General features: G+C 42.2%; 2 protein-coding genes across 7 annotated transcripts; one reads left to right on the top strand and one right to left on the bottom strand.

Moving 5' to 3' along the window:
- Positions 1 to 31,172: 31,172 nt before the first annotated feature.
- LOC104023658 (uncharacterized) lies at positions 31,173 to 42,570 on the bottom strand. Its single transcript, XM_087739764.1, has 11 exons — positions 42,352 to 42,570; positions 39,936 to 40,070; positions 38,502 to 38,626; positions 38,128 to 38,196; positions 37,523 to 37,636; positions 36,582 to 36,697; positions 35,621 to 35,676; positions 34,083 to 34,135; positions 33,300 to 33,427; positions 32,621 to 32,777; positions 31,173 to 31,690 (listed from the first exon to the last, which is right to left on the bottom strand). Exons 1-11 carry the CDS (start codon positions 42,553 to 42,555, stop codon positions 31,588 to 31,590), a joined length of 1,260 nt encoding a protein of 419 aa, XP_087595890.1. The 5' UTR covers positions 42,556 to 42,570; the 3' UTR covers positions 31,173 to 31,587.
- A 4,766-nt stretch (positions 42,571 to 47,336) lies between these two features.
- On the top strand, positions 47,337 to 70,055 carry ZDHHC7 (zDHHC palmitoyltransferase 7). Of its 6 annotated transcripts, none has more exons than XR_015700524.1 (9): positions 47,337 to 47,522; positions 53,528 to 53,613; positions 56,451 to 56,773; positions 59,576 to 59,700; positions 64,756 to 64,852; positions 65,314 to 65,395; positions 66,622 to 66,752; positions 67,811 to 68,659; positions 69,422 to 70,055. XR_015700524.1 is itself a non-coding variant. In XM_087739785.1 (9 exons), exons 4-9 carry the CDS (start codon positions 56,468 to 56,470, stop codon positions 67,985 to 67,987), a joined length of 918 nt encoding a protein of 305 aa, XP_087595911.1. In that variant the 5' UTR covers positions 47,337 to 47,522; positions 47,851 to 48,110; positions 53,528 to 53,613; positions 56,451 to 56,467; the 3' UTR covers positions 67,988 to 70,055. The 6 variants fall into 6 exon arrangements, 5 of the variants coding, with proteins under 5 accessions (XP_087595911.1, XP_087595912.1, XP_009475705.1 ...); XM_087739785.1 differs by adding an exon at positions 47,851 to 48,110 and having other exon boundaries at positions 67,811 to 70,055; XM_087739786.1 differs by adding an exon at positions 47,848 to 48,110 and having other exon boundaries at positions 67,811 to 70,055.
- Positions 70,056 to 71,099: the final 1,044 nt, after the last annotated feature.

Raw genomic sequence — 71,099 nt, 5'->3', positions numbered from 1 at the left:
GATGGCCCTTCGATTTTACATCTTGCAAAAGCGAGGTTGTCCATGGATTTAAGGATGCCGAAGAGCACTGAGGCAGCAGATGAAGATGAAGACTGGAATGAGAGAAGGCTTCTGCTCTCATTCTGCAGTGGGGCAGTGGGAGCGATAGCAAGCTTTCCAACTGATTGGGTCATATAATTTCTCATGTCTGTGTTGATTATTGCACTATGTCTGTTTTGGGAGTAGAGAGTTCTGCTTTCTTCCCACTGCATCTGCTTGTATTTGGCTTGTCACTCTACATGACTTCTTGTGCCTCTATTTACTTGTAGTAAAATCAGGATTGTTGTAGTGAGGGTCACATCCTCCTACTGTTTTGAAGACTTTCTGAACCATGCAAACAATCTGCAAATGCCTGAGATGCTGTTGGAAGGTATCTTCCAATCGTGCTGCCTGAATCTCCCGTCCATCACAGCCCTTTAATATTATGAACGATGCTGGCTGAAAGGTTTGTGATGAAACTCTGGATTTGGTGAGCAAGGGATGGGTGGTATGAAAAGTGAGATTATTGTGAAAAACAGCTTTGACAATCTGCATTTTTCACAAACAGATAAAACAACAACTTCATTAATCACCTGGATTCGCAATCACAACACACAGGGGATTATCCTAATGTATTTTAAGGATGAGACAAGGCTTTGGGAGAAAGCAAAGAGGGCAATTCTTTGTCTCTGAAATCAGCTATTTTTATTCATTCTATGTTGAGACTGAACCCACACAGAAAGAAACATCCATTTTTTCCACTGTGAACCATTAGCCAGAATAATGACAAAAGAGTGGGAGCATCCCCCATCCTCTCATATCAGAACTGTTGGATTCGTTAGGCTTTGTATGTTAGCATGATGTTAAAGTGATATTAAAGTGTCTGTGATTTCATGGCCACCATGGAGCCATGCTGAGGTGGCCTCAAAGGCAATCTGCATTCCCGAGATGTGTGGTCTCTACCATGCAGGCTTAGGAATGCTCTTTGTGGTGCAAAAGTTAGCCTTAAGTCTGTTTTATTTATTCTCACCATTTAAACTGCTATCTCTTTTCGAACGTGGCCATTTTTTATAGATTGTGGAGATCATTATTTGTACAGTTAACTGCTCTCTCTTTCATTTTTAACTGTTTTTCTTATATACATATGAAGTACTTTGGATCTAGCAGAGTTCATAGAGTACAAAGACTTGTACTGGAAAAAAATATTTGCATTTCTCTAGTATTCAAGAGAAAGGTCAATAAAATAAAGCAAGATGAGAAATCATGGGGTGAAATGCTGGCCCCACCATAGTCAATGGGAGTTTTGCCATTGACTTTAACGGGGGCCAGAATTTCACCCGCATTGCCTCAGGTATGGTGAATGACTCCTTTTTGTCCACATATTTCAAGCCTTAGGAGGCAAATGGAATAGAAATAAATCAATATCTCATCAGAAATGCAGATTTCACCTTGTCCTCTATGTTTCTGAATCCATAAAACATAAATTCTGGGCAAACTTTGATCTCTGTGTTCGACTTAGATTTTTGTTATTCCTTTGGATTTCAGGAAGGCTGACTATTACAGGGGTTGCCCGGATGGGCTCTATAGGTGGAACAACCTGAACGACAGAAATGCAGAGCATTCTTATAAGATGAAAGCATCCCTCGTATAGATCCAGGACCGGACAGGCTGTCTGCTCCACACAGTAACAAAGACTGAAACCATATTGGCGTGGTGCCTGATACAACATTAAATGCTTCCCTGTGGCTTTCTACTCCCAGGGAGAAAGAGCAAAGAAATCAGCAGGGAGACCAGTGGAAGTCATGGTTTGACAACATCAAAGAGCAGCTTGGACCTTATCCTTATAGAGAGAAAAAGGTTGCCAGGATCCCATGAGTTGGCTGACTAATAAGTGAAGTGCTGCCAATGCTCCGATTCAGGATGACTTGGGGTGACCCAGTGAGTGATGGCCATTGCCGGTGGAAGAAGTTAACAGAAAAAAGCAGGGAGATAAAGAAAAACAACCAAGCAAATAAAGGAATTGGGAACGCATAGGAGCACAGGGGGAGTCGCCTCTTGAATCAGAAACGTCTGTGTTAGTAGTAAGGTCAACAGTGACTTCTGAGAAGGCATTTGCAGCCTTCGTTACCGCTTCCGTCCTCTGACAGAGACACATTGGTGTGTGGTGCTATTTGTCTTGTCCACACTGGTCAGGATAACGGACAACACTGGGGGGGGAAGGAAGAAAATATATCATTTAAAAACCCGGATGGCCAGATGTACATTTGCACTGGGATTTCACATATTGCATGTGGGTCAGCCCCTGCTAGTTATTATGAGTGACCTTGTGCTCCTTTACGAAGACCAAGTCCCCAGTGAGGGCTGAGTGACTTGATTTGCTCATTTGTGTGAAGAGACAGCAACTACAGTGTGTGGCGGTCCAAGGCATGCTACTACGGACAAGGGACAGGCAGCTGCCTTCGGGCAAGAAAAGGCTTAGCGACTGTTTGTTGGGTGAAGGACTGCTTATGGTGTATAGAAAATATTTCCTAGTTCTCCGAAGGTTGAAAGATCCATAAAATGGATTAAAAGTATTGTAATCTTGAAGTTCATTTTCGGAAATGAGATACTCAGAGGAATGGGATGAGCAGGGTGGCTCCCGGTTTGCTGTAAATCATTTCTCCTTCTGCTGCATGCCAATATGCTCTGTCCCTGCAGCTCCTGAATTTCGACTCACGCTGAACAACATTGCAAGACCTTGTTTTTTCCAAAGGGGATCCCAAGGCAGTATTAAAGTCAACATCTAAGAAAGAGGAATGGTTTTTGCCACAGCTACACCTGTGGCAGCTGGGTCTTGTCTTTAGCTGGACCATTGGGTGACCAAAGCAATGGGGAAGGAGAGCTGCTCCCAGTCTCCTTATATTTTAGGCAAATCACTTCCCTGCATTTCCATACCTCTGATTTTTGCCTTAGCTGTTTAAATTGTCAGCTCTTCAGAGAGGTTTTGTACAGCACCTATTGCAACAGGACCCCAGTCTCTTCTAAGGCCTCTGAACACCGCAGTAATATAAATAATAAGAAAGCATTTATCAAAGCATACAAAGGAAACTCTCTGTGCTTTGATTTAAAGCATGTAAAATGAGTCTTGGAAAACATTCCTCCAAAGGAGTGGAGGATTAATTAACACTTGCCCAGCCCATTGCAACCACAGGCAGTGCTAGGAGCCCTCAGCACCCACTGACTTGCCGCCAGGATTAGCTTTCATCAAGACAGGGTACAGCTAGGCACTGGCTCTTACAGGGCATCGCAGACATAATGGCATCTCCTTGCTTTAACTGGGTTTGCTTTTCTGCATAAAGAACTCAAAAGGTAATAAAAGGTGCACAAATTTATGTCATATTTAAAGAGATGAGGATATAGTTTAGCATCCTTGAGGCTTAGAGTGCTTATTGCTAAACTTTGATATCCCGCTGCATATTTGCTTAACAATCGCCTTCAAAAATTGAAATCAATGAATCTCCTCCTGGGTTGAGGTGCTGCCCACAGAGCGTCCAGCTCTGCCCCCCGACTTCACCGCAGGTCTGGAGGGAGCCGCGCTGTGACACGAAGCAGCATCTGCAGGGAAACTGGGAATACTTGCAGCCTCTGAGAGCCAAGTTCCCAAATGTCGTTTGGTCCGAGTTCATCAGCCTTCCTCGCTGAAAGACTCAAAAGTTGGAGTTTATCACCTCAGCTGGTTCAAATTGCAGAGCACAAGAACGGAGAATGGTTTTCCAGCTTTTAAGCCAGGATAATTTGTTTGCTTTATTTCTTTTTTCATTGTAAAAATGGTTTAAATCCATCAAGTCACTCTTCAGAGTTATAGAGCTGCAATAAATCCTAATCTGTTTGGACTCAGTTTCCGATTAATTTTTTTGCCAAGCACCCTAATAAAAATGGATTAATTTAAAGCTATGTGGAGAAAATATATATAGAATTTTACAGCAGCCATTTCTTTAGCTGGACTACCCCTTTTTTGTGTGCATGGTTGAATCATTAGAATAGCAATAAAAAGAACTGGTAAAAAGCCTGTAAAAAGTCATTAGACACGAATGGAAATTTATAAACCCCCCACAATTAATGGTAGATGAGTACATACACGCACACACATGTGTACTTGAAAAAATATTCATATAGAGAATAATTATGGGATATGAAGAGGAAAGGAGACTGCTCTGAGGTTTAAATGAGTTATCTGCTAGGTTTGTGGGATTCTAGCAGTCTCGAGGAGCCTCACATGTTCCCTAATAATGAAATTCATGCCGTGCCACCACCAAGCACATCCCCGCAGCAGATTCCTGGGCAAGGAGCGATGTGGGCTGCACGGAGATGAAAGAAGGGCGTCCTACTCAAGTGTGTGGAGCATCTTACCCTGCAAAGCTTGCTGGATGGGAATGCCCACAGCCACAGCAGATCCTGAGAGCTGGATAGATGGGTTAAAATGAGGAGAGACTGTGTCATTTCTGTAGCCAGCCGTAAAAGCAACCTGTCCTAATTTCTCAAATGAACTTTGTATGAAGCGGTGAATGCCAAGGCTTGACATTTATTGTCTGCAGCCCTGATCACTGTCTCGAATCAGGGACAGCAAATAAACACTCCTGGCTTGAAAGAATCAGTTGTCTGCAGAGACTTGAGTATTTTTCCCTGGGATTATTTATGAAACCCAGTATGACAGCCGCTTCCCGGACAGACAAATATCATCCTTTGGATAATCTGGGAGCAAACACAGCCTGATGCAGACTTTTTTAGCCTAAGGGAAATGAAACACTGCCGACCTCATGGGACCCCTCCATAATTTTGCACGGGTGTGATGCTCCAGAGGGATCTTGCCGAGCCTCCATTCCTGCCCTGCCGCTGGGTGTTGCTGGCATCCTGCACGTGCAGATGATGGGAAACCGCATCGCCGCGTTTCGGTTGCGGTTACGGGGCAGTGGGGCTGGAGCAGCCACCCCCTGCCGCGGGAGAGGAAGGTGGGAGTTAAGCTACGGGTCTTGGGAAAGAAGAATCGATGTCATCTCTGTTTAAATACTCAGCTTCCATCTCTCCAGAGAAATGTGCTCAGGAAGACAGGGATATGTAATTCAGGGAGTGAAACCGTGGAAAGAGCTGGGATCCCGTCACCTGGGAGCAAAGCAGGGAGACCTCCAGGTTACACATCACGTAGGTGGTCTGGGCCAATCTTAATGAATACACGGGAAATGAAAAGAAAAGGCCACGGGAGAAAATCATTCCTTTTTCACTCAGCCACCACAGTACAAAAGGATTATTCTTAAACTTATGCTTTAAAAGCATTGTCAGTCCTTGAGCCAATTATTACATTTTAAAAGGAGCAGCAGAAGCTCAGAAGTTGAACATGGGGGTTCATTTACATGCTCAATTCAAAGAAAATTAAAAAAAAAAAATCAAACTTCAAGAAAAATAATCTCAAACAAGTGAGATTTTCTTGCCAAATTCATTCAAAGGATTTTTTTCCCTCCTATCAGCTGCTCTTGTATCCAAGGACAATGTTCTTTTCCCCTATTTAGAAAAGCTTTGGACGGACATTTGTTTATAATATCTTATTAGAATTTACTAAAATATTTTCAGCATAAGACCCATGGCGTCAACTCATCTTTCCTCACTAAACCAATAAGCACGCATTAAGGCACAACGTGTTGGGCTTCCTGTTTACTTCCACAGATGGCAAATTAATGCTTGCTCATTCCTCCGATGTATTAATCTCGCCTTTTCCCACATAATCCGTAAATGAAGCCCAGATGGAAAGAATTAGCTTGAAGCCTCTCCCTCCTCCTGCCCCCCCACCCCCCCAAATGTTGGGTGAGGGGTTTTGGTAGCACTGATTACACTGCAAAATTGTTCTGTGATTCCTTAAGTTCTTAAGTATATTGCTATCTCCCAATAGCAATATAGGATTATACCGCTGGTATAATATATAACATAATATATTATGGTTCCTATGCTACTTCTCTGCTTACAAGACCAGGGATATTAAAAAGAAACCGTTGAAAAATTGTAAAGCAAGTAGCTAGAAACTAACAGACACTAATCCCAGCTCAGTGAATTCAGTGAAGAGACTGCCAAACAACAGACATGGGATTAAACTTTTCCAACTCTTAGAAAGCTAGACTCGGTGTAGGGTGTAAGCTCTTACATTGTTTATATGTTTTTGACAGTGGTCTTGCTGGATTTAAGATTATGTTCTATATTCTTTATTTTTCAAGGGAAAAAAATTTCATGAGGTGCTTACGATGCCTTTTGCAAATAGCTACTTTGAAAGCTTTGGGTGGCTGTTTCTTATGGTACCTTTGCCAGGTGACAGACTATTGAATCAATATTATCAGTTGTGTTTTAATCACATCGGCATTTCAAGTTGTTTCATGGTGTATATCTATCCAGTAGTTTACAGGACTCAAAGCACAACCGCATGATGGATGCCTTCCCCACGCAATTTGGAAGTGGAGGAATTAGAACATGAGCTCGTGCCCTAAGAAAATGGACCGGGAAGAGAGTCGTGTCCAGCACCTTCTCCTCCATACCAAATTTCGTGTGCCTGTTAGGACACGCCTGCCTTATTAACAATATTCACCACTTTCTAGGCTTCACAGCCATTCCTAGACCTCTGGGTACTCTTTCCCCACCTGCTCCACTTCGTTATCTCCAGCTCCAGACATGTTGCATCGATCAGCGCTTTATGGGTGGGGATATCCCATAGTGTCCATTTTCTGCAGTCACAACTATGTCAGGGCCAATTCCTGATCATCCGACCGGGAAGAGCTAAACCTCAAGTGAGTCTGTGCTTACATAAAGGCTTTTCAAACTGACAATGAATTTTACCTGGCTAGCACATGCCATGGGAAAAATCCGTCAAAGGGAATTAAAGAACTGGTCCAGCTACACATTCATCTCATCTTAGTACAAGCAAAACCACAGATACAGTATTTTAATCCTCAATTATTAAATTGCTTAAAGGAGTTTACTGCACTGGGGAACTCTGAAACATTTTAGACACGATGCCAGCAATTTGTTTGAAGCCCTGCGTGTCGCCGCACGCGCTGAACTACCCATGAACTCGGGGTGGCTTCAGCGTTCCTAATACCCAGGTCACGCAGCAGCATCACTTCAGACCACAGAGGAATCTGAATCCCAAGCGGAGAAATCGCTTTGCAGAGGGTGCAGGAGCAGGCACAGCTCTGAAACCATGTGCCAGGGGTTGAACTGACAGAAATATAAGCCAAGCAGCCACCTCTTTTTGGTTTTATACCATCATACTCACCTCGAGGCAGGGCATCTGCCTGCAGAAGTCAGCAAATTCAATGGAGAAAGGACCCTTTCTTCAGTAGCTAATGAATAGGAAAAGCTGAACGATCAGAATTAATTGCTATGAATATTGCAACATTTTTAAAGGGTTTTTTTATATGAGTGATTTTGGAGTTCTTTGGATTTTTTATTTTATTTTACGAGCATTGTAATAGTCAGAAATGTTATTGTTCTGTTTGAATGCGAGTGTTTTATTTCAAAACATTTTTTTTAACTTGAGAAACACCCCCCTCAGTGAGGAAACTAAGAAATCCATGCGGGCAATGAAGAAAACAGATCTGAACTGAAAACCAAATGCAAAATGAGAAGCAAAATGAGCAAATGAAAATTACCAAAATTATAGAAGCAAGCCCAATTTAATAGTGATCAGTGACCTTTACTTTCACCTTCAAAAAGGGAAAAAGTGTCTAGACAATGAAAATGTTTGCAAGAAAATTCACCATAAAAATACTCATCTCTACTCCACCAAACATCAAGGTGGAGGGTTCGTTATTTCTCATCCACAAATGCTCTGAAAAAAAAGAGTAAAAGAAAAGAGTTATGCAACTTTAGTCTGAGTAGTTAATTGTTCAGGGAAAAAGAGTTTCCTCCAAGACTGATAAATAACATAGGCTATTTCAAACAACTGAGTAGTAAATCAAAGAGAAGTGCTGTTACTTTATACAATGAAATCAAAGTGATTTGCAGAACCTTAAATGTTTCTTCATTACCCTTAATCCTGTACCATTAAAGTAATGAGGAACACTGATAAGGTTTTCAGACAGTGACAAGGGAACCGGAAAATTATAGGCATTTTTATTTAAACTATTTTCTCTCAGTGCTTTTGGTTTAAAATACAATGAAATATTGTAAATACTTTTATGAGGTTGTAATAAAAAAAGAAAAAACTGTAAATGAACCTAAAACTGTAAGCTTTGTCAAAAGTTGAGAACAGGATCGAACCATGCTGCTATCCTGCATAAAAAAGTGCATATTTTATATCTTAGTAGGCTTTTTGCATGGCAAAAATTCAGAATATTGAAAAAAACCCAAGCCATTACTGTTCAGTGGCACAGAAAACATATTCAAAATGTAGATAACTAAAAACTAGTTTTTTGTAACCAGTATAGAGAAGACAAGTGAATAATGAGTTATTTCTTTCCTTAAATCACAGATGTTGTGTGTACTTTTGACACAATATATCGCACAAACACAGGTTACACTGGATCTCTGTCATATATAGACATGTACTGAATTACTTGTAAAGATGTGATGTAGCTAATACATGTAGTAGATGTGCAAGGATAGAGATTCTACTTATTTTTATATAATTTAATTTTGTGTACCCTTATAGTGGGAATAAATATATGTTGTGCTCACTTTATGCTACAGACTTAACGACATCTGTACCAACATATTCATCTACACGACTATACACACACACGTACAGAGACATGGGAAGAAGCATCAGGCATGACTCTACTTGCCTTTTCTCATGAAGCTGGGTTAACTTCCTTGGCAGGAGAGGGCATTGCTTACTTTCTGGTTCGGTTTGGGCTTTGCCAACTCCTTGGAGATTTTGGTGATAACAGATGATTTTCTCCATCAAATCAAAGTGGGGCTCCACGTGTGATTAGGTCTGAGCATCTCCCCTGCACGCAGCGAGAGGCGACTGCGGACAAACCCTTGTGACTATTTACCGGCAGCAAAGCGCTGCCTGGGCAGACCTTAATCTGGCTAGTTTATAAAACGCCACGCTCCCCAATGCGGGGAACACTGCTTTAATTCTTCTGAACTGGATTAAAAGAAGCGTATGCTAATAGAGGGGTTGCTGTTAGTGCAGCTGCTGTATACAACCCCATGTAGCAGTGACAGAAAAGCCATAACTCACTGCTACTAGTGAGCTTTCTGCTATTTGTTTATTGAGTTCAGCCAACAGACTTCTAAGTGATTTAGATGTTCCTCAAGATAAAAACAGTATAGTAGTCAGGATTTTTTACAAATCTAGCATTGCATCAGCAACGGAAAGGAACCAGGCGGGAGGGCAGAGAGGGGGAAATGGCTTGGGTGTAAATGGGCACAGTTTAGTCTTTCTGCTGACCATCATTAGCAAAGACCAGGAGGTTTTACTGCTCTTCAGGCATGTCTTTTATTTGTTTTCAGTACAGCAAAAGAGACAGCATACGTACGAAGGGACGGAGTAGCACACTAGTGGAATGGCGACAGTTCTCCGAGATGCCAAGTAAAAAGAAAAGTAATAAATGGCAAGAATCAAAACAAGGGAGGCTCTGGGGAAAGGAAAAAAAATCAATTACTAAAGGGAATAAAAATATCACTGTCAGAGGATGACAGGAATTCCTAATATAAGGGATTTAGAAGTGAAGGACAGATTCCTTTTTTTTTTTTTTTTAACTTAAAGGCAAAATATATGTTAACTCTGACGAGCATTTTTGAACTTTGAACTCTCTGACCTTTAAAGCCTCCAAAATAAACCCCAGCTGACTCCGAAGAAATGGCAACAAACAGCAGAGTCGGTCCCTCGGGTGGCTTCAGCCGCACACCCGCGGCATCGTTTGGCTGCATCCAGCGCCACCGCGGTGGCAGCGGCTCCTGTGGACAGACAGACAGACAAGCAGCGGCCAAACTCTGCTCCTGTGCCCCAGCCTCCAACCGGAGTCACCCGCTGGATTTTTCCAGGATTATCCCAACATTACAGCGGTGGGTGAAAGAATTAGGCTGGGGAGACAGACTGTTAGTATCTCTGCTTTACAATGGATACCAGAAAAGTCACATCTTGCCCCAGTTTGCACCTTTCCTGCCTCCTCCAGTTTTCCCGAGTGAGGTTACAACACAGTATTAATCACGGAATAATTTATGCCAAGTTATAAACACCCAGAGCCATTTTACATTAGAGAGACCTTTAAATCCTGCCCAGCTGAAAAAAAGCTGTTCTCAATCACTCCACAAGCAACACTGGGTCTCAGAGGAATAAAAATGTCACCCCTTTTACTCCGCTTTTAGCAAGTTTCTGGGAGCAAATGAGACTGTTTGCAGAAATCTGAATATTTTCTGAGCAGGGCTAACTAGAGATGTTTAATAAGCACACAAACACATCTCTGCCTTCACGTGGCAATGGGAGTTTATCATCCCAAGAGCCATAAATGATGGAGATCGTCCTTAAACCTTAACTTTTGCAAAAGGCTCAGTACAAGCAAAGGGAAGAGAGGAAATCTCATGGAGTAAAGCCCTCACGTCTTTTGCACTGATCTTGGTGGAGCATTTTCGCATTGAGTGAGAATGAGGAAATCTGGGTTTACATCTCCTGAGCTTTACCGCTCCTTCCCTACCTGTACTGTGTCCTCATAAAGTATAAAATAGTGCCATCTACTGACATTGCATTTTAATACTCTCCCCAGACGGCTGAAACAACTCCCATGTACTCAGCACAAGACCTTGAAAGCTGATTTTTCTATCCTTTCATCATTGTATTAACTCTCTAACTGGGGCATGCTACTCAGCTGGTACTAAACCAGCCATAAACCGATAGTAGAAAAAATACTAGTGCTAGCAGGGCTGTTGCAAGGGATTGAACCTACTGGTGTCAATCCAGAGACCCTAACAATAAGGCAAAGATATTGTGCAGGTTTGGATTTCCCTCTGCAAAATGCAGGAAGGTGTAACGGGGAATGCAAGGATGGTTAGCTGTCTTCAGCAATGCTCAAAAGCTCCTATGGAAAAGGCATGTTGTTGTGCGAGGTGCACATGAAATCCCTTGTCACGTTATTTAAGACAAGAGGAAACACCTGAAAGGAAGGACCAGAGACAAAGCGATGTGGCTTGCGGCAGCAACATGAGCGGGGTCACTGGTGTCTTAACTATGGGCAAAAAAAAGCCTGCATGGGAGCTGCACACCTGCGGAGGAGGAGGTGTCATCTCCTGCCATCCGCTGTCAGTTAATGCACTTTAGAGAAGGTTACTTCACAGAGTTAACGTTTCCTAGATAGGTTAAAAAAAAGAGGAAAGGGAGCATGATTTCCCCGGTTTGGAGATCTGTGGTTAGAACCGGTCAGTGTTGATATGAACGTTAGTTTCTGATAACACCGAAGTCACAGGGTAAAAATGAGATCAGCCCCAAAAGGTAGAAATACTCTGCATACTTTCACGCTGCTCATAACCACCCTACACCCAAATGCCAATCATGACAGAAAAACAATGTGCCACGTGCATACCTAATACTGCTCAGGAGGCTTTATTTTGAGATATACATATAACCCAGGTTTTCAAAGCATATAAACTGCATGGAAAAGGTGTCCACATCTCAGGACAGCCTTGACTTGGGGATAACTTTAGCTTGCAGCACCTGCAGCAGCATGTCCCAGAGGGTGGTGTCCCAGTTCCCAGCAGAGTTCCTTAAATCCAACGTTTCCCGCATCTCCCCGCGCTGGGTGAGGTGCACCCCACACCTGCTGGCACGCGGTCCTCCTGCAAGCCCTCCACATTACTGCTCCTCCATCCTCCCACCCATCTAATTGAAACAGGCTTTGGCTCCTTGTCCAGAAGTCCCCGAGTGACAAATGAATCTGTGTAACTTTCCATTTACCAGCCTCCTCAAAGAGGATATGCAAGCGCTTGATTACAGCACGTTATCAGATACCAGCACTGGGATTTTTCCCTCTCCTGTTGTTTTTACGATGACGATAAGTTGTTACAATCTTTATTTTACAAGACAGCGCTCACTGGCCAGGCCGACTGAGTGGGGTCACTGATTGCCACGACTTCCCTGCAGGTATAAAGGCCGGTGATTTATGGCAGGGGAAATTCATATTAACCATAAATATCTTAATAACTAGCCATCTGGGAGAGAGAGCAGGCTATGCACCCAGCACAGACTAATTGCTCTTTAATGGGCAGCATCTACAGCACTCTGTAAAACAATGCTTTTGGCAGCGGGTGTTGCTGAGGTTATAGAAAGGGCTTTTAATCTGCAAGAGGAAATATGCCACAGCGGTGCCGACTGCTGCTCTCGGCTCAGCCCTGCTAGCCTGCATCCCGCAAGAGCTGATTATCTGGTATTAAACAGAGAGACGCACTATCCCACCCCTGGCCAACAACCGGACCTGAAACACCCAGCCACAGCCGGGGTCTCCCGTCAGCATGGCTGCGGCTGCCCTCCAGCTCCCACGCGCCCAAAAGGGGACTCGCATTTCCCACCCTCAGGATGAGGACTGTAAACTCAGCTCAAGGATCACTAATATCTTGGCTCTCCTTTGTCCAGGAAGACTTACAGGTTGTTTGGTGCTAAGTTGGCAGGGAAGGTGGAAGGTGGACACTGGGACACCATGGTTTTCTCCACGGGCTTGCTGCACAGTGAGATGGGAGTCTGGAGACCTCTCAGCTCTGCGTGACCACCCTGTGGGCCCCATGTCCAAAAAGAGCTGCTGCTTACCAGCTCACCCATTGCTATTTTGTTCTTAACCTAGGAGAGACCGCTCTTTGGAGCAATGCCTATCCCCAGATATCGACCTCCCCACTCCTCTCTTAACTCAGACTTCAAAGGAACTGAATCCCTGTGGCACTTTCACTGCAGGGGGAGATAAATGAGTCTGAGGATAGTTCTCATTTTTTTAACATAAAACCAATAGCTTTTGGTTCACAGGGTCTCTTTCAACCCATAGGGAGGTTTCATCTGTATCGCATCCTCCGCAGAGGTCTAAGCCAAAGGACCTCCTCAGGGTTTACACCCAACTAAGGTATTAATGAAAATAAAATGACTGTGATGCAACCCATGGTTCTGCCTAGATGTAGATCATTTGCAGTTTCTTTGAGATCAGCTGAGGTCTGGCAGGAAACACTGCTCATGTATTAAGTATGTCTCCTGCTTTTCTATTCGGGATCATTGTTATGAGAGAGTTCGGCACAGAAGTGAGTGATGAGGAGCCACAAAAATAGTTCAAAGGTCTGGCCATTTCCCTGTTTAGCCTCACTATTTGATGGAGTGTAGCTGAAAACATTATTAAAGTACTCTACTGTTTTAGCAAAACTCTTCAAAGTTCCCTGGACCAAGAGGAAAATAGCTTTCCACCAATCCTCCCGTCTCTCCCTTCTGATGAATTTAAAAGCAAGAGCTACGAAATACTTGTTATCAATTTTTTGGACTTCAAAATGAATCTGAAGTTCTGGAAATAGTCTACAAAAAGATTGTTTGGGTTACCTATGGCACATGAACAGTAGACACTGAAATAACTAAATCCCAGGGTGACTAGAAAAGTCCCTACACAGACTAAAAAGAGAAAAGAGAACCAGCGTACCCCTGGAGAACAGAACATGCCCTTTGAGGCGTTCACGAGGCATCAGGTTTCTTTAAGCTAATGGTCAAAACAAGATGTTACCAAGGCGTAAGGCAGTTGGTGAAACACTTGTGGAAGGTGACAAATGCTCCGTCATGCTGTATTTATTTTCCAGCCCTGCAGCTAGTTTGTGTACGCTGCACACAGAGGCCAGGCTGGCTCCTGGAGAGCACGTCCTCAAACACGCCAGAGCAATAAACCTGGGCTGCAGATGCTGCTTTACGGGACACTCACATACGCCCAACAAATCCCTTTTGATAAGTACAAAAAGTGTGGAGATGTTGCACCTCCTTCTCCGTGCCTCTTTTTTTTTTTCTACTTGTCACTCAGTTCTCACTCAACGCCTTCGTTTTGAGCATTGGTATCGACAGAGCAGTGTGTTGGCTGCAGATAATAATAATTGTTTAGGTGTTTAAATCCTCTCACAGTCTCCTCAGCATCACCCAGAAGAGTTTAATGTGTCAGAACCTGATAGGAAAATTGCTGTATTCATCACCACGACGTATAGAACCAGCCTCTTCCACAACCACCTGAAAAAATAAAGCCCAGATCCAATCTACCCAGCACAAATCAGCGTTTTCTGCAGAGGTATTAGTGCCTCATGCTGCACTCTGCAGCTCCGGCACACGGGGTGGCAGATGCTGCCACTCCTCAATGCTCGTTTTCATGGACTAAAAAGCATCTTTTTCAACTCTTCTGGAATCAGGATGCAATGCAAAGCCTCATGAAGTTCTGACTTCTCCAAATGAGGTGACTTGTCTATGTTGAAGGTCAGTTACCTGCATCAACAACCTTCCCTTCAAAGTCAGTTATTGGAAGTGAACACATCACTTCCCTGCCCCTGTCTAGATGATCAAATGGGAAGTGACTCCAGTGCAGTTGCATATTCGTCTTTTGGAAGCAAAGCCACTAAGAGAGCCCCAAGAAGAGAATCAAATCACCCGACGTGTGCAGGTTAAACATGTTCCTGCACCATGGTGCAACACACTCATGTGTCAGGAATGAAAAGGGCGGTGAAATCATACAGCTTCATGTCATGACTTTTTGGCTCAGCACTCCTAGACATCAGAGAGGACGTGTGGTCCCACCCTGCTATAAAACCACAGCAGTATCTGTGCCTGGGAGGTGCTGTGATTGATGTCACACCCTGCCACAGTGCACTGCTGGGAGCAGTGGGTGGAGGACACACAGCAGTGGCACCTTGGGTCCACCTTTTACCTAAAGCCTGGTTGAAAACCCAATAAAGCACAGGCAATGGGCATGACCTGCACCTTAGCAACTACATCCTCATTGTTTTGTCTTTACAAAGCTACCACAGACCCAGCACCACGCTGAGAGGAGACTAAGTCAACGCTGCCCATGAATGCACAGCCTGGTTGGGGTGGAGGTTTCAGTCCTCCGTTACCTGTCCCCCTCTTGCCTCCCTCCAGGCTGACCTTCCCCATCCCTTCTCCAAAGGCCACAGAAGACCTCCAAGAGGCAGGTTTACGCTCCAGCATTTGAAAAGCTGGCAAAAACTGATTTCTGAGTTGTTTTCAGCTGCACATTCCCTAATTCTTACTGTGAAGGTCTGGGGGCAGAGGACCCCACAAGGCAGAGGCACACCTAGACTATCATGTGTTAGCACAGGGACTTGAGCCTCCTGTGGTCTGTTTTGTTTTTAAACACTGAGATAACACATGCATTATCATGCTGTAAAGTCTGAAATGGAGGTGGAGGAGGTAGGGTTTGTGGAGAGAAAAAATGGATTTCATAAGATCAGGCGAGGAGAGGGGAGGCTCCAGGTGTGCTGACTGTGAGCTCCATCTGGGAGATGGACCAAGTGCCGCCATAGCTGCATTGACTCCACAGAAACACTGAATTTTCTCATCCCCATTATGCTTTTGCAGTGGGACAGCTAATGTTTGACCCAGGGAATTGGAAACCCAATGACACCATTTTCCCTAGCCAAGACAAAGACTGAGAGGTGGACGTTTACCAAGCTGTTGTTAGACATCCTCCCAAATCCGTCTCAGCAGATCTGGAGGCTGCTTTTCAGCACGTTGCCTGAAGTTACAGCACACCCCAGCTGTCTTCACCAGCTTTTCTTCTGTCCTGCAATCAATGCACAGCAAACACATGAGGCAATGTCATGCCCATGCAGGGTGCCCTGCGCTGTACGATAACCTTCTCTGAAAACCTCACCACAATTTGAGCAATTTGTACCCCATGCCTTGTTTTCTTCTTTGAAATAAATCTGACTTGAAGAACTGCTATGATAAAGAACAAGTAGATTGATGGCATGGAGGGTAATTCCTAAGAGGAATGGAAAGAATACAGTGTGGCAGTAAAATGCTGGGCAGTTGGTACATAAATTTCTCACAAGCATGAGGACAACTGGCAGGCAATGTCAAAGGCATTAACACCTACCATTCAGTGTAATTATTTCAGTCTGTTACCAGTCTCAGGGTTAATATGCATTTCAAAAACTCTGTGAGAAATCAAAGCCTGGGAGGTCTGTGCAAGCCATTTCAGGAGGCTGTAAATTTTATTTTAAAAGGAAGAATTTAGAATTGCATAAACAGTGAACCTTTTTCTACCAAAGACCGGAGCATTTTAGAGCATCAGCTTTAGCCAATAATCAAGTTGTCTTTTGCATTACAAAAATCTTGAAATTCAAAAATCTAAGCACATTTCAGCAGAAAATAGCTACAATAAGACTAAAACAGTAACAGAAAGCCTTAACAAAATGTCTCTTCCCACATACATTCTTTTCCCTTTAAACGCAGCGTGTCACTGTGATAAAACCCATTTGTAGGTGCTTTACTCATGGAAATCACTCCTATTCCCAAAAAACGTTATCCTCAGATACAGCCATCTCGGCTACTTATGACCACCAGTGACTTCATGAGCAACGAGCTCATGAAAATGTCATCTTCCAAATAACAGCAAGTATAATACTTTAACAACAGCAGTAACAGGAAAAACTCTGCTGATGGCTGCAAGGAGGATTATCCACACTGAGTATCCACGCTGCAGGGAAGAGCTACTCTGCTGTCCATGTTTTGCACAAGTGTTTCACACCTGGAGTTCAGCTATACTTAGCTGTGGCAATGTGAAGCTCAGGGCAAGCTTTAAAACTCCTCTGAGATGTGGGGTACATATTCTGGAGTTTAGCTAGTGACCAGTTCAAAGCTGACACGGTTACGGCTAACTACACCATGGTCACACCCCAAGGACTTCTTCTGTGACTGTGATCTCAGAGGACTTGAGCATCCATCTCTTGAAAGACAGAGAAATACCCTGTGGAAACCCCATTTCCAGTAAGACCATCTTTCTTCTCCTTGCATTGTTTTTATTGATATTTTTGGATTTTTAAAGACTGGGGATATTTTCTGCCAGATTATAATGAACCTTATAAGAGCATTCTGCCATTGCAGCAGGTATGCAGGGAAGAGGGACTAGGTGCTCATCAGGTTCAGAGGGCAATGGAAAACTCTTTTTTTCTTCTCCAGAAAAAATGGAAAATGGAGACTATCCTTTGCTCTGAAGGATGATACAGAATGATTTCTGAAGAAGTTTCTACTTAGAAGTGACACAAGCCCTATTAGGGATGGCAGTGGAGTACAGGAGCTCCAAGCAGCAATTTAAGCAGTGTTTAATAAGCATACACATAAGGGAAGAATGGCCGGTGGTCAGAGGAGACTATTTTTTTAAATAGGGGATTTAAAAAAAAAATCTGTTATTATTTTTCCTTTGTGAATTTGCAAAAAAAACCCTGACACCTTTGTTTTAAGACACACTGCTCTTCCTCTCTGCTCTAACAGCCTTTTTGTAGACGTGAGGGAAAATCCATCAATTCTCTAGCAGTCTTCCTGCACTTCCTCACTCTTGGAGTGAGGAATCACAGAAAGGAACAAGAGAAATCTTTGTCATTCTGCAAGGTTGTTATCTCGGTTTCTCCACTTCACTTCTGACACATCTTTGCCCTTCAGCATCTGCAGCTCCTGGGATGCCAGCTCAAGGGTGCAGCACCACCAGTTGCAAAAAGCTACCTTTATTAGTCTCCACATAACTTTTAATTTCTCAGTGCCAAATACAATTTTACACGGTTCAGAGACCACTTTTCCAAATTCCAGTTTCATTGCTTTTTCTTTTTTCTCCCCAGCCTAGGACAGCAATCTGGCTGCACTTAAAACACTTCGCTTCCCATCTTTTATCCTTTGGAAGGGACTTGGGAGGTTTATTGCATACTGTGATCTTATCACCAGCTACTCCAGCACAGTCCTTGGCAGTAACTGGGGAGGGCGTCCGGGGTGTCCCGCGGCGGCTGTGATTGTACCGTGGCATCCTTGCAAGAGGAACCTTCCCACCACGAGGTTCTGCACCTATATATATATATATACACACCGTCCTTTTCAAGCAATGTTGGCAGTTTATTTCAGCACCAAATGGTCACTGGAAGATTTTGATGGGATATTTATGAAGGCTTTAACCTACTTTGTCATAGTAATGGTGACGTTACACATCATGCTGAAAGCCCTTCCAGCTAAAGACCGCTCAGAACTTGTAACGGTTACGGCAGCCACAGCAAAAAGAAATTAATCTCCTTTTTAAGTTACCTGTGTCATTAATTGCTGGCATAGCCAGCGGCTTTGGTAGCCCTAACGTATCAGTCACTCATGAAATAGGTTTAATGCCTGAGGAGCAATGCTGAGAAAGGAAATAAAGCGATCTGAAAATTATCTTCTTTCAATGTGTTCAGGATCTGTTCATGTGGGGGAGGATATAATTTCATGTTTTCCAGCATACGAATTCACCAAGATTAAACACCATGAGCTAAACCCTTGTCTGACGGAAGCCAACTTCTGTTGATTTACACCTGCCCAGGAGCTAATCCTCCTAATCCAGCCAGAAAGCTTTTTCAGATCTTTGAGAAAAATAAAACCAACAATGGCTATTATTTGCTCTATTAAAAAAAAATTAATATATAAATAGATTAAATGATACATGGGAGAAGAAAGAACTCCTGCTTCCAAAATCAAAGCTCAGGGCAATAACCAAAAAGAAACGGTATCGTTTAGGGGCAGATGAAAGAACATGTAAGTTCAGCATGATGTCATGGCTGTTTATGCAGTTAAATCGCTCTTTATCATACACCAGACACATAATGACTTTCTAAGGCTCCCACTGGACGGATGGTCCGTCTCTGTAATAAATGTTGACAAGTTTTATATAAAACTGTATATCATTTTCAATTCCCAGTGTAGCCATTTGAACCTGTGATTAATAACCTCGCAAATCTTATCTGTTTGAAAATAAGAGGAGCTGGGTTTGTTTCCTTCAGATTAGGGTTCAGGGCTTAACAACAGGAAAATAGCCTGCTGAGATCACTCTGGTTTTCATGGCACATAAAAGTAAAAACCAAGAAAATAGAATTTAAAAATACGCTAAACATTCATATCGCAAAGCAAATAAGATACTTCACGAGTCGTGATAACATTGATTCATGAAGTCTGTAACCAAACAATTGTTTTATATCAGGCAGAATAACTGTGAACAGAGAGATAGGCACTTGTACATTTAAATTAAAACACTAATTAGCCGATAAGATGTACCACAAAAAATACTATCCAGACTCAAACTTCTTGGTGGTTTGTCAAACTGAAATGAGAAAGCTTTAGGCAAAGATAGAAAGCGAAATGGGGCAAGGACTTCGGATTCCAGGTCCATGTTTGGCCTGGATACAGCTGATATCCAGGATTGCAATAAAAGGGAGAAAAAACAGAAAAAAAAATAAAAAGAACCACTACCACATTGCTCCAGTCCTTCCCTGATGTCTGAAAAATACCCAGAATTTTATTGCAAGAATATGCTGGTTTACAGTCGGCACAGAGACAAGAATAAATTAAAAGGTGGTGTTAAAATTACACAGGTGTAGGAGCTGAGTAGAGCAATCTGCTGAAGAGAGAATTTTCCTCTACAATCCACTTAAAATCTGCTTAGAGCACCGTATTTAAAGCATTCCTAGCATGGTTTGGGAAAAGGAGAGCTAGCTCTGAACCTCAACAGCTTTCTCCTCTTCTTCCCAATTCCCCCCCTAGTGCTTTGCACCAACAACCAAAGCCACGAAGGATGATGAAAAAATATTGCCGGGTCCTTTCCCCTGAAGAAAAATGACAGAAAAGAATTAAAAAGGAAGCACCCAATCTGAGTTTTCCCCCTGGCAAAAATCAAAGCGTATTCAGTTGAAATATGTCCTGCTTGTTTGGTTTTCAGCTCTCCAGTACATCAAAATTTTGCCTGTGAAATCAAGCACTTCTTGCCAAGATTTTAATTTATTTTTGAAATGTAGCTTTCTGTCCAAAATTGTCAGCAGATTTTCTCTTAAAATAGCTTAGAGTTATTGCAATATTAAAAAGAAAAATTACCTTGCCTTTGACTTCCACACAGTGGGCTGCTCACAGAGGCTGGAGATAAGCACTGAGAACTGAGTGCACTCTTTAATTATATCTCCTTAATATAAAACTTTTTGTCTGCCTTTAATTTTACGGCACTTTCATGCGAAGCCAGGGCAGTGAAGAAAACAGCCATTTCTCCTTATGCTTTTCATTAAGTGAAAACATCAAGGGTCACCAATAATTCACCTAACTGAGGAAAGGATGGAACTGGAAAATGAGGCGGATCATGGAAAAAATCGAATAATCTCTGGAGCAAAAGCAATTTATCCCTGCACTGGCAGATGGGTACAGACATGTGGATTTTCATATAACACTCATCTCATAGCAGGCACCTCCCAGGGCCTGGACCCAACCAGGTTAACACATTTGTCAGGGAAAAATTTTAAATCATTTTCATCAGTAAGAAAAAATTCAATCACTGATTTATTTCTCGTTTAAGAGTGGTGGTTTTCAACCATCAAACACCTCCTGCCAGCCTGAGAAATGCTCAGTAACCCCAGATGTCTCTCTGGTTGAAGGAAATTTTCTGCTTTGTGACAAAGGAAAAAATTGTTGATAAAAAATGGGGGGGAAAGTCAACAAAATCGATGAATCTTGATAGGTTTTTAGAATGGGAAAAAATAGCACATTCCAAGTAATTTCTGGTCAAAAATAAGTACATAGGAATAAAATTTAGTGTCACTGTCTTAATTCTTCCTCCTGTAGTATCTATATTGTCTAACAAGTAAAAATATTATGAAAAAAACAAGCTCAGTTTTAGTCAAGAGCAAGAAGGCAGCTATGTGAATTTGAATGATTTCCCCTGCCGTATACCACTTCAGAACACAAAGATCATAACATAAAAATAGATTGCAGAACGAGGCAAAGTGAGAAAGTCGATAAAAAATACTCAAAATGTTGTTTGCTTGATCATGACCATAGGACCAGAATCAGCCTCTGCATCACCATGGACTGCTAATAATACTGAACTGGGTTAAGGCTGGGGAAATAAACGCAACCTCTCTCTAATGCAAACATGTAACATGAAAGAAGCAAATGTGTTTGTCCACGAGAGGTCTCTAGAGCCCTGTATAATCACAGGATATTTCCATGTATTCCTCTTTTCCTGCTTCGAAATGAGATGGCTGTTTGGATGCTCATGTCCCCTCACCAGCTCATGGGGACCCCCATGTGTGCCCCCTCTGGATCCGGCACATTTTGGCCTTCCTCAGCCAGGAGGAGGATGGACTGGGCATCTGCAGGAGGGGTGGGCAAATGTCTCCAAAGGAGAGAAAGAAATAATTTCTGGCAGCAAGGGGTTGCATCCATGCTCTCCCTGGGCAGAAAAAAATATACATTAGCCCATGGCTTATGAGCGCAGCTAAGGAAAAGAGCAACTATTGCTTGCTTATGCTGTAGATAAACAGGGGAAAAGGTATTCTTCCTTGTGAAAACATCTTAGCTAGTACCGAACAGCCGGTCAGTCCGTGGTGGCACTGCTGGCACTGCAAGCTGGGGGGAGTATGGGGAAAGTGTGAAGTTCTTTTTTAATAGTTTTAACTGGAGACCTCTAATATACTGGAGGATATATGCAAGAGATGCTATCTTAGCAAATGAGCAGTTACTTCAGCAATTTCTCTGCTGAAATAATAGGAATTCCCTACAAGCTGTTGGCCTTTCTAGATTGCCAACATTTTTAAGAGCTTGCACAACTTTACTGTTGAAACATGAATATCGATTGTTGGCCTCCTTACAAATATTTGTCCTATTCTTGCAGAATAGTTATAGCAAGTGCATTTTGGTTTGGACCATTCAGAAATCAAATGAAATTACATTTTGGTTGTATAATTACCAACTATTTCTGCTTTAGTCAGTTACTGACCAGGAGGCAGAAGAATTACCAAATGTTTACAGGGCAAACACTTTTATATGTAAATCCCATGCTAAGATGTGTTTGTAGAACAAACATATTCTGAAAGTATTTATACATGATAGTGGACACATTTGGAGAATCTATTCTCAAAATTTCACAAGAAAAGATGATGTTTCTTTCTGTTGGACTAAAGGACAAGTTGCAAATTGTTGGCCAGGCCCATCATTTACTTCCTGTGGGATATTGTTTCTTCACTCTCAGTAACTGCTCTTCTGAGTACAGGTAAGAACAAAACCCAGTCTATATATATCATTCCCACAAAATATATCTCCTTGCTGAAGAGCTGGAACATTCTCAGCACCTGGCGATTCCTCTTACCACGCTGTGACCAAAGACTAAAGCAGAAGACACGCATTAAACAGCTCACTTCAAGCCAGCAGACTGTATTTTTGGAGCTCCTCATTTTTCTGTGTTAGTCACAGGGACTGGGATTGGCATAGAGAGTACGAATGGAGAACATGAAGGGAAGACAGAAGCTGCAACATGCTGAATTAACATTGGGTTTACCAAACACCTGAAAATCCCAGCAACCATTTTTTGGCTTGGCCAGCTTGGTAACTGTTAAGTCTCATCAGAGGATGTCATGAGGAGAGCAGATTTCTGCTCTAGGAGTTTTAAAGAGGAATAAAATAAGTCTTTACCTCTTCTAACACACATTTCACCAAATCCCCGTTGGCTGTCATGAGCAGGGCATAAATCTCCATAGCTAATACCTTTGCATATTCTTCCTTGGAAACCTTTTTCTTGCTTCCTTTACCAAAAATGGAAACATTTCCCTGAAAGATAAACACTGTGTGCCTGAGAGCGTACGCTTGGCACCCCCGCCCAGCCCCGGGCGAGCGGGGTCTCTGAGTTGGATCTCAGCACAGACTTCCTCAGATCATGGCCCCATGGAGCCTTCACAAAGACGGCAGCCCCCAGAAGATCTGGGCTTTGAACAATGAATGCCTTAAGTGTAGTTTTCAACTTTTTTTTTTTTTTTTTTTTTTTCTGATTTGTGGACCATTAAAAATGTTCCAGCAGGGATACAGGATACCCTTTAAAATATGGAGATTTCTGTGTAGCATATGTGAACTCTTCTTCCTTACTCCCCTTTCATGGAGCCCCAGAGAGCTGCTGGAAGCGCCGGCCCTGGGAGATCAAACAAGCTCAGGCTCTGTGAATCAGACAGGGGAAACAAATTCAAGAGACAAGGTCCTCCCGGAAACACCCTCCCGAGTCGTTCAAGAAGACAAATTGGAAATGCAAGTCCCAGCAGACTGAAGGGGGAGAGACAGCAAAACCATCCTGAACTCATGAAAGGAGAAAGCAGCAACGTGAAGCGAGCAGAGGCGGCCAGGGTGATGCTTTTCTGTGGGACTGCATCACTGATAGATGCAGAGGAGCTTTCCACCAGGAGTGACTGTGCTCTGTCAACACAGCTCCAGCTAACGTGGAAGGCAACGAACACGTCTGGGTGCTTTCCTGCTCCTGGCACAAGTTGTCCATGTACTTGTACAAAATTGCCCAGGGTCCTTGCTCCGCAGTCAGTGTGAACTAATAAAGTGCCATAAACTATATCATTTTCTATGAAATATTACTAAATAATGCTAACAAACAGCATTTAAATCAGATGTCTGGTGTGAGTGAGGAAGGATTTAAATAAAATAAATGCAGAAAAGAATCTCCATGTAATGATTTGATATTTTTTCCTTGAGACAGACTCAGTCAAGTCCACGTAAAAGAGGGTGCAGAATCACAGCTCTTCAATGAGGTTGAGAAACCCTGAGAGGGAAAGAGATGGTTAGAAATGGGTCTTCATCGTCTAGATTATACCAGTTACAGAAGAGCCTCAAACATCAGCAGAGCTTCTCTGTGCTCCAGCACTTCCTAAATGTTACATGAGCCTTTGAAGGGCTTAGCGTTGGCCAAAGTCAGGATCCAAGAGCTGAAACCAAACTCCATAACCACTTCCCACAGCAGAACCATTTAGTATTCTGGTTATATCAGGACTGGCTTGTCCATGGGAAACGACCATATTTGGGAGATCATAAGTGTGAATGCAGATCCTGAGTCTTCTTGTGAGCATCACTCCGTGTCTGCTTGTTTGTGTGTAGGGCTGGACTTCTTTTGCGTGCTTTGCCACTGTGTCCTTTTCTCTCTGAGACAAATGTAAAAACATGGAAATAATGTTTAAGGAACATTTTATCCACAGTTCATTAAGGTGAGGGATAACTGAGCTAATCATCACTCATTTCTGTGCTTTTCCATCATTTCCAGAATACCAAATTATCCAGGAACAAGGTGCTCCACTAAATATCCAGATAATGCTAACTGTGCTGCTTGAGCTGATCCAGTCATCACTACGAAACTCAAAGTCTAGCAGTGATTTGAAGGAAAAACCTTGGTATTATCATCATGGTATATTCATAATGTATATTTAAACTGAGGATTCTTCAAAGCCATTGGGCTCTTCACAGTCCAAAGCAACAATTTCCAACCAATAACATGCAACACAACTTGTGCAAAAATATTTCATCATTCTTTGCAGTCACAGTTTTAACTATTTTACTGGGGGTGATTGCACAGCATTTACATGATGCAACACGTATGAGGTATCTACAGCGGGTGCTACCTTGTTTTGTTCATGGGTTTGACTGCATTTTGTTTCTTTTGCAAGCTTTACCCCCTTCTTCATCCTGCCTGCTCCATGTCCCACCCCAAAATGTGTAAAGGCTGCTGTAGGTCTGGGCAGAGCTCACAAGAGGCTGCGAGGGCGTATGGGAAGATGCAATGAATGTAAAGTAAACTCTTGGGTTAACATTTAAGGAATGCTTCTATAGAATTGGCCAGACAATTTCTTCCCCAGAGTTTTCCCATGAGTAAAAGACAGACCATAGCTCTTCCTTCCCATGAAAGGCACTTTGATCTCCCTTGATGAAATGCTTTATGTGTTTTGGGAGTTTAGCGTAATTGGCTCTGATGGCTCAAGGCTCTTCCCTATCCCCAAAACTTCTCTATGTCGGTGTTTGTTCTGAAAGCCTCACACAGCACACAGCTGTACTAAGTACACGACAGATCAAGAGGAGCATATTTATGGCTTTGGGAAAAGGTTATTACAGATAATTTAAAATACTCCTTCTTCATTATGAAAAGTGTTTTGTATGGCTGTTTTGCCTTAATGGGAATCAAACCCCATGTTGTCAGAAAGCTGCCTGACATGTACAGTTACGAATTGCTCAACAGCGGCTGCAGAAGAACTCAGTCATGTCTGATGGGACTTATTCTTAGATATGTGTACTAAACATGATGTCACCCCTCCTGTCACAGCTGAGGGTTGCCAGCCCAGCAAAGCAGTGGTGCGACACCACGGCTCCTGCGAGGAGAGCACGTCAGGAGAGCAGAACATTTCTCATCAGCACTGAGATGCACAGCTACATCTTGCATTGGCATTTACGCTGAGCGACTCTGATTTTCTCACCTCTCTGTGAGTTACGACATTTATTCACAACTATTGTTTTGGTGTGGAGAGTATGGTAAACAGGGCTGTATCTGAAAAGTCACTTATTTTGTTAATCTAATAGAGGAAGGAAAACATTCCTGGCATTATGGTTTTATCAGCTTATAAACATGTGGTACAAGCCTACATGCCTTAGAATAACAGCAGAAACAAGACTGGGAAAGGAAACATTGAGTTCTGGATGCTTTAGTAAAGACAACCAGCCGCACAGCACATTGTGTAATCTCGGAGCTTTTCCCACTCCTCATCTCTGCAAAAGGCTATTAAATATTCTTAAACTTTGGGGGCCTGTAATGAATTTTTTTAATCTCTTATCAACTGATTAGCCAGCCCTTACTCAAAGGACATTTCAGATTGACAACAAAAGCAACAAACAGTGGAATTTCCCATGCTTCATCCAAAAGGAAGGTTTAAAAAGTTAATCAAAATGTATCAAGTGTGCATAATTTGGGTCATTTTGCAGAAGGAAAAAATTGCAATTTCCAAGGAAAAGGGGTGATGGGAGTAAAAACCATCATTGTCTCCTTGCCTGAATAGTTACTACTTTCCTGGCCTTAAGAGTAGGGAAAAAACATGAATTTTGACCTGCACAAAGGGGTAAGTCAGCTCCCAGATGTCCCTATGGTCACTTTTTTGTCTGTTTATAGACACATACACAATATTGGCTGGTGTCACCATAGATGTGTACTTGGCACCATGCCTTCAACCATAACATTGCTCTTGGCCCTGCCTGGGCACCTCGGCTCACTGGGCTTTCTGGGTAGGCCAATTTTTATCTGGCTGATGTTGAGCTGCATTGTCCTGTCTGGATGTGTCATATCCTATCCCCCTAGCCATGGGACCTGACCAAACCTGGCCTCAATCAACTCAGATTTTATGGTGGAACTCCTTCTGAAAGAGATAATCATCATTTTCACTCGCATCCAGCTATCAGCATATTTAGTTGCCCACAACAGCACTTTTTCTGCACTGGATGCAATATGCAGAATGCAGGTCCGTTCCTTGAAGGTGAAAACATAATGAGGCCAAAGACCTTTCATCCTTTCCCCGTCTTTTTCATCCTGTCATCCAAAAGCATTCATGCCTTCTGACACATGGAAATTCACTGGGTTTGGTGAACAAACTCAAACGAGAGTCATATGAGGGTTGAAATCAAGGCAGGATCTGTGTTGAGGTTTATTTGCTTATGAAAGTCTCCATTTTTGATGGTTAAAGGCACCACCTTAAGGCTACTGTAATTGTTCAGTGCTGTTTTCTCCTTGTGTGGGTGTTTTTTCACCAATGTTGGAGTTCATGCTTTGGCAGAGATTGGCTAAGGGCTTCTTTCAGCCTTATTTTGAAAAGTCAGACTTTAAAGGGATATGGGCAGTTATTCATCCTTGCAATTGGAAACATCTAATTCACATTTTATAAAGCCAGTTTTATGGGGTGAGCTCTCTACGTGCTGCAGAAGGTTCCTCCATAATCATAAGACCACAAAGGCTAGAAATTTACAATATATTTTAGAAAAAGAAAAGACAAACAGATGACAATTAAAAAAAAACCCAAACCCAAGAAGATGCTTCAAGCCAATGGTACGGGTCGGAAAACTCAGGTCAGCTCTCAAGCAGAAGCGAAAAATGAGGCCATAGAGTTAGCTGAGGTGACGGGGCCCAGATGTGCCAGAGATGCCCCTGAATGCAGAAACCAAAGTCACTTGGTCACATGCAAAAGAAATCTCCACCTTGTTGTGTCCCTCCAGACAAATAATAGGAGAAAAGACATTCCGTAGAGGTAAAACTTCTCTCCACCATGCCCGAGACCTCCAGGGCTGGCACAGCCATGGGCTGCACCCAGACCCTCAGTCCTGTCAACGTCTTCTTGCTCAAGTGGCATCTGATGGACCTCCTTCTGCAAATCACATTTCTAACACCTATAGCAAACAGAAGTCCCTCACCAGTCTCAGATGTCGCAGGGGATGTGGCAAGGACTTCAGCCATGAACAATTCCCAGCTTTATTGTGCACAGGGCCATTTCTAAGTTACTTTGACCAAAGCATTTGGGGTCAGCACTTAAGACATGCTGCCCCATGCACACCTACCAAGCAGTGTAGGAGGACACACCAGAAGAGCATGGCACTCCTACTTTCCCCTCTATATCTTTCCTGGAAAACATGATAAATACGTGAGCAAAGCTGTTGGGACATGTCAGATATACATCTCCACCCCCCTGCTGTGGATTAAGAAAAAAAGTCATTCACCACTCAGCATATTTGGAAAGTCTCTTGTGCACAGAGCAGACACCTCCAGACGTCTCCATCGGTGACGTTATTTATAAGTGGACCAAACAGCTTGTTAGGCTAATTGCTCCTGGAGGGATTTAGCTCTATTGAGAAAGCTCGAACAGGGCTCAACTGTTCCAGAGCATTAGCTGCCACTCCTCCCTTTGATTTACATGCCTCGTAAAATTTTATGGCCAGATTAGAATGAACTTCACTTGCACTGTGTTTTTAGTAAGGTTTTTTTGTGCTGAATAAAAGCAAGAATCAATGCTGTAACTAATTACAGCCTCAACCAGGAAAGGAAAATACCTCAAAATGGGGGGGAGGGCCCAAAAAGCCCCCCAGAACAGATCCCTTTGGAGGCCCTGTTTCGGACACCTGAGCTCTGAGTCTAAGTATGTTAGGAGAGCAGCAAGAATAAAAAAGCAACAGTTTAGGGAAGAGCAATTTTGGATGGAGAAAGACTGGTGTGGCTTTTTTTGGTAAACAAGAGGGAGCGTGAGGCAGTCGGCGTTCCAGTAAATGGGAGCAGGGAGTGGGTGGTTATCAGTCATTTTGTCTGGAATGTCTTTGAGTCATTTGGCTGCTGAGCTTCTTCTTATGGAGGGAAAAGTCTACTTTTGAAATAATTGGTTGCTTTGCAGAGATAATTCGGCCATATAGTGCATTTTTTTGATAAATTACAGAACTCCCTGGGCTACACTTTGCTTCACCAACTGTAAAGCTAGGACATAAATCCAAACAGAAAAAAGATTTTTTTTCTTCCTTGCTTTCTGCCAGTGAAATACAATGTCACTGAAAATGGCCTTTATAACTATGCTATGAATACATGAAAGATTGCAAAAAGGAAGGAGAATAAATAAGCCTAGTAAAATATTTACCATTCTAGACATCAGTAGCCAAGGCCAGATTGATGGGAAATGCTTAGTTTGGGGCTGACAGCCTTTAAATGACCTCTTTACAAATGCCTGAGTCTTGAAATTCAACATGCATGTGAGGTCCAGTGGGATGTGCAAGTATTTTGTGCAAGTATTTTGCCATGTCAGGTGCTGGCCCATTGACAGCAGCAGGAATTACAGGTGTTCAGTTCCTCCCAGACGTGCAAAACGCAGATGCTGGAAAGCAGCTCATCCCGACGAGGCTCCAGCTGCCTCCCTTCATGCTGGACGAGAGCAGATCATATGCTACATTTCACTTCTGGCCAGGACTTACCTCCATTTACTGCTTTTTTTTTTCTCAAAATTAATGCTTTTGGGCTGCAGAAGCACTTCCCAAGATGGATTTTTCCACCGAGAAAGGAGCCGCAAGAGAAGGACCACTTCATACGGTCAAAGCGTGGGGCTTGGTAGATTTATTTTAAATTAAATAAGTTATTCCATGTGTCCTGGACACAAGCTCACTATAAACTAATCTGAAATCCAGGGAGAAAACCCCCAACAGTCAATTTTTCAGTCCTTCAAGCTGAAATACCGTACCAGTAGTTCATCACCTGGCAAATAAACCTGCCAGCTCAAAACTTTATTAATCATTTTCTGTACCCTGCTTGAACTTTTCCAAACTGAACTCCAGAGTGCTCTAATTCTCCATCCGCTGGTACGAAAAGAAACAAGTAAAGAGGACAAAAGGAGAGAGATGAAGGCTATGTCATCCTCCTCTGCCTCCTCCACTGCAGGAACATGAACTTCAGAGGCTGCGAGTTGGGGGAGGTACCTGCCATTTGCCCCACAGCATCCCTAGCTGTAGCCCAGTTTCTGCGAGTCAGAAACAGCCAGACCAATATCTTCCTTGATGGGATGGATTTTTAATTTTTGACCTGGACAGGGAATTTTTTACAGCAATTTGTCTATCATTCTAGAGTAATAATTAACAATTTTTCTCATTATCTACATTCTCTGACACCTCCAAAGACCTTGCCTGATTACATGCCTGTATTCCTTCTTCTAAATGTTAATGTTTTAGTCTTCAAGGAAAAAAAAAAAAGAAGAAAAAAGGAAAGAGATGACAAAAACTCCACAGAAAAAAGGAACAGATGTTCCTGAGATCATAGCAAAACAAGCCACATACTTAGTAGGAACAAACTGTGATGTATAACATAGTTATTTTTCTAACCTTTCTAAAATTACCTATTTGACTGATTTCTTATGTGTAAAAAGAGGCATAAGGCCTTCCCTTCTGTCAAAGTACCATTGTCTCGAGTAATTTAGAGGCTCCCTGTTTCGGTGCATTGAGACTTCCAGCACACAGACAGATTTAAGACATCTTTAAATTTGTGCAAGACTCACAAGAATGTGTTGCGTAATACCGCTGTAACTAGAGAAGTATTTATAGGAGAAGTCCGGCTAAAACCCAAAGCTCTGAATCAGTGACTATCCCAAAAGAAATGCAATCGTAAGTCCACTTCGCACATACAGCTGGTGGTTTGGGGTGCGAGGAGGGGCATGGCATTTGCACCCCAAATCTCTGCGTTCGATGGGGTACAGCTCACAGGCACAAATGCAGAATAGGGACAATGTTATAAACGAGGGAGTGGGAATCTCTCTACCCTACTGCATAGCTGCAGAAGACACTGCTGATAAAATCAGCCTGTAACATCATATCAGGCTGTTGCTTGCATCATCCCAGCCTTGTTCAGTAACGCATCCCGAATTTGAACGTGCAGTCATTGCCGTGATATACATAGGCTGAATAATTTTACCTTCATGCACCTATTCTGCATATAACGCTGTTATAGTAATAAGTGTAAGAACTATCCCAAAAAGGAGAAAGTCTTCTTTAAAGTCTATTAAAGTCTCCTCTAGTTTCAACCTAAGCAGAGATTATAAAAATATATATATGCACCCAGATTTCACTACTTTCTTCAATGGGGTAGAGGTACTATTGTAACATATCCTTACGATGCTCCCAGCAGTTGCATAGCGTTGCTGCCTGGTATAAAGAATGAGACATGTTTCCTTAATTCCTTCTGTCCAGATCTTCCACATAACTGTTTTTTCTTGACATATGGTAGGTATGTTTAATTTTCAGTATTTAATGGCAAGATGCATCTAGGTAGGGAATACACTGTAGGGCACCTTGGGCCAGCAGCTATGAGTGACTAACACGGATGTTGTGATTAATATTGCATCTAAGTTCAAGCAAATGATGAGAACGTCTTCTAAATAGGACTACCAGACCCTGGCTTTCCTTCAGACAAGGAAAAATGTGTTCGTACCACTTATTTCATTGGCCATTAATGCTATTCTTAGAGGACACCTCATTTAGATGTGCTTTCTCCTACATCTTCCAGTTCAGCTCTCATACAGTCGCAGGCAAGACTATCAAACCAGTGTTGTTTCCTGTAATAGCTTTTCTCCATGTTTTAATGACTGTACCAACCAGAGGGTTCAGAAAGATAGAGCTTTTATTTAAAAAAAAAAAATCTGAAAGAACAGAGGAACTGCTAAATTGGGTCAGAGATCCACCTAGCCCAGAGTCCTGGTCTTCATGGTGGGGAGCAGCTGCCAGTTTAGAAAAACTACCAAAAGACAGAGCGTAGAGCGATCCCTCCTAGTGCACTTTTCCTGCAATCAGCTGTTCAGACGTTTCCTTTAAATCGCCTCCAGACCACCATGATTACCAACCACTAAGAGCTGCACAACTAAAATGTATCTCATTTCTCTCCAAATCCTTTTATACCCTCAACCTCCGCGGCATCCTGTGACAATGAGTCCCACACTCAAAACTCTGCATTTTGCGGGGAATAACGTTTTTTTTAAAGCTGCTGCTTGCTAACATCGCTGGGACAAGCTTGCAAACGCTCACGGGGGCGAGCTGTCGGTCACAGGGCGCCACGAGGAAAGGTCGGATCCTTCGGCTTTTGAACCAAGCTGCAAATTCGGAACCAGCTGGGAGGCTTCGTCCCTGTAAGAAGAGCAGCGATGCTGAGTTGGTGTTCTGCGGCGAGGGGGAATAACCAGACACCCACCCTTTAATTTCTAACACTGTTTTGATTTGGAAGCAGATACGAGATGGGAGCCTACGGGAATTTTGTCAGCATTGCCAAATTAAGCCTTCCTGGGGCGGATCTAGAAAAGTCCAGGACTGTCCGGACTTGCAGAGGGTGCCTTGTTCGGGTTTTAGCAGAGACTTTCCACGCTGGGTCGTTTCCTCCACCATTCAGGTTTTGACAGCCAGCGAAGGGAGTGGAGCAGATAGCTGGCAGCAGCTACAGGCCAAGGTTTTCAAGTTCAACCAGCAGGCGTTTGGGGGTTTAGCAGACTATTGTATGTGCGTTAAATGTGTCTGGTTTTCAGAAGAGGCTGAGCTCTGTCTTCTGAAAGTCACCTATGGCATTTCCTCTGACAGCCAAGAACTGGTGTTTATTTTAAAAAGCAAACAAAATGTAAACAACCAAACTTGCCATTTTTCATGAGAGAAAAGACTGAATAGGAAAAAGGCTCCAGTAAAAGACTGTGACAGTCATGTGGCAGGAGAAACAGCACTTCACTGAGAAGCACAAATAAGACAGTTTCCAGAATGGACCGTCCACCGACTCATAAACCTATATGGAGGTCTATATAAACTCCTACATAAACCTATATAACAAACAACTGAACAAGTGCCCATGGTTTGTCTGCATGTATGAAGTGCTTGCACAATCATTCTTTTTCAAATAATATATATCACGTTTGTCAATTTAATAAGCACATTAAGCATTAAATGAACAACATTTCTTTACATCAGATAAAAAACCTGTGCATTTATGCTTCAAATATCTATGGAGCTGTAGCCACATAAATCAATATAGGAGAATGGGAATTCTTTACCTCTGCTTGCCTGTCATTATTTTACCTGTAATAAAATTCAACCAAGCCCCAGCCTTGTGTTAACCCGTTCAGTCGGAAATCTGCAATGCACTCGTGAAAAACGCCGCTTCCAGTCAGGCCGTTATACACCACGGGGCAAGCCTGCTTATCCAGCGTTGCAGAAACATCAAAGTACTTGCCACCTTCGATAAGAGTAAAAAAGGAAGAATGTCTCCAACCTTCAGTAGTATTTTATCTCAAAAAATCCCAAGATTTTTGCATATGGTTTCTTCTTACGCTTTTCTAAAGAGCAATAGTTTTCCTGACTGCTTTGTAAATTAAGTAAAATCTTTGATCAAGCCCTATTTTCAGAGCAGCTGAATCCACCAGACACACATTTTGACACCCAAAAAGTGAAAATCACATCATTTATCTGGATTAGCATAAGCAACAGTCATGACAAATAGAAACTGTAGCTCTCCCTCTGATACAGCTGCCTGTAGCCCTGATCCTGCAGTGGACACACACCGTTTCACCGATGACACCCCACACATACAACTGAGCTTAAGCACAGAAGTAAACTTCTCAGGGTGTAAGATGATGCATTTAGCTTCCAAATTTGCTCCGAGGATCACATGGAATTTCACTGAATAGTTGTGCCTCCACTAAATTAACTGCATGCCAAAAAGCTGAAGGCAGGTATAGGCAGGCTACATTTAGCTTACCGGCAGTAAAACTGACTCCATATTCATCCTTGATCACACCATCATCAGCCATCTCAGTCAGCGAGGCATTGGACCACTCAATGCCAGCCTTCCTCCCATCAGGGAAAAAGACATAACCTACAGTGAGGCTGAAGGGGAAAGAAATGGAGCAGAATTAAAGTTCAACCAAAGCTCAAATGGACCAGCACATTGGCCTTCCAGGAGAGCTCAACGTTGAGCATGGCCTTCATCCCTGGAAAGCAGCAGGAATAAATAAAAAAGGTTATATTGTGGGATATTGCAAATGCTGAGTGGGGGAAGCCACGCATCCAGGAAAGCAGATGAGGCTTGCAGGATGGACTGTGGTGGGCAGGTGGGACAGGCAGGTCCCTTGGTCCCACTTGGTGGCAGGGCCATAAACACTGGTCTTCAAGCTTCTGGATGCAGACAGCGCCAGTCAGCAAGGCAGGGCTCCCTGCGTAATGCCCCATTACAGACAGACACACCTTCTTAAATAGCTGGAAGTGCTCAATTTGTACCTCTAAATCATCTAGACAGCAAGACAGGCAGCAGCATCAGCCAAACAGTAATTGAATGGGAAGGAAGTAATTGAAGGTAAAAGCCGTCCTTGTGACTAACTGCAAATGGAAAAGTGGGCGGAGGGAGTGGAGAGCAAGAGGGTGCGGATGGAAATCGGGCTATACAAGTTCAAAGCAAGAATGTGCACATAGGCGTCCCGCAGAGCAACTTCTGCCAACTTTAAGACCTATGTTTTCAGCAGCGTAAACTTCCTTGGTTACTTACTTAGTTGTGGTAGCTGGCATATTAATAACTGTTAAATGTGCCGCAGTCCCATCCTGTAAGAGAGCAATAAAGAAAAAGCAGGCTAATTTGTGCAGACTCATTTGTGTGGATCATACGCTGACTTGGCCAAGAAAACACTGCATATAACTCAGGTTATGTGCTATGACTTTATACTTTTAAATCTTCTCAATACATCTTCCATGAAAATCTGGCTGCAAATGAGAGTCCAAGAATATAAGCCAGACACATTAAGGACAAATTAAGGACATTAAGGATAACAGAAAGTCCACAGCAAGTGGACATAAGAGGAGGAGGGAAACGATACATGCAGAGATGTCAGCTAGCCATGTTCAAAACTGATGGGCAAGCTATCAAAGTTGGCGCTGCTTTGACCAGACATCTCTTCTACCCTATATTATTCTATGCCTGAGAACAGCATATGGGAAAAAATGTTAAATAAGAAGGAACTGGAATCTCATGGTTTTATTCATTTCTCTTCCATCCTTGAGTCTGAATCCCTTCATGCTCCACTTGGGCTGCTCTGGGGCAAACATAAGCCTACGCTGTGACGTTATATATGTACAGACACTCAGGGTATGAGGACTCCAAACTTCAATCAGTGATAAACTTTAATTCCTTCTTAACAAAGGGTCAGGTGCCTTTTAATTAACAGAGGAAGAGCCACAGTTATTTGGAGTCCTGAATAACTATGAAGAAAAGGGAGAGGTTACTACCTGACATTACAGTGCAAAAGCAGAGTCTTATGAAAAGGAGCACAGGCATACGTTAAATGACAGCAGCTACTGGACCTGCACATATGTGGGCTTTTCCAAGGTGTGTTTTTGTGCTGGCCAACATATATCTGGGAAAAGAATTTTTGTTCTGAATTCAGTCTTAACTCCTGTAACGCTGCCTATAACAGAGAGTTTAGATTTCTTTACGCCTGTGTTGGAAAAGGAAATGCCTTTTCAGGAGCATCTGTTCGGGCTGCGTGCCAGCTTGTAACACCAGCGCTCAGCATTTCCCAGGCTGCGTGCTCCCAGCAGCCCCAGCGCACACTCCTCTGGCACAGCCACAAGGGCAAAGCAGAGATTAGAGCTGAGCACAGGCAGAAATATTTGCCGACTGCTGTCATGAAGGCTTAAGATGCCTTCAAACACCTCGGGCTCTCAATTAGTGTGAATCAGCACTGCATCGACTCCATTGAGCACTGGGTATCTGCGGCAGCCGAGAATCTGTCCTGTAAAGGTACCTACCTATTTTTTTCTTAAAAAAGCCAGAACAAACAGTTTCACGTTACCAAAACAACTTTTGGTTCAAGGTTCAGCCAGTGTAGCAAAATCTCAGTTTCTACATACATGGCTCTGCTTTTGAGAGCTGCTTCCAACATTGATATGTGCTAAAGATGGCACCAGTTAGCACTTCTGATCGCACACCGTGGATGCTCCCAATGCCTTATTTCAGGATATTTAAATATGAGATGTTCAGAACACCTCCATTTGCATGGTTAAGTAGCTTATTGGCATGTAAATACCTACCGCAAAGCGTGCCAAAATCATGACATATCGGTAAATCTCAGACCAGTTCCTGATACCTGCAAAAAAGAAAAAAATCACCCAACCTAAAGTTAACCATTGCTGGAAAAAATGAAATAATGGTACCTGACTTATTACCTTTGAGTAAAGAAATTCTCCAGTAATTGACAACAGGCTAAGTGTGTCCCCAAAACAATTATGGAATTGTTCCTCTTTTCCCATTAGTTCAAGGCCTAATGGAAAGGGGAACAGAGTCATACGTCAAGTCAGACTGACAACAGGTCTACATACCGGCCAAATCCAGCAAAATGTCACAAAAAGCATTTTAACAGCTTCAAATGTGTCGATGCCTTTGCAGCAGCTTACCAGACACGAATGGACCAAATTCTCTCTATCATGAATCTCTGCACTTGCCTGGCCCAGCAGTGAGCTTATATCCTATCTCCCCCTTAAACAGGAATATTGCTGCCTCGAGGAGCATCAACCTTTAATGAGGTGAAGAGAGGAAGGTGAGATTTGTGGTTCAGGGAGACTTCATGCCTACTTGGGTCTAGGTACTCTGGTACCTATCCTTTGATGGATAACAAGGATAAAAGGAGCTCTTTGCCCAGATAGGCTCCCAGCACTTGGAAAGGCAAACTGTTTGGTCCTCAGCCCCTGTGCCACAGTTGCTCAGTTTTAGGGACTATAAGAGCAAGAGGGAGTGATCCCAGGACTGGGGGTGTCTCAGAAACGAGCCGTCATGTTCATTCTTCATTTAGAAACTGTACCTGCGAGGCCTCAATTCAGAGCGTTACGACATGTCAAGTTTAGCCATAAAAATGGTATTTCCTCTGAAACATCTTAACTTCATGCCCAGTCATGAAACTGGTTATTTTTAAAGCTAATTTTTAGTCCCACTGTCCTGTCAGTACCATCTATAGTGAAGGTGGCCAAGTGAGTGAACTGTTTCTGGTGCTGTTACCGTAAGAGTGGCTCCGAACGCCTTTGAGGGAAAGTTCAGTTTTCTCATGATTTTCTATTTCAATTTCTCCAACAGACTGGCCCCACTGCTCATGTCGGAAATGTTGTTCCCTTTGTCTGGGAGAAAGAAGAGAGTGAATCGACACAAACAAAATCAACAAGGCAAAATCAAGGTGGCCCTAATGCCAATCTGATAAACTTATATCCCAAAATGAAGGAGAGATTTCAGAGCATCTGCATCATGGCTATGCCAGATTTTACACGTTAGCAACCACTTTTACATTTCCCAGTTATTGCTACATAACATCTGTAAGACACCTGAGAATGAAACAGCAGCAGATTCCCACCCTGGCAGACTATAAAAATGCCCTTTTTTTGAAAAAAATGCTGTACCACCAAAGAGTTGCTGCTTAGAAGTCAGCAGATAGGACCAAAGACAACACGCTGTTGATATATATATTTTCTGCTTGTATTAAACAACACACTATTGATACTCATATTTTGTTCCTGTATTTTCAGCTCTCCCAAGCCTGTATAGTAATTAAAACGCCCACTTTAGCCCTTCTTTCACACGATTATATTTGATCCTTTGCTTAGATACACCTGCACCATTGGTTTTGGAAGAAGCCTAAATCAGGTTGTTAGCAATGAAAAAAAGACAGAATACAAAATATTCCTAATGCTCAAGGTTTTACAGACCAAAACTGTGGGCAGGTCCCTCCACCCACATATCAGGAAGATCCTGTCCATGTGCAGGATCCTCCTTAGAGGCTGCCAGGTCTGATGTAGTAATGAAACCAGGAGACACCTGACAGGAGCCATGTCCTTTATTAGCTCACTTCAAATTAAATCCACCTTTTAAAATCACCTAAACCAGCACAGGACAGACCCTGAAGAGAAAAATTACTATTAACCCCAGAAGAAATTAATTTCGCCTCTCACTTTTTGACCCTCTGGAAGAACTCAATGGTCCATGGTTCCTGGGCAAAAGCGCGTGCAAACGTGCTGGGGTGACTGTCGACACTGAAGTTAAAGACTTCGGTGAAGTTCTCCCAACTAGGAGAAGAGGGGAAAGAAATAAAAGACATTAATAGCTTTCAGGTCATACCAGGCTAAGCTGTGCACTTGCTACTCTGACAATGGCAATCTTTGTATTTTATCATTATTGGAAAATTCTGATTTTCATCATTTTATATACGTTACTCCTTTTCAAGGAAGCAAACAAAACGAAACCAAGAAGAGCAACAACGGCCTGCAAGAGTCAACAGATTACCTAGGAAGGGAAGCTGGCAGGGCAGAGCCGCAAGGGAAAGCACGCTGCTTTCTCTCACGTAGTCTGTTCAGAGGTACAACGGCAGCACTACTCCAGAAATGCTGTGCTACTTGGACAGCAAATCCTTTTTTATCAGGCAAATCGAGTCCATAAACGGAAAGCAGAGGCAAGGGCTTCCTGCGTTACTTTGTGCACATGACCCTTTGAAAACAGTAACCAAATCTCTAACCGTGAACTCACTACACATCCCAAAGCAAGAGTGAAATGCTCTTACTGGAAGGAGAATTTAACTGGTACAAGTTCGCCTTCCTCTTCACTCCACTGCTGTCGGTAGGGTCCTTTTCTGTAAGGCAAAGCACTACAATTTTGTATCACTCCTAAACAAACAGAAAACGTTTCTTGCGTGTTTGGAAGTGGATGCAGTAAGAGACTGCAGAAGAATGACACTACTGTGTGCTAAGGTAGAATATTAATTCTATATTACAACCCTACACCGGACACAGATATTACTAGCTGTATTTTCATTCCTTAAAAAAACAACGCGTCTTATTGCTCCCAAATAGCTTCTAGTTAAATATGTTTCCAGATGGTGTTGAAAAAGCCTTGGTCTTAAGTGTAGATAAATGAAACTAGACAGTGCTGCAATACCTGAGTAATCCATCGAAACTGATTTTCCAGCGTGTTTGCGGCTCTATGTATTCAATAGTGAGCCCTCCTCCACTCCAAATCTCTTCAGATTCATCACTCACCATCATGTTTGGATGCTGTGGGTGCTAAAAAGACATGTAAGGGAAACATTTGCTTAATTCCATTGCGGGGATGCAACGCGGGTGAATTCCTGCTCTGATGGTCCTTTGCAGGAGGAACATTTGGTTGAACTGGCTGTTCAGTTCTACCTGATTCTGGTAATCGGATGGTTAGAGAAGGAAAATTGCATCTAAGACACCTGAGTTATAAGACAATATATTATTGTTTCAGATAATACAGCTGAATTACTTGTGTGAAGGGAGGTCACTGCAAGAGCTCAGCTCCTTACGCTAGTGACACTGTCAAGTTTACAGCCACACTGAAGCAGGGCTTTGGGGGTACATTTATTTCTAGACTGAATTTGATGAACCTCTAAAATGATTTAAATTTCTAGTGTAGGCAAGCTCCCAAAACTCTTCAGCTGCCCTCTGAAAAACATGTCGTTTCCTAAAGCTGCCGCCTTTCTAAAAGAGAGCTTATGCCTGTTGCTGTAGGGAAGGATCTAAGAAGGTCCTGAACTTGGCTGGCAGTTCTAAATGGCAAAGCCACAAAGCAGTATCATTGTGCTAAATATTACCAGAAAACCAAATAATGCACATCCATCTTCTCTGTTGTGGCTTTCTGCAAACAGGACATCTCCTGCTTTTTCTGCTCGTGACTACTTAGCAAAACAGATTTGTGAACATAAGGATAGTTAGCTGAGTGCAAAGGGATTTATGTCAGATCTTCCCTCCTTCTTTACTACATAGTCAGCTATTAAAATATATATATAAATATTATGATAATATATGATTCTATAAATAATATAAAATAAATATCATTAATACTGATTAATTTAAATATATTATTAATACTGTCTTTCTTTCAGCAAGAATGAAGCAGATGCACATACAAGTCTCTAAAAGCTTTCCTTTCTCTTTGAAAAGAGGCAATTCCACAATGGTTTTTATAGCATTCAGTCATTAAAAAAAGGAAAAAAAATCAACCATAACCATACAAGGTAACTGTTAGCCACATGCGGCACGTTATCAGAAAGACTGAATGCTCAGATTCTTCCTGGGAGACTTACCAAGACATTTTTTAGAAACAATGCTATGTTTTGTGCACATCATGAGAAAAAGGGAACGAGTGTCAGACACCTACTCAAAAAATTAGGCATAACCAGTAATCCAGCCAGTTCTACCACTGTCTGCAGTGACAGCACCAATGTCTTGCTGGTAGGATATTCACGTAGTGAAGGTGCAGAGAGCATTAATTTTTGCTTGGGATCCTAACACAGGTTCAAGATAGGAGTTAAGCACTGCTCTTGAATGTCATCCCACATCCACCACTTACTTCAAACTCTCCTATTCCATCCACCCTCAGGAAGAGCCACATCTCACAGATCCCGTTAGGACGCTTGGCAAGGCGAGCAATCACGAAGGTCTTGTCGGTCTCGGCAAAGCCGGTGAAGTAAACCGAGTCAAGCGCCTAGGGAAAGGGAAAGGGGTTTCAGCTCCGGGTGGAGGCAGGAAAGGAGTGGGAGAAGGTGAGCAATTTGTTTTCCGTAGGTTTCTTCTCAGGAATGCCATTTTACTTTCACTTTTTATATTTAATAGCAGGCACGCCAGCAAACAGACGGAGTTTTGCTAGCAGCAGTGAAGCCTCATTCATAAGACAGGACAGTCCCTGTGCTCAGAAAAGGTTTAGTTAATCTGGCACACAACACTCACAGCCTTCATTGACACAAAAGCATTTTTCCTTTCTTGTTTGCCCATTTGCTCATCAGGGCAGACACAGAAAGCAGAGAGGGAGCAGATGAGAAGCTGCTTTAGAGAGGGAACGTAATTCTTGCATGATAGCCACGGACAAGGTAAAATATTGTCCTGAATTAAGATGATTATTTTGCAACGAGAAGTTCCCTTGACCAAAATCCTTATGAAATGTGTCCTCAAAAAGAGTGTCTGCAAGGAAGAAACTGAGCCACAAACATGCTGTTTCCCCATCTAGCTCCAAATTGTCCGCAGGACAACTTATACTTAGGGGAAACATGGAACTAAAAAGGAAAAAGGAAGAGAAAGAAAGTCAGTCATAGGAAACCCAGCACTTTACTAACATGATCAGCAGCTGGGCTGGTGTAGGGCTGGTTAACATCTCAAATCTCAAAAACTGTTAGGCACGGAAGTCCACATCTTCAAATTCAGATGTATATTTTCACCTATTTGTGCAGAACTCACTCAAAGTGAAGTTTTAAAAGCTGGAACATGGAAATTAAGATTTAGGTATGCATTTTTGGGCACGGATGAAGTTCTGCTTCTGAAAAATTATTCATCCTAAAACACAAACAAATACTAAAATCAGATGATTATTGCCTTTGTGTGTACAGATAAGGGGGGATTTTGAGGGCACAGTGTCTGGAAATACACACCAAGTGAGCCTACTGGATGCCAATGCAAAAATTCAGAGACATCATTTCTGGCAGTATTTTCCAGATCAGGTTTTAGATCTCTCTTGTAAGTGTTGCTCCAGTGCTGCTGCTTGAGGGAGCAGCAAGGAAATCACAGACCCCTTGGCTATACCTCAAACCACCCTGGATGGCAGTTCGGTTTGGAAGACGGTGTCACTCCTGCCCTGTCAAATTCGGTCGAGATTGGCAAAACACTTCAAAACGCTCCCAGCAGCACCTTAATTAGCAGAAAGGAAAAGCTAGGGAAAACAACTTCTTTTTTTAAAGGCTAAGCAGAAGCCTCAAAGCATTTTTTAAATAATATGACTTCAGGATTCCCAGAAGGCTCCAGGAAATGTTAGCAAGAAGTTGATTTTTCACAAAAATGACTTAGGATCTGAAATCTCAGCTGGCATCTGCAAGGCGAATCTTGATGAGGCAAGGAAAACGGAGGGAAATCCTGTCTTATCAGCCTTTCTGCTTCCCCCCTCACCAAATAATAGAGCAAAGCCCACCCGAATCTCCCTGGCAGGCACAGTGAGTGTTTTGACAGGATGCTACATGAACACAGGCAAGGTACAGGTTGTAGACAGAGGGTTTATTATTTATTAAGCAGACAAATACACCTGGAAAACTAGATTCAATTCACCAAGTGTGCAAAAAGAAAAGGTTTCTGTGTCCCATAGTGTGCCTGCTTTTTGCCTTTGATATCAGCTGGTCTGATTTGAGGGAATCCTTTTCCCTGCAAGGGACAGCCCAGTGACATCCCCACCCTGCCCTCCCTGGGATGTGTTGAAGGCGGAGGGGGAAAAGACGTGGGTCCCGAGGCTTCAGGGGGCAGGCGGTGGCGGGTGCCAGGCACCAGGATGCAGGGGATGGGGGTCCCTGAGGGATGCAGGTCCCAGGGTGGGATGCAAGGTGCTGGGGTGCAGGGGATGCAGAGGGGTGCAGGTCCCTGAGGGATGCAGGTCCGAGGGGAGATGCAGGGTGGTGGGGTGCCGGGGATGCAGAGGGGTGCAGGTCCCTGAGGGATGTGGGTTCTGCAAAGGGAGGCGGTGTGGGTCCCGGGGGATGTGGGTCCAAGGGGAATGGGTGTTGTGGGGGAACGTGGGTCCCAGGGGATGGGGGTTCCAGGGACTGGGGGGGTGGGGAGGGGGAACCAGGGGGACAGCGGAGTGCCAAGGGAGCAGGGAGATGGGGGTGCCAGGGATGGGGGAGACAGGGACGTCAGGGAAAGGGGCGTCACGGAAGGGGGTCCCGGGGAAGGCGCTGCCAGGGAAGGGGATCCCAGGATTTGGGGTGCCAGGGGGGCGGCGCGACACTCACGTGGGGGTCGGGGCGGAGCGGGCGCGGCCGCCGTGGCTCCGCGGGCCCTCCGCCGGCCGCCCGCTGCCTCCAGGCGCCGTGGAAGAGCAGGAGGCAGCCCAGGACGCAGCGCTTCAGCGGGGCCCAGGCGCCGGGGGCGGCCGCCCGCCGCGCCCCGAGCAGCGCCAGCAGCGCCGCCGCCAGCAGCGCCAGCGGCCCCAGCATCGCGGAGCGGGGCGCGGAGCGGGGCGCGGAGCCTGCGCGCCGGCGGAGCGGGGCGCGGGGCGCGGAGCTCGGCGCTGGCTGCGGCCGCCGCCAAACCCCGCCTCGGCGCCGCTCCCCGCGGTGTCCCGGCGGCGGTCATTTCCGCGAGGGGCTTGTCCCGGCTGTCGGCGCGCTGAGGTCACTCTGGGAAGTTGCGTTTGCTCCTTTTTTTTTATTATTTTTTTTTTTTTTATTTTAACTTTTAAAATTTTTCTCCCGAGAAACGCGACCTCAGCGCCTGCACGGGAGCGCTGCGAGGGGAGCTCAGGCCGTTCCCCTGCAGGGGCGCAGCCGAGTTTCTCGGAGATCCTGCGGGTTAAGCGTTGTGCTGCCGGAGAGGCGGGTTTTGGGGTCCCCCCCCCCCCCACCCCCCCCGGTGGTCCCCACCGATGAGGGCGATACCAGCGGCTCCTCCCCGAGGCTGAAGGCTGGGGCTGCTCCCAGCTCTTTGATTCGGATCTGGTGTAGATTTCTGACCCTGTTTTATTGGGCTCTCGGTGTAAGTTTGCTCCCGCTGCCAGCTCCAGCCAACGGGCAGGGAGAAGGCTTGGCAGCCCATTTCGTCCAAGGCACCAAAAAAGAAAATCGCAGCCGGCATCCCTTCAGCACCTCCTGTAGGTACCCTTTCTAGAAGCTGTGTTTTTGAAGGCTTTTGGCTGGCCGCACAATAGATCTTTTTATTCCTTTTTCAGCTACCAAGCATTTAGTCTCATTTCCCTCCGCTAAAATACACCCAGCCTCTCCCGAGTGGTTGAAGGGTAGCTGATCTCGCTCTGAAGAAAGATGGGGCTCTCGGAAACCCTGCTTTCTTTCGTTTTTTCGAGTGTTTTGACTCCCTGTGAGCTCTACAGACTTCTCAGTGGACTGCCTGTTCCTTGAAAATGCATTTCTTGTACATTTTTATGCCTTGCCTCAATTGTCCCCCCCCATTTGCTTATAAAACCACCTCTGCTGTGGTTTATGTTTAACCGATCCGTGCTTACGGTTCTTTCGATTTTCTTCTTTGAACGCAACTTGTTTTTAATAACCTCCTTGGCTCCGCTGCTTCTTTTTGCCCTTTATCTAGTCTTTTCTGATACCGATGTGCGCTTACTCTGCCTCTATGATCATGTTTCTAGCTAGCCTTCAAAAGCCTTTAGCGTCTTAGATGTTCCTTTTACCTTCTTCTTAAAAAGCTTCCTTATTTTTACACAGTTCCCCTTTTCTGAGGCCGGGCACAACCGTTCTGTATTGCTTTACTGCTATCCGTGGACCACACCAAATCAGAAGTAGAAGGGCAGGAACTAAAAAGCAGAAGACACCAGAGATTAAGACAATGAGGTTCAGAAATTGATTTCTGCAAATCAACATCGCTTCAGTTAATATTCAAGGGGTACGTCTTAAAGTTAACCACATCGAGTAGGCAGGGAGCCAGAGGGATAATAAGGTTATTTTCTTGCTTCAGATTTTGTCGTGGAGGGACTGAAAATGGTCTAAAAATAGGAGATGTGTCAGAATGTTATCACCCTGCACCTGCAGCACAGCTGATACGGTTCAGTACGGAGAAAGGCTGCAAAGGGAATGGGTTATGAAAAACAGCTTTTCTCTTGAGTTACAATTTAAAGACAGCGTTGACACAAAGCAATACTCAATGGTGAAAAATCCACACAGTTGACGAACCTTTGGGACTTTACAAACATGTGCATAATTAAACCCGCAGCAGCATTAGTCTGCCCGAGCGGTAAGGGCCTATGGCACAGGACGTATTCTTGCAAACTCCTCCTTTTTTCCCGATGCAATCCACGAGCAGCTTTACTGCGCTTTGCCAAACTGTTGGAGTCCTTCTACAAATCATTTGAATTTCAATCTTTGCATTTCTGAGCAGAGAATAACTGGGGCATGAATATTTCATATGTTCCTCTGATATGTGAAGTATTCAGAAACTCCCACAGTCTAAACAACGCATCGGTTAAGGAATTGTGCCTGTCTCTATGGAATCTATAACAGAGATAAGCTCCGTTCCTTCCTACGAGGACAGGAAGCATGGAAACAATTTGCTTCATGCAGCATGATGTTTCAACATTTCTTAGGTAATTTGTTTGAGGACTTGAAGTTATCTCTGGCAAACAATTTATCTTGGCAGTATTGTTTGCTGTGGAAATGGGTTCCAAACCAGCAGGACTTGCAGAAGAACCAAAGTCCTGACATGTCTGGTTATGTTTTTAGCACGGCAAAACCAACGCCGCAAATATGAGAACAAGTCTAAGATCTACTCCACGTGCTTAGCGAAAATGTGGGGAGGAAAATATTCAACTGATTTGTTTGTTTTTAAGTTCAGGAGGAAATCAGGAACCTGCAACTGATGCACAGTGCTAAAAATACAGAGAACAAAGCAAGCTGAATTTCAGAATTTCTGGTTAGCATAAATTTGCTAACTTGCTTTTAACCATCTGCAGTGTTGAGGATCAAACTTCTCATTGCGTAGTGAACACTTTAAACAGCTCTGCCTCTTTTAAACCCAGCTGGCTGGCAAAGGAAATTGGTATGTTAGGACTACATTCCATCAGAAAAAATACCTCGGCACCCTCAGAAATCAAGGGCCTGCAAAATCAGATTAAGTGTAGCTCTGCGATCCAAACTGGTTCTCGAGACCTTTGCACTGCAGTGAGCACCGACTGTATCTGCTGTGCAAAGCTATCCAGTCTCTCTGGCAGTGTCTGAGCAGAAATCAAAGCCACGAGAAAAAAAAAATGCGCCATGGCCTCTCCTCCTCAGAGAGCTGCAAATATAACTGGATTTTCAGAACTACATCCAGAAATAATGGCTAGACTCACATCTGTAGTATGAGACCCCAACATGCCTGTACTTAAAGAAAGCTTGGATCTGGGAGAGAATTTCCCAGTTTCAGCCTATATTTAAGTTACATGTCATTACATGTGATGTTTCTTTAAAAAAAATGTCAAATAACTGCCTTGTCTAGACACCTTTTCTCCCTGCATTTGCATCCGGAGATTCGCTGTTTGCCGATGCCATACGGCCAGTGTGACTAACACTGGTTGGGCCGCCCCAGAGCTGCAGAAAGAAGTGATGCATCATCCAGTGGACAAGGGCACTAGTTACACTGTGGTGACAAGTTATTAAACATCAGCTCCCCCACAATCGATTGCAAAACTTCCACTGAATTAGAAGCTCTCACTGATCGAGCATGTGCGGGTATACAACCTCCTGGGTGTGACAACATGCAGAGTCCTGCCTAGTTGGTACTGTTAAAAAAAAAAAAACAACACAGTACTTAACTTTTTTATAACTTCTGGGTAACTGTCATGTATCAGCCAACCTGAGATAAAAGCACAAGGAAGGCAATTTGTTTCAGTTTACTCAAGGGCTAAGCTTGCTATAATCAGCACTGTGCCCCTGTAAGTATGTACCCAAGAAAAAATGCTTTTCTTCATTTTGTTTTTATTCCTGGATAAATGACATGTAAGTTATATTAAGGGAAAACATGGAGGGAGAAGGAAGTTTTGGAAAAAGATCAGCACCTATGGTTTTGTGTCTATAGATGTTTACCTATTTTCATTTGAATAGCAGAGAGGTTGGCATTAGATTAACTAATTTCTTGCAGCGTGTGAAACCCAGCTGTTGGGAAGCAGAAGACTACGCACAAAAGCAAGCTCTTCTGAAGTCGCTAATACTTCAGCACAGGAGCAGAAGTAAATGCCAAAAAAAAAAAAAGGTAGAAACGTGCACAGGCATGTGGGCAGCTGTAATTTTTGTACTTCTCAGCACACGCAAGCCGTCACGCGCTGGCTGCCCATGTCCCACTAGATGGTGGTCATGCTCCAAGAAAATAGCAGGGTGCAGAAGCGTGCCAGAGCCGTCATAATTCGTTTGTCCTCCTTCAGCTTTTTTATCTTTACGTGTTTTAAATGTACCATCAGCTCACACACTGCAAGGTTTGCTGTTTTGCATCTCACTTTTGAAGCTAGTGGGTATGTATTTTTCTTAATACGCAGTGGAGGATTCTGAATGAGTGTGATGCGGTAGTATTTCCATATAGAACAACGTCTAATTTTAAAGTACCGATGTTGAAGCCTAGGTTGACCAAATTTAGCGACCGGCCACAGAACAGGCTCTTGACTTAGGTGCCTGATCATCCTCCCGAGACTCCCTGAAGTAACGAGGGACCGTATTGAAGTACCACCACGAAAACGTCTGTGGGCATAAAGCAAAAGCCCTGGAAGTGAAGTAAACCCACTGGGTCTGCATGGCGTTATGGCAGGTGCTGGTGGCGATGGCCTCAAAGGGGTGGAGGCAGGACTGTGCCGGGGTGGCTGCTCCCTCAGGCCAGCAGCAGCACGATGGCTCCGGGGAGCCTGCGGCAGAGGCCGCCCTGTCAGCAGGCCGCACGCCGTCACTCTGGCACCGCTTATTGGGATGGCGGCAGCGCCTCAGAACGTACGAGCCCAGTTTCATCCTCAAATCGTGATTATTTGAAAATCTGAGGGGACAACGTCTCGCCGCGGCGGCCGGGGGCGGGGGGCGCGGGCACGGTGACTGGAGGCAGGCGCGCTCCCGCCGCGGGCCGCCCGCACGCGCACGGCGCGACCCCTCCGCCCGCCCGCCCGCCCGGCGCCAAGGACGTCCCGCGCGGAGCGCGCGTGCGCGCAGCGGGCCGCGCCCCCTCCGCTGGTGGGCGCCTGCGCGGCGGGCCCCGGGTCCGGCCCCGCCCGAGGCGGCGCCTGCGCAGTGCGGGGCGCCCGGCTTCCGCCGCCTGCGGCGCTGCCCTTCCCGCTTCCGGGAGTCCTCGGCTCCGCGGAGCGCCCGGCGACGGGCACGGTGGCGGCGGCGAGGGCGGTCCAGCGGCGGGGGCTCGGCCCCGGCTCGCCCCACCGTCCCGCCGGCACGGCGCCGGCCGCAGCTCTGAGGGCAGCGGGGCCGCCGCCGCTGAGGTAAATCCACCCCCGTTCCCTCCCCGGGCCACCTTCCCCTCACGGAGCCGGTTCCCCTCAGGGCGCCCGCCCGCCTGGGGCCTTCCCTGCGCTCCCCCTGGCCCTCGCGGTGGCCCGGCCCCGCGGGGAGAGCCCCCGGTGAGGCCCCGGCGAAGGACGAGCGGGGAAGGTTAGCGGGGGTCAGCCTCCGCTCCGGGGGCAGGTGGGGCTGAGGGCTGGGCGCCCCGCCGGTCTCCGTCCCTGCCGGTTCTCGGTGGGGCCTTTCTAGGTTTTGGCTCTGCTCCTGCTTCTTAAAAAAAAAAAATAAATAAAAATCATCTGTCAGCAGCCATGGAAACAAGCGCATGGAAGCGTCCCTGTGCCCCGGCACGGTTGTGTTGTAGGGTCTCAGCTGCCGCCGTGGGAAGCGGAAAGGGAGCAGCGACCATTTGACACGCCGCGCTTTTCAGCGATGTCCTAGCACTTGCTCTGGGGAGCTTTGCCGATTGATGTGGTGCCAGTTTGCCTTATTTCCAGGAGGGAAGAACAGCGCTTACGGGAAGTGGGAATGCAAATAGTTCACACTCTGAAAAATGAGAGGGTCGATCGGTACGGCACTGCGCGTATGTGATCGCTGCCGTCAAAAAAGAGTCGGGAAATCATTGGCTATTTTCTATACTACATATAGAGTTGTATAATGGTATCAGGATGCCGAATTACCGTGATGTAGCTGTTCGCTTTGCTGAAGACATAATTAGGTTGAAGTCACTGTGACTGTTCACATTAACAGACTTAAATTAGGTCTTTTGAAGTGGATGCTCTCTGACTTTGAAAATTTACAGATAAAGCAGAGCCGTACTGATTCATTAGTAGATGAAACTGATGTAAAATTTTAGCGGTTTTAGATTCGCGTTAAATAACTGAAGGCTCTTTGTGGCTGAAAGAAATTGTTAATACTTTTCATCTCTCTAAAACTTACTTGGTTTTGCTCTAAAGCAGTATATTTTGTATTGTATATATCTGATGGATTTCTTTTTTATGCCTTTTATGAAGGCAGAACTTTTAAGGGAAGTAAACTGATAGAATTCTGTAGCAGTCAAAAGGCTGGAGATGGAGAATGTAGAGGAAATGTGAGGCTTTGTATGTGTCTGATGTGGGGAACCATTGAAACAAAGACTTTAACACTCCTTTAATCGATATTGAAAATGGCTAGTGAAAATAGCTCAGCCTTGATCTACACCATTACTTTTTGGAACCTGGAAGGAAGAATCACATGTGGATATGGGTATAATAACTGATGGAAAAAATGTGCTTACCAGCCGGATATCACAGTGCAATCAGTAAATGTGATACCCAAGCTATCTTCAATTGAATGTGGGGATATAACATATATTGATGAATGCAAAAATTAGAATTAAAAAAATATACTCTGAAGTAGAATGTGATTCATACAATTGCTGTTGGCAAAGGAGTAAAACTTTTACTTTCCACACAACAATACCAATATTGGTTTAAGCATGTACCTTTCTGGAATCTAATCTAAATTTGAGTTTGTGGCCCTATTCCAAAAGGGGTAAGATACAAAGCCCAGCCATAGATTGTGTTCACGTCCTTCCCTGAAGTCAAGGTTGTTCTTTAATCCAGAAGTGCTCTGTCCTTGCTGTTGTAGCTCAGTGAACTCTTCGTGTATCGGGTAGTGTGTGTCTTTGCTGGGCACCAAAGTCTCATGAAATATGTTTTGTTTGACTTCCACATCTGTGGGCGAAAAGATTGGTTATCGAAAAGATATCTTGCTGAACATCTCGGATGTTATTTTTGTGCTTATGGAAAAGTGACTTGGTATCACAAATGTATTTGGTTTATTGCTGTTAGCAAAACTCGTTAATACTACTTATAAATATGTGTTCTGTAGACATGCATAGGTTTTTTTCTTTCATTTTGCATAACTTGTTTTACCCCGAATTCTTATTGCTCGTTTTTGAGGATGTTTATAAAGATGCTACCGGCATAAAGACACAAGTAATTAGATGACCAGCTTCCCAGTAAGACATCTATACTTATGCTTAAGTATTTCTTCTATATACCATTTTTCTGATATTATTTAGAAGAAGTATATTCCCTTTTCAGAGCTGAAAAGAAACAATTCCAGTGTCTTTCTATGGCCTGGCACTTGCTGTTTAGTAAGAGACGGGGATAAGGGGAACCATTACAATAGCTTAAAACTTGATTGTGTTAAATATGTACTTATGAAGACTGTCTCTTGAATTTGTTGTCAGGTGTTTGTATGTAAAAAGCATCACGTTAGTTACGTGTTTCCAGTGTAAAGTGTCACTGTGTGCCTGCAGTAGAGCAGATACGGGTCAGTACACAGAAGGGCTACAAGGCATAAACAGGAAATTCATGAGATAAATATGGTACAAAATATATTAAGTTAGAGCAAAAGCAACAAGGCTTTAGAGAGATGATGAGCTGTGTCACTGAGGGTATGGGGTAGATTTGGGGATAAGTTAATAATAACGCTTTGGGGTGGTATCATGGGTTGCCATCACAAGCTATTTCAGCTGCTCTTTTCCAGAGTTGTGTGCACCGTGTTACATATGTCCCAGGTTGTGACTACAAAGAGATATGCCCGATTTCAACAGAGAGCAAAAGTTGAGTCTGTCAGGGCTAAATTGGGATTGCAGTTGATGGACTGGTTCTTCTGAATACGTGCTACTCTGGCAGTTCTTACACGTGTTATGGTTGCTGAGAAAGTTCAGCCTTGATGCCCTAGTAGCTGGCAGAATTTCCTTGTACAGAGCTAGGCTCTGTAAAACAGAAATTTTGAAATAAAAGCATTCTCTTTACTGTGTTGTAATTGAAATATGGGGAATCTTAGGAACTGTCCATTGTATAGCTTGAAGGAAAAAGCAACCAAAAGAAATTTAGGCTTTGAAAATGGATGGATTTTTAGCCTGCATATAAATTCTTATCTGTATATCTGTTTAAAAAAAAATAAAGAAAAAATTAGATTTTTTTTCCTACAACGATGTTTTTCTTTTCTTCCTAAAAAAATAGCAGGGAAAAGGACTGTGCTTAACCCTGAAGTGCCCTTTTTTTTATTTAATTCACAGTGCAGGGGCCTCATTATACAATAGTTGTATTGTATCATTCATCTTCCTAATGCCCTAGGTAACCTTCTTCCAGTAAACTTAGAGAAGGGAGATTTGCTGTTGCAGTGGATCTTCTTTAGTCCCATTAGAAAACTACAAACATCTTTGGGACAGTCATTTTATAAGACCATCTTTCCAGTGATCATGAGTTTGTAATGTAAATTCTTCAAAAGTTTTTTTTTTATTCCAATAATATATCTGCATTTTGGGCCTACGTTTCATTAACAATGAGGTGCAGGTCAGATGAGACGCTCTCAAGCTGAGGATTTCAAATAACACCTAAGACTAGAATGGCATCGGATTAGGTTTAATATAATCACCGGTGTAAACAGATGACATTTTGCATGAAACACTGAATAATTTAGTTTTATCTTCCAATGCTAGATAAAAATTTTTAAACGGTCAAATTAAAAACTGCTGCTTGGCATAGTAGAGATGAAAGCATCATGCTTTGTCCTGGAAGCTTGTGCTTTAAGTATACAACAAAGACTCAGTGTAAATTTGGTTAGGACTGGCATTGAAGCAAATAAATTAATAGTCTAGAGGAAAGCTGTGAGCATCTCCGTGGGGATGCTTAGCTCTTCATGAAGTCTAAGTGCTTTTCAAACATTGATCCTCTTCCCCTTGAAGGGGACCGAGGTGGGGGATAATGGTGTAGGCAGCTGGAGAGCAGAACAACATACAGGAGCAGGGGAGATGGAAGGGGAGGGAGAAATCACATGAGAATGACTAAATCTATTATTTGCGCCAAAGCTGAGCTGTGGTGGCGCTTCCACGTAAACCAATAACTGAGGAGGCTACAATAAACCCTGAAATTTTGCACAGAATTGAATTTAGGATTAGAGAACTGACTGAACAAATCATGTCCCTGTCTTGTCAATGAATTCTCTGTTGACAATTTCAAGTGATTACTCTGACTTTCATGTTTCACCTGCAGAGGCTTAGCATGTCTTCTTCTATTGCTTGTTATCTTCGGCTCAGAGAATGGGTGGGTGTCATTGCAAATTAATGTGATACACTCAACCTGTCGTCTTCCTGTGTGTTTCTGCTTAGCTTCCACAAAATGCCATGTCAATGACAACTTAATGATTGTGGATTTCACAATATTGTGAAAACTTGTTTAACAAAAGTATAAAAGCTTATTTATAAAGCAAAACAGAAAGCAATCAGTAGCTTCATGCAGTTATGTGTGCTTAATAAGCGTTTGCATTACCTGTTAGGCTTGCAATAGAATATATGAGTTTGAATAAGACAAGAGGCTTCCTGTTTTCAGAGGAAGTCTGCATTGGTATCATTCCCCTTGAACTGGGAAAATTTGCAAATGTATACTGAAGAACTCCATGAGTGATGTTGTATTTGGAATAGTTTTTGGTAACAAGCTAGTTTCAGAAGCTTTCCTTTAGAAGTAAGTTGCTTCATATTTTCTATAGCTGTTAAATGTCAGAATCCTTACATTACTCTCAAAATATATTAATTTAAATTAACCTTCCAAATAAGAGTGAAGCTTGCATGTTACAACGCTTATTTTAAATACTAGAAAATAAAAAAACTGACGAAATATACCTAGGTACTTCTTTAGCCAACTTTAATCAGGCATAAATTTGAAATTCATATTCCAAGCTAGTCATTTTATTCCGTACTATATTAAAAAAAAAAAAAAGCCAGAAAATCTTCCTTGATCACGTGTTGGGGGTTCAATTGCCAGGCAGATGTTACGGTTTGCAGCAGTAGGACTGGGTGAGAGAACAGCAATGGCAGTCAATGTTGTGCAGAACAGCGGTCCCAACTTAATATGCCAGAAACCAGTGCAGCAGCGCTTTCTGTGCAGCGTGCACGTGGTCACAAACTTTTCCAGTCAGAAATTCAGGCCCACACCTCTTCTCTTCTCTTTCCCAAACAGAAATCTAACTCAAGGTTTTGTGCTGAAGTCCTGCTCCAGATGTCATGTGGTGATTTCCAAAACTTAACTGCTAAAATTTTCAAGCTTTGAAGTACCTGTTTTTCTAAATAAAATAAGTTGTTCCTCCTCTTCTTTCATTATGAAAAAGGAAATCTAGACTTGTAAAACTACTGATGCTCTCTTACTTTGCACAGCCTGTGTTGGATTTGAGTATTATGTCCTTGTGAAAAGGGAGGGCTATGATTCAAGATCATGGAATATTTGTATTGTAAAATTAAACATAGTTAGAATGGCTTATGCTAGCATTTCAGTACTTACACTGATTTGTATATCGTAAGTCATGTGGTGATTATTTGCCTATATGGTGGAACTCTAGCAAGGAGAACTTTCTAAGTGCATATTCCCTTTGGAGAGTTATGGGCCATTTTCTTTTATATACAGATTCTGGAATGAGTAGCTTTATTTTAAATTGGCCATAGCTTGGTCTAATAATTAGAGTGAAGACAATTTTTTTTTGTATCTTACCTTACAATTATAAAAATAGTGTAGGCATGCATGCTTGTTATTAATTACCTGCTACCAGAAACCTTGCTGTAAGCTCTAAAGACAATCAAATAAGATTATTATTTTTTGCATACTCTTATCTCTTAGTCATACAGGAGTGGCAAACAGGAAAAAGAAGTAGGTCTTTGGATACATTAATTTGTAATGCTAAAATCTGGATATCCAACTCATCTTAAAAAACAATGAGCAAGACAGATATAATGTTACTTGAAACCCTGTTCAGAGTTTAGTTTGTTCTTTGATAGCTTAATCTAAAGGTTTTTTTCCTCTTGATCAGAAGCTTGTTTGCTGTCAGGACATGCAGTGTATTTCAAAGTACTACTATCTATGTATATTATTTGGGCTTAACACTATTTTCCTGATGAAGCAAGAGTGCTTTACTGATCAGTTTGTTGATGATGTCTTTTCAGATTACATCAGATATGACTATGTGAATAGCCTAGGATAGCCCAAAGGAAGGACATGATGTCAGAATAACACACAAAACATTTGTGAGGTATGTAGGGTTTTTTTTCTGTTGTGCTAAAAAAAAAATCTTGGTTGTCTTTAATACAGTTAAACAAAATGAATACAGTAATTTTATGCCATTTCATTTGTATGCCAGAGGAGTTGCTTGCAGAATTGATCTAAAATTCACATTTTTCATGACATACACAAATACTGATTTTTTTTTTTTTTTTTTTAATCTTGATGTCTGTTCTGATTTAAGGTAACCTGTTGATTTAAGCAGCTGAAAACTTGCCTTGATTGAAAAATAATTGTCTATTTCTTCTTCTGAGGTATTGCACCTTAGCTGGAAGGAATTTCAAATCTGTCTTCTGTAGGAAGTTTCAGAATTGGGAGGTTGGTTTTGATTCATTGATTCCTCTCAAACACTTCAAAACATCTATGCAGCAGGTGGTCTTGAAGGAGTGGGGTTTCTAAACAGTTCTGGTGGGGGGAAGACATTTTTTCAAACAAAATGTTACAAGTGACTTATGTCCTGACATTTTTTAAACAGAAAGATAAAATTGGGGAAAAAAGAAAAAAATGGAAAAAGCTAGTACTTTTCCCATTGTGAATTTGGTTGAATTTACCCTAAGTTTGAGTTGACAAAAACAGAATTTGCCGGTGAAAAAATATTTTGACAAAAATACTAACATGTGAATGCACTATATTTGACTGTTTCTGAAGTACGGCCACTTATGTCTTCAGAAGAAGTTTGGCTCTTCAGAGCATTTGTTGGGTATTTTGTTTGTGTGTGATAACTTTGCTTGGCTGTCAGCTCTTCATACACTTCAAGGCTTAGTTGAAAGCTTATTGTACAAACTTTTTTTGTGGGTCCTTTTTTTGAGAGAGAAAAAGTTAGACAGTACCATTTCTTAAAAGTTTTATGTGCCCACTTTTGATGAAATAAATAATAGGTGATTTGCCTAGTTATCTTCATGATCCAGCTGCTAATTATGTAGGCTTCAGGAAACATGACTTTTCTTTTACAAGTCTTGACTGCAAGGGGTGGTTGATGTCCCAAAGTGCTATTGAAATTAATTGGCATAGATTGTAATTTTAACTGTAAGCATTTAGAAAGAGTGGAATAACTTAAAGCGGCCTTATCTAGGTTAGGTTAAGCCTGAATTGCTGTTAAGGGAGGTGAAATTTATTGTTTTCTAAGGTATTTTTCTAGTATGTGACTACCTTCATCCATGGCTTAGTAGCCGCATTCTGGTAAGAGAGGGGACTTCTGTGTAAAAAAACCAAACGAAAAACCCCCAACATGTGGACAGAAAACGCAGTGTAACTACTAGAAATTGTAATATTGCACTGGTAGTGACTAAATCCAAGCACCAGAGCTGTATTTCAATTTGTTCTGTTTCACAACCAGAGAAGGAAGCTCAACTGTGTCCTATGACTATCTCAGCTAGCTATTTTAACTGTTGCTCTGGGATCTCTACACTGCAATCTGCATATACTTATTTTCATTTCTAGTCTCTTGGATTATTCCTGCCTAGTTCTAGCATTAAGACTTAAGAATCAGAAAGATTTACTGGGCAGAATATGTTTCCCTGGTTCCTGGTGGATAGGACTGGGAGTTTTTTAAAGGGTTTAGAAATACATAGCTTCATCTGAATCCTATCTCAGTGTGAGTCTCTTTACCTGGTAACGGTCACTTTGACCATTTTAGACTAATAAAGTGATCCTATATTCAAGGTCTCGGGATGTAAATGGATGTGCCGTAATTCCTACCAGTCATATATAGGTGACCATTAATAAGGGGGAAAATGGAGACTTCTGCGTGACTGTCATCAGTCAATTTAATGCTTTCAAGTTTATCTCAGACATGGCCTTTAATAGCATGAATCAATATGATTTTTAGAACACAATATACTTTAAAGTAGCAGGCTATTCTTGATGCATAACGTTTAAGCTTTAATTTGTCTCCTGTTTGTTGATAGCGCTTCAGTTCTGCCATTCCCTATCTTTGCCTGTTAGAGATTTCTGGAAAGTAATTCTGGTTTTATGAAAACTATTAAGGTTTCAAGTCTTGTTTTTTTGTTCCACGTTGGAGCAAGAACAAAGCCCTGAAAAAGTTTTCATTAAATTAAATTAGTTAATGTGGTTTTTGAAAATCTGGTTCATGTAATCCGTTGCCATGCTGATTTAACCACTACCATTTGTTTCCCTTAAGTTTGGTCTAATCTGAGACCATTTTGTAAGTTATTCAATATATCTTTGTAACAGGTTTGGGTTTTTTTTCCAACACAATAGCACTTTTGTCAACAAATTTATCTGCTTTCTAACTTGCTCTGGTTTTTGTTGTGAACAATGTACTAGACAGCTTTATTTCCGTTCTGGTTTTTCCTTCTGCTCTTCCCTAGGTTGCTGGAGCAGTATGAAAAGTTGACAGTCTGGTGCCATAATTTGCTGTTTTCTGAGGGACATGAGCTGTGATTTAAAGAAGACTTTGCCATTTTAGTTTGAGATAGAAGAAAGACGTTGCATTTTTAACAAAAGGGGAAGAATGGTTTATGGACACAGCAAGATGGAAATGAAACCATTCTAAAATCCCTTTGTCAAGCATTAAAGTTGCATGATTAAAAAAAAAAAGTTATGGGATTATAAAACTCAGTAAATGGTTTGCAAAATTGCTGATGAAACTTTGTAAATGAGTATCTTTTGATTACAGAAATATTTCGCCTTTAGGTAGTCATAGAATTGTTCAGGTTTTGATCAAAAAAAAAATCTCAGTAATCTATTTTGAACTTGGATATGTTTTATCTTACCAAAATAAAAACCAAGAGCCACCTGTAATTCCAGTTTCCTCACACATAATAATGGGATGTTTGCTTCCTGCAGGGCAAGGCCAGAAAACCATGCAGTCATCAGGGCACAGATTCCGTGATGTTGAGCACCACCCGCTTCTTGCTGAAAATGACAGCTACGATTCCTCTTCCTCAGAGGCCGACATGGCAGAGAGGGTTTGGTTCATCCGAGATGGCTGTGGTATGGTCTGTGCTATAATGACATGGCTTCTGGTTGTCTATGCAGACTTCGTAGTGACTTTTGTCATGTTGCTGCCTTCCAAAGACTTTTGGTACTCTGTGATCAACGGTGTTCTCTTTAACTGCTTGGCAGTACTAGCTTTGTCATCGCATCTGAGAACTATGCTAACCGATCCAGTAAGTATGCGATCGTTCCTTGACGTTGGATTGTTCTCTCATGTAGCTCGTCATCTGCAGAGAAATTTGGAGAAGTAGTGTTAGATGCAGAACCCTCAAGTTGAAGGGATGATATCTGTACTTTTCCTGTTGTTCTGTTAATGAATCCATAAATAATTTTTGACTTGAGGAGCAAGCAGTGTAAAATTAATTTGTAAGGGAGAGGTAGGCTCATGAGAAATACAATTTATTTGTTAAATATTAACCCAGGTTCTGAAGAAGCTAGTAAAGCTTTAGTCTTTTCTTTCCCAATTTTCCATACTTTTTTTTGTCAGATATATTTTCAAAACTTCATAAGATGTTGTAGCTTCATCCAGTTGTGTCATTTGAAATGTATCTTCCATTTATGGCACATGAAAGAACTTCTAGAGGTAGACATGCTGGAAAACCTCAGTCACATATTGCCATAAAGTAAGAACTACTGTCCTACATGATTCATGCTTTATTGTATTTAGGTATTTGGAGGCAGTGGGAAGGAAGATTTAAGTTGAACCTCCGTTGGAACAGTGTTAGGTATAAGAAGTTTTGAAAGTACTCATTTCTTAGGACTTTTACTCTTCAGTTCAAGAGTTCAAGAGATTAAATTGTTCATTTTGTTCTAAAATCTATTACTCTCTTTAGGGAATAAATCTGGGGAGAGAGGGGTGAGGGGAAAAACATCTATTTGCTCCAGATTTTTGAGACAGTAACAGTGTATCTAGAAGTTATGGGAGTGTTCAAAAAAGCAGCAGGGTGTTGTAGTTAATGGTTTTCTAGCTCTTTGATTTACATCTGAGCCCACACCCAGTGATGAAATGTTATGGCTTCTTCAGACTGTGACAGCTAAGAAAGTTAATGGTTTAAGGACAGATTGCTTAAAAATATGTCCTGGTAAAACTGTGTGTCTTTCTAGACCTGTGTTTTTCTTTATGATAGAACATGATAGCAATTGAGATGAATCACTACCTTTTTTTCTCCTCTCCTTTCCTGCTGACTCTCAGAATGGAGGACACGACTGTGTGATAGAAACTAAGATTGAAGGAAAAAAGGAATAAACTGCCTCAAAACATATGTGAATTAAATTGACTCTTATAACTATAAAAATTGATTTTTCATCGAAAGGAATTGGTCACCATCTGAGACAATGAAAGATGTTTTTGAAATAGAGCATATTTTTGTCAGCAAAATGCTAAAAGCATGGCCTGAAGTTGTCCTCCTTAGTGATGGGTGAATAGGTGAATGTGAGATGTGTTTTATAAGCATAAATTTACCTGGAAGAAGATAAATTGTGCTTTAGGAGTTCTCTCTGAGATAATTCCGTGTTTACACTGAAGTATTAACTTCAGCGAGAACATTCATATTGCAAAACAACACTTCAGCAATACAACGTGAGTGTTTGAGAAACTCTCTTTCAGTTCGAATCCCTGCAAAGGCCAGCTGGCTCAAGTTTGAAGCACCACTTAGCCAAAGAGTTCATCTGGGGCAGAACTTGGGCTGTGTCTCGGGCAATACAAACACAAGATTGTTATTCCAGGCAATAGGCTACAAAAACTTTCTGCCTAAGTAGAGAGGTGTTTTGCAATTGAATCTGAAGTGCCTGCTGGTTTGTTAATTCTGTCCCAAAAACTTCCTTAAGGTGTCTGTGTAAAGTGATGATATTGCCAGTGAGAGCTTTTTTTGAATGAGAAATAATTGTAGAATGTTGCAGATGATTTAAGCCAACGTGGAGAAGGCTATCCCTGGGTGAAGTTAAGTGCTGGCCTGGAGGAGTTGGTATGGAAAGGCCATTGCACTTTCATTTCACGTCCCGGTTTATTTCACAAGCACTTCCTGTCACAGATAAGCCTTTAGCTCTCGAAATAAGCAAGGTGACAGTGGTACTTTCCATTATTTTCTTCTTACTAATCCAAAGTTAGATTCCAATCTTACAAGGCTTTAGATTAATATCGTTACTGGAAGAAGCAATCCTGCCTGCTATTCCTGTCTGTTCATCGTCTTCCTCATTGTGTTGAAACAGCTGCTAATGCAGCTCTGTGGTGAACTCGGAGAACTAATCACTAAAAAAGAATTTCTTCTCCTGACGGGTTGTTTTTCTTCTGGATCAGTTCCTTCAACTGTTTACGATGTAGCTACACAAACTTTCACGGTAGCAGAAGGCAGCAGAGGATACAAGATGTAGAATAAAAAGCCAGTGGTGGTTCATGGTGACAGTGTCCAAGCTGAAAGCTTAAGCATAAAGGAAAAAAGAATGATTATTCATTCTCAAAAACTTGTGTACATGGGGCAGGCAGCTAAATCTTGGATTCAGAGGGTTGAAATAACATCTTTCAAGTAGTTGTTGCTGATTTAACTTTTGTGGATGGCTTGGCCTTGTAATCGAACGTCACAACAATTAACATACGCTGCCATAAGAAAGTATGTCTCTTTTAGTGGTGCTCATTCAGAGTGACTTCTCGGCAAATATTGTACCTGTAGTGCTTGTACCTGCATGTAAAGATGTGTCTTCCTCTTCATTGTATGTATGCTGGTGACAGCAGATTCTATCAGAATTCTGCTAATACTTGGCCATAGATGAGGCTTGCTGAAATGAAACTGAATTTGAGGTCAAGCAGAGGTAATTTATTCATTTGGAAGTGATTCTGGCTTATGGCAGACTAGCTTTGAGTAAATGAACTTATTTCAGCAATTATCCTGAGATTACTGGTATGAAGTCTATAAAATGTATTTTTAAGCACTCTCATACCATTTAAGAAGCTTTCTCTCCTTTAATTGAAATGATTTCAGGGGGCTGTACCCAAAGGAAATGCCACTAAAGAATACATGGATAATTTGCAACTGAAACCAGGAGAAGTGATCTACAAATGTCCAAAGTGCTGTAGTATCAAGCCTGAACGTGCACACCATTGCAGGTATGCCATAGTTTTCTTTAAAGCAGTTATGCATAGTGAGTCTTGGAATAATGTTCCTGATATTTGTGTGTTAATTTTTTTCCCCACAAATTTCTTTTGGTATCCAGTAAACTTTCAAATTCACACATTGCAGAGTATTTTATAAATATAATATACCATGGCCAAAAATTAATGTGGATGAGGGGAAAGAAGCAAGAGACTGAAGAGTTTTTAAAAATAATCATACTGTGGTGTCTTCAATACTTTTTGATCTGTGAATATTTTTTTCATGTGCATCATTCTAATTACTGTGCTGTACTGTTGATAACGCAGGGCAAAGGGAAGAATCTCAAGGAAATTTCTGATAGAAGCTGATTTAAGAAATAACTCCTGCAATTTTAAGTTAAGAAAATATAGATTAGTTTTAAACTAATCACTTTAATTTGTGTCGTCTTGTCTTCATAGTGCATCATTTGAAGTTATAGGTGAATTGGCAGTTAATTTTCCCAAAGTTGTATGAAAATTGGTTAAATGCACTTCTGCTTATTGAAGATTCATTTTAAAAAGGACAGAAGTGATGATAATTTGAACTTAGCATACTGTGGAAGAGATAGTAAATGTATCCATTATTAGTTAATTCTCAATTTTTTCAGTTTTCAGGCACTGTGGGTATGCATTTGTAATGTTTATTGTGTGAGAGTTGAAAATAGATATGCCTGCATAATTAAGACTTACATAAATATGTAGATGTTTCTGGTGCCTCTCTCTAGGTGTGAGGAGTGCTGTGTATTGAATTGTGTGGCTTATTAAATTTAAGTCTCTGAGCTTGGGCCCATCAAAAGAACACAGTGAAGTCTTGTCAGGACTCTGAAATTATTCTGTAAATTTGTGGTTTCTAAATTAAATGTCTCAGTGTATGTCACTTATCTGTGTGAAAGTTACGGCTGAGAAGTTATTTCCATTATAAATACTCAGCCTTGGCACTGAAATCTTGTTCTTCTCAGATGTGAGTGGGTTTTTTTTATCTGGAGTGTGAAGGGAAAAGTTTCATGTATAAATAGTCAAGTATAGAATTATCTTCAGTTAGTTTATCTGTGTTGTAAATTAGCTTTTGCATGGATGCTGATACCAGGCCTGCCTTCGTGTGCAATGAGTTTGGTTCTGGCTGGCTTTATTAGCACTAGTAGAGCGTTACATGAACGCAGCTGTACTGCTTGCTCGGTGGGCCTGGGGGTAGAAGCAGTGCAGCTGCTTTCTTGTGGCAGAATATAAGCTGTTAATCTCTGGGGATCCAAAACAGCTTTGTGCAGTCTGTTCAGATATCCTGGCATTGTGTTCATGGGATGTGATAAAGGGGCACTGAAGAGCTTCTGCTGAGTGTAGGTTGGATCTTGCTAATTTTCTCATCTTGGATTTAGGCTGGCTCCTACAGAGACTTCGCAGTTACCTTTGTAAAGTGTTTCCCACATCTTCGGTCCTGATATGATTTACTAATTTGGAAGTAGCCCTAAATGAAGGCCTCTTATGTTGAACTCTACATACAGGTAAAGAAGCTGGAGTATTGGAGAGCCTAGAGGCACTGCAGCTCTGTGCCCTGCAGAGTCCCTTGGCTACATCTGGGCCATCATCCCCAGCAGGCACTGTATTGTCTTGGACGTTCCAGTAGCCTGTGATCCTAGATAAGGTGGTGTTGACTGAAAAATTATTGTTTCTTTGTGAAAGAAGAATAAAAATAAGCTAAGTAGGGACTTTGAATACATTTTTTTATAGCAAGAATTTGAGCGACATTTATTGTTAAAGCAGAGCAAGAATGGGTAGTGTCTACAGCAAAGGAAATCTGTGATAACTTTCAAAGGGTTTGTTTTCACTAACCACTGGTTCAGGGACCTAGCTTTGCACTTCTTGTGAATTGTTTTTTTTTTCTGTGCCTTGGTAAAATACACTGTGAGATGTTCCGCATAAGGGCAAGGGATGCATTTTAATGCTTGCACGGTGCATAACTGGCTTCACAGAACATCTGAAAGAGAAAGCCAGAGCCTGAAAGTGTATGTGCTATCCTTTTGTAAGCCTGCTGTCATGTTTTTCTCAGCAGTTGGATATCTGGTTTAATTGCCTTTGTTTCTGTTACTTATACAATACATGCTACTAGTAGTTGCTGCTAACTTTTCGTAAGTAAAACAAAGGATTTTTCTGTAATTTTTTGAATGTTGAATACATACTGCGTAGACTAGCTACCAGCATCTGATTCTTTGCCATGGATTTAGCACTGCAGCAGTGTACCGAACAGAAAAAAGGTTTGTTTGATTATACTGCCAACATTTTATTGGCTTACAAACCCATTCCAAGGACATTAAAAGGATGGTCTAGTCCCAAGCAGTCGAAGTGGCAATTTGCTGATAGAAGAGACTTGAAAATGGAAATTGAAGTTTATTCCTGTTGGGAAATAGTTACGCTCAAAGCCACAGTGCATGTTTTGAGTAGTAAATTATTAACAGAAGAGGCTCTTATGATGTAGTTATGAAAATTGTTGTGCAACACTGCAGCAGAAGTTCTCTTGAGGAAGAAAAATAGTTTCATAATACACATTAGTGATGGGAAAAAATAACAAGAACCCTTTATTTACAGCTAAATATCTAGCCGCAGTGAAATATGTGAAACCGAGATTTTGCTAAGCAGTTAACATTTTCAGCATAAGGAAGAGGCTTATCCTGAGTGAATGCGATTTCATTTTCGCTGAAGGAGCACAGCCGTCATTATTTCTAGCCTATTCTGAGTGCCCACGTTTGTGTGTGGGGAGGTCTTGTTCAGAACCAAGTCACTGAGATGTTTGCATCAGTCTTCCTGTGAAATTTCTGTTATCCAGACCAACTTCTCTTAAGCCATTAGCTGTGTCTTTCTGAATGTTATCTTTGGCATTCAAAACTGTAGTTGCACCTGCAGTTGCCTGAGTGCATTCAGCAAGCTGGAGAAGACCTTCCTTTGTCTGCAGCTCTTTGTTCTCCCTGCCACATTGCTCCTTCCTCTTGCGTAGGCGCGAGTGGTCACGCACAGTGGAATGACCCAGGGTGCAGCTATGGAGTGACTTCCCCAAACTCTTGCTGCATAAACATCTGTGCTTGGACAAGGGAAGGAAAAGAATACAAGTGACGGGGGTAGGCAGAAGGCAGGACCGCTGTTTTCAGCATTGCTGTGAGTTTGTTGGCTGGAAGTGTTGGCTGAATCGCGATGTGAGATTAGAAATGAAGGCAGGGTTCCAGACATCTGATGTCTTGGAGAGCTCTGTGTGGGCTTGTGAGAAATACTGAATGAGCAAAAGTGTGTCCTGCCCACCTCACATCCTCCAGTGTTTGGCTTGATTGAGTCTGGATATGATTTTACTCAGTACTTGACATTAATATTCTTTTGTAGAGTGACAGTATATATTCCGTGTTACATTAGGAGGCTTGCATGGTTGTGGTGACTGGAGTTAGCTCACCTTCCCACAGAGCTCGGGAAATTAATGAGAGGCTGAACCTAGAGGCAGCAGGCTGTGAAATGAAAACCTTTTGGAGAACCTTCTGAATGCCTTCTCTTGAACGATGTCTGTTTCTTCTGCACTAGAGAACGGTTGCAGGGTTTAGTTATGATATTGGGATTTTCATGTGTAACTGGCAGTATTTAAAAAGTAATTTGCATCGGAGGATGGATTGTCTTTAATGTCCATAAAACAAGAGGTAGTGGGAACATAGGGGCTGGGTTATGATAGCTCAGGGCAAAGGGAGCTTCAGAGGAGCAGTGAGAGATTTGGGATTCTCTCGTATAACCTGCACAGGAGTATGCTCTGCCTCTTGCTGAATTACCTTGTAATCATGCATATGCAATGACTTCAAAATTATTTTATGCCTTGGAGCGTTGATTTCCGCCCCCTCCTCCCCTCACTCCCCACCCCTTTCTGCACTCTAGTGACAATCATCGAGCTTTGCTTCGTGGCTTGTCACTGCAGCACTCGTAGATACCATACATAAATAAGCATGTGTTAAAAACAAAGGGTTTTGAATAAGAGGGCCTGCATTTTTTAGGCTTATTTGGCTTTGTAACTGCTGAAATGAAAATGCTTAATATTTTGGCTGTTCTGCAGGCAAATCTGGAACATTTTGAGTGTGTGGCTATCTTAAGCACAAAGCTAGGAAAATGAAATATCAGCATTACTTAAGCTATTGATTCACAGAAGAACTTCAACACGTGTTGCAACTGTTCTGTTTCTCTTGTATAACTGTTCATGTTTGGCTGCCGATGGACCTGAATGTAAGAGAAATGATCCCTCTGGCGCTGTGCGGCCTAGCAGATGTAAAATGGACTTACTGAAATATTTGAGTTTTCTTTCTGGAGATAACCTTGACTCAAAACTGGGCAGAAACTAAGCAATTAATTGCAGAACTAGCAAAGAACAGTAGTGTCTCAGTATTCATTAACAAGTAGGCAAGGAAGGTGTGCTGCTTATAGTTTCAATATTTTTGTTTTATGTTGAGGCAGTGAGGTGTGAGGTTGTAAGCTGTTCTTTAGTTGAGATTTTATTGCCTACGTTTGGAGTTGTATGGCCAGTTGAAACCTCAAAAGTGACAATTTCTCTCTTGCAGATGTGAATTTCTTCTTTTTTCTGATTCACAAACTAAATTTACAACTTGAAAGTCTATAAACTTGAAATAATTACTTTGTCTGAAAAAGCTTCTCCAGAAGGGAAGGGTTTTTTTAGTACTGAATCTAGAAAGAACCGAAGCTTTGCTCATTCAGCGCCACAAGTGTCTAAAACAAGTCACTGTATTCACACACAGACTGTGTGTTTGGATATGCAATCACTCTCATATTAATACTGTTTTTCTTATGTGAAGAAGATCGATCTTACACTGTCAGTTTTGTAACAACCAAAAGCTGAATTGTAAGTGAGCAAAGAGCTTCTTTAAAGAAATGCAAATAAAATGACTGCAGTTTGTTAAGAAAGATTTCAGCACATCATCTTCTGACCACTGGGTACCCTTGTTTGTATATTAAAATGCGAAGTATTGTTTCTGAACAGAAGTCTCTTTTCCTTCCCTTTAGTATTTGCAAACGATGTATTCGAAAGATGGATCACCACTGCCCGTGGGTGAATAATTGTGTGGGGGAGAAAAATCAGAGATTTTTTGTTCTGTTTACGGTAAGTGAAAATCAACAGCAGCTTGATCTCAGTATGAATCTACCTTGATTATAACAATTTTTGTTGTGCTTATTAGTGACTAATGGCACAAATGTTTTGTGTTGATTTTTTTTTTCCTTCTATGCAAGATATTCTCCAAGCAGGAAGATATTTCTACTCATACTCATTTTAATCTGTTTTGTAAAGCGCTGTTATTTTAAACTATCTTAATTTTGTTGTGTTTTATATAGTAACAATTAGTGAAATGGTACTTGTGATTTAGGAAGCTAATACTTAAACTTTCATTGTTGCCCATGTTTTTAGATTCAAGTTTAATTAGAATTTGGTTTTAGATCATTGTATTGAATTAAAAATTGAAATAGGAAAGTATATTTGCTGTGCAGTGGTGAAGGCTGGCTAAAAGGAATGTCTGGTTTATTACCTGGCAGCAGTCAAAAGTGAGCGCTCTCTCTTATTTCCAGATGTATATAGCCCTAATTTCAGCTCATGCGCTCATACTGTGTGGGTTCCAGTTTTTCTCCTGTGTCCGAGGGCAGTGGACTGGTAAGCAAATACTTAACTTTCACTGTCAAAATCTAACAGATATTAAGGGAAAGTCACAGCATTCCGTCCCATGTAGGAAATATTACAGGACTTTGATCTTTTAAAAGTGAGGTCCTGAAAATGTTTCGTACCTGTTTACCCATCTCTCTCTCTCCCTCTCTCTCTCTCTCTCTCCCCCCCCCCCCCCCCCCCCCCTTCCTTTAGTCATTCAGTGTAAGAGCTGTGGCTCTCAAGGGCATTCTTGCTCCCTTTCCACAGAGAAAAAAATTACCACCTCTGTAGTAGGAAGGAAGCAGATAGCTGGTCCTCAGACCACCTTAGCACTATGTTACCTGAAGCTGCCAGCTGGGCTTTGTGTGTCCCACCACAGTTCTGTGGACAACAGCTGAAACCTAAACACATTTCTCCCTCATTGTGTTACTGGAGCCAACTGTGGGGCTCCTGTAGAAAAGACATTTCCTAAACTGTCCCTGTTGGTTGTTTAGGGCTCTGACTTGCCGTTCTTAATGTTCCAGTGTGCCAGAGCTCATTCTGCTCTTGTGCTTTTGACAGATCATGTGTTGATCATGTGTTCTTCCTGGTACCTGAAGCAACAGGGGAATCTGTGTGACTGGTTTTTGCTGAATGTTCCATTAAATGGATGGGATCTTAGTCCTTTTTTTTACTTGAAAGATTTTGCTTCCTGTGTACTGTCCCATTCCTTCTTTGTGTAACTATAATTGAGTTAATCAGTTGATCAGAGGATCTCCAGAGATGTGACTGTCGGTCAGAACCTGATTGCTTTGTGTGGTGAATTAAAAAAAAATAACAAAGCAATTGCAGCAAAATGGAACATCTGGATTAACGAGCAAGTCAGAGCTGACAGTAGTGATGGTTTGTACGTTTGTCATGCATGAAACTTCAAGCTGCTCCCATCTTTATACATGTGCAGTTCCAAGTACTTAAATTGTCTCATGTGCATTTATTTGATATCCTTGAAATGTTGAGGCAGGATTGCAGTAATGCAGTACCGTGTGCTTTATAGGAATCTAAAAGTGTTACTTCCTTAAAATTCTTCATTTCCTTGGGCAGCAAATAAAGCTAGAAATTAGAAGTCTGTTCTAATTGTGAAATGTTGTTTCGGGTATCAGATATTTAGCTTTTATAGCTGTTTGTTGAAGAGGGGATGTCTCAGTATGAACATGCAGTATGAAATTTTTTGATAACTACATATGTCGTTTTCACAGAATGCAGTGACTTTTCCCCACCTGTAACTGTGATCCTGATGATCTTCTTGTGCCTTGAGGGTTTTCTGTTTCTCACTTTCACTGCAGTCATGTTTGGCACCCAAATCCACTCAATATGCAATGATGAAACGGTAAAGACCTCTACTTCTGTACGCTATGACAATTATTCCAGGAAGATGTGATTAGAAGTTTTATTTGCATGAGGGGAGGCTCTTATTTTGGAGAAAACCCCAACTCTGAAATAGCTTACCATTTTTATTTTCTACGGTTGCAAGGATTGAAATACTTTCTTGGGGTTTGCTTTCTAAGAGAAATTCTTGCATTATTTGCTTTTCTAACATAAATTTTATAATTAGGTTTTCAATTACAAGGATTGCACAGCTTTTATCTTCAGTTTGGACTTGCACTTGTCAACTCTCACAAACTCATGATACGTGTCATGAGAAATGTCTGCTTTTCTCAGGTTTACACTTAAACTAGCTATCTAGTATCAACCCTTCACACTGTCCTCTACTTCGATACAGTTTATTAGAGTATAACCATAGTCTGGACTTTTGGCTCCCTTGCCCTTAGATTTGCAATGTTAAGCGTTGAGAGGATGTTTTGTGACAGATAATTGACTAAACATAAGGAATTTGAATCTTGTGGCTGTTCAGAATTTTCTCATGTGAGGCTGTTTAAAAGCGTACTTCTGTACTGAAGAGTAACTGTAAAAAACAATTGGTAAATATCCAGCCTTCATTAGTGGGAAGTACAAAAAATGATCATCAAAATATTGCATTTGGGAGAGTAAGCCTAGCTTCAGTAATTGCAGTACCAGGGCCTTCTTGGAAGCCTTATTGTCTGGTTTCATTAACTGAGTAAACAGCTTCTAGCGTAGGTAGAGTGCCTGCAGATCCTCTACTGTAACATCAGCTTTTCTGGTCGTTTTGTCTTTTGGTTTGAGGGGGGAAGAGGTAGACCAACCTTCTTTACACATTTTGTGTGCTAAGTCTTGTGCCCTGTGCCCACAGGTCTAAATCAGCCATTCTTATTTCTTCCTTACTAAATAAATAACAGTAAGACACTAATCAGCTCACTAGCTATAAATTAAAAGAATGCAAAATAGTCATCAGTTTTGATAATTGCTATTAGACTTTAGTAAACTTCAGACTTAACAGTGCGTCACCGCATGTCTGTTTATATACAGGAGATTGAAAGACTGAAGAGTGAAAAGCCAACATGGGAGCGAAGACTACGTTGGGAAGGAATGAAATCTGTTTTTGGCGGTCAGCCTTCACTCCTGTGGATCAATCCTTTTGCAGGATTTCGAATCAGGCGACTTCTACTGAGAGCAAAGAAAGGAGGACCTGAGTTTTCTGTTTGAGTCTAATTATGCTGGAACTTGCAAGAATACTATATAATATTTATTTGGGGCCAGAGAAGGCTGTCTACATATAATCTGTGACCAGGTGAAACTGATATCAGACATTTGCTTGTAGCAAGCAGAGTTTTATACGTTTATCGTCACAGACATCGCATTAACTTTCAGAGACGCAAACTGGATCTGTTATGGTCTTAACAGCAAGATAACAAAGGAAAAGCACGTGGTCACACTAAAGAAGCCAAATGTCATGCTACTGTAATTTATTTTATGAGATTAATTATCCATTTTTGTTAAACCCTTTTTATTTGATAAATGTTTGGGGAATTACCTGTGTGTTTTTATAAGAAGTATATACTTAGGTGCAGTTGTCAATCATAAGGAGGAGCATTATGGTGAAAGTTGATCTCAAATGAGACCTAGCCTTCTAAATCCAGTTTTCAGGGAATAGTGGTTCGTTCAGTTTTAATTTATATTTCAGCTTGTCCTAATAAACAGAGCTGTACTCTTGTGTCCCACTTCAGGCACACATTCCTCATATGCAAGTGATTCAAAGGACTGGTGCACCCAGCAGCATAACACATCAGAGGCACTGTTACACCCCTGCCAAATGTCTTCCCAGGCTCACAAAAGCATGTCTTGTGTTTGGCAGTATTAATCTCATGTGGCATTTAGGTAAGTTCTAAATCTTCAGTAAACAACACTTCTAACTAACGGCTGTGGGCCACTTTCTGCCCTCAGATATGCGTCTCCAATTCTTAATGCATTGATTCTAGGGGAACTTGAGTGTAGGTGCCTGAGGATTGTATCTAGTTCCCTGTGCAGGGGTAAGTGGGACCAGTGACTGTATCCTCCTGTGTGAGATTAAAATGAATGTACTGCAGGCTGGAGTTAACTGACTGAAAACAGTTGTCTTCGTAAGGTCTTGCTCTGCCCCCTGTTTTTTATTGTACAGACTTTTCATAGAAGAAAAGCTGTTAGGTTAATGATCCCTTGAACAAAGACAGCAGAGGAATGAGGGAGGTTGCCTTTTTCTCAAGTACGACAGATGTGAAGTGTAGAAAGATCTGCGGTAGAAGTAATTATTTTGAATTTGACCATTTTCCAGGCAAAACTACTTTCAAGAAATGAGAGCAATATAGATCTAGAACTGCTTTATGTGGGCCTGACAAACAACAGTAGTGCTAAGAAATGTTTCTAAATCTGCAGGTAATGAAATACAAGCTGCAGGTAATGAAATTCAGCTAAAAGTGGATTCTTTAAAAATTATATTTAGACTATTTTTTGTATTGTTAATCTGTTCTATAAATTACCGACAATATAAAGGATAAAGCAGGAGCCTTGATGCATAGCTTGAAATCGTGCCTAGAAAAGTAAATAGCTCCCTGTTCTGGGACTTGCCTTAAAATTGTCCTGTTCTTGCTTTTGCTTTGCCAGTAGCACTGATGATCTGTCCCACCTCAAGCAGTTCAACGTGCTGAAGAACCTTGCATCATAAAATTTACGTACTACAGAAGCTATACGTTCTTTTTGCAGTGACCTGCTTCTCCATTTCTTTGTAATTGTTTGTGGCATCTTGATTCCAGCTTCATCAGGTTTTATACCATTGGGTGGGTGAAATTACTAAGACATCCATTTATTATTTATGGCCCTGCGAACAAAACTGTGCAATACTATGTAATACGTTCACTTTGCTTGGGAGAGATGGTGTGTAACGCTGGACGATTTCTAGGTGGACACATCCAAGGGAATTGCAGTCAAATGAACAAAACTACGTCTCGTGTGACTGAGAGGAGAGTTGGCAGTTCCACAAGAATCTTTGCATATTCAGTTGCACATCTTAAAGGTTGGGAAAAAACGTGTCTGGCTTTGTCATGAGGCTCTTAATGTGTATATTGTTTAATAAAATATCCTGATGAAAATCAGAAAAATATCACTTCAAGCGGTTGAACCCTGTGACTTAGCAAGCGTGTGCGTGTGTGGAATAAGGTTTACTTGGCTTTTCAAACCTTGTTACGTTGTAATTTTTTTAATGTAAAGAAAATAAAGTAATGAAGTCTTAGTTGATTAACTTCTGCTCGATATGTCACTTTTTTTGCACATATACGTGTACATTTGCATATATTTGGATTATGACAACTTCAGGGTAACATCTTTGGCTTGTAATTTATATGTACATGTATATCAAGTAACAGATGATACTGCTCCAGATTAAAGATGCTGCTCTGCTTCCTAAGGGTTTTAAGCTATGCTAACTGCTCGGCTGTTCCTTGGCAGTTCCTTTTCTGCATCCTCTGGTGTAACTGCTTATCTTATTAGTACCTGTTTGTCTAAGGTGAGTGGGAAAACATGCGGTGCATACTTCCTACTTGAAAACTCTCAACAGGGTATCTCAGGCTTTGCAACTTCAAGGCGTTTGTGTAAAATACAGGTGTGGACTCCCTAGTTTCTCTGCGCAAGTGTTGACTTTTTCCACTAGATTCTGTATCTTCAGGTACAAAGACAGCCAATTATGCAGCCTAGAACGCAGCAGTTCAGGCAGTTGTCAACAGAACAACTGACCCAACGAGGGTGAGGGTGAGGAGGAAACGAGGTTTACAAAGGCAGTCGAGGACGGAGAGACTGGAAGCAGTTTATTTCCCATTTGCAACAATTCTTAAAAAAATACTGTGGTACCTTTCCTGGGTATATCACTCTTTTGGACACTGCTGTTTCTGTGGAGACAATAGCTCCAAATACATTCATATAAACTTTGTGCCACTGCTGCTTGCGTGTTTAAGCAGGTTAATAATTTGATTATATTTGTATGCCACAACAGCTAGACTGTGCTGTATTTACATATATTTTAGGGAAGAGCTTGTTTACTCTCCAAATGGAACAGATGTCTCTGCAGATGGATCCTGCTAATTTATCTCCTTTTATTTTCTTGTCTAATTTCTACTGGTAATGTCAGGTTGTTTCATGAACCCTCTCTCAAGTCTTAGACAGCAGCAGTGACAAGCGAGAGTTCGTTTTTGGACTTCTTTATGCCTATCCTGTGCGGAAGCGTTGTGTTTCTGTGGTTGTTCTCGCTTCTTTCTATTGGCGCCGTGTTAATACGTGAATGTGTTCAATG

Source organism: Nipponia nippon, unplaced genomic scaffold, assembly GCF_047370975.1.
Source record: "Nipponia nippon isolate SJK-2023a ecotype South Korea unplaced genomic scaffold, ASM4737097v1 scaffold_7, whole genome shotgun sequence".
NCBI lineage: Eukaryota > Metazoa > Chordata > Aves > Pelecaniformes > Threskiornithidae > Nipponia > Nipponia nippon.
This window is presented reverse-complemented; position numbering and strand designations above follow the sequence as displayed.

What these genes read in the sequence shown, in the direction of transcription:
- LOC104023658 (XM_087739764.1), bottom strand. Translation starts at nt 42,555, where the DNA reads ATGCTGGGGCCGCTGGCGCTGCTGGCGGCGGCGCTGCTGGCGCTGCTC. An exon ending in ATGGAATAGGAGAGTTTGAA is followed by an intron (nt 38,627 to 39,935) that starts GTAAGTGGTGGA and finishes ATGTCTTTTTAG; the next exon opens with CACCCACAGCATCCAAACAT. An exon ending in TGATTTTGGCACGCTTTGCG is followed by an intron (nt 34,136 to 35,620) that starts GTAGGTATTTAC and finishes GCTCTCTTACAG; the next exon opens with GATGGGACTGCGGCACATTT.
- ZDHHC7 (XM_087739787.1), top strand. Translation starts at nt 56,468, where the DNA reads ATGCAGTCATCAGGGCACAGATTCCGTGATGTTGAGCACCACCCGCTT. An exon ending in GAACTATGCTAACCGATCCA is followed by an intron (nt 56,774 to 59,575) that starts GTAAGTATGCGA and finishes AAATGATTTCAG; the next exon opens with GGGGCTGTACCCAAAGGAAA. An exon ending in GAACGTGCACACCATTGCAG is followed by an intron (nt 59,701 to 64,755) that starts GTATGCCATAGT and finishes CCTTCCCTTTAG; the next exon opens with TATTTGCAAACGATGTATTC.